This window comes from Ochotona princeps, chromosome 11 (assembly GCF_030435755.1).
Source record: "Ochotona princeps isolate mOchPri1 chromosome 11, mOchPri1.hap1, whole genome shotgun sequence".
Lineage (NCBI taxonomy): Eukaryota > Metazoa > Chordata > Mammalia > Lagomorpha > Ochotonidae > Ochotona > Ochotona princeps.
This window is the reverse complement of record NC_080842.1, coordinates 21,935,344-21,996,291: the sequence shown is the minus strand read 5'-3', so window position 1 is coordinate 21,996,291 and position 60,948 is coordinate 21,935,344. Positions and strand designations below refer to the sequence as shown.

Sequence of the window (60,948 nt, the reverse complement as noted above, 5' to 3'; positions counted from 1 at the left end):
CTAGCTCTTGCTTTACAAGCAGAAACTTACAGATGGGAATATCAAAGAGGAAATACGATGCATATTCATTGTCTCGGAGGAAAAGCATAATGACAATTGGAAGGAGCATGGGAATGGGAAACAACAAATGGACCCAAACATCACCCATTTTAGCAGTGCCACTGCTCAGACAACACGAAGACACTACATTCTATCAAAAACAGGCCAGCAAAAATTTCTAAAATAATGAAAGTGCAAATATGTTCAGTTTTACCTTTATTTATCAGCCTATGATCTTGTAGCATAATGAACCTTTTGAAGTTCCAATAAGTCTTTCATATGTACAATGACATTTGTTTCAGGCAGTAAAATTTAACGCATGCAAGAGCCCGTTACAGATTGGAATAATTTCGTTGAGTTGTACATGTTTGTTCTTACTTATGTGAATTCTGAGCATCTTCTTATAGGAATTCTGAAAAGCCCAGCTTTTCCTTCTTAGATGAAGTTTAAACAATTATGCTCTATTTCCTTAGCTACATTTTTCACTTTTGATTTCTTTCTTCTGAGGTAAATTTTGAACATTTTGCCCTTCTTTCTTCAAAACATTTAAACTTGCTACTTTTTCTTACGTGCCTTTTGCCCTGACAGTTAGTTTGTCTTGGGTAAGTTTGATTTTTGTTCTGGTGGTTCTGGTGAATCTTCTCCTTTAAGTGGACAGCAAATGAAACAGCAGCAACACAGAATCAAAAAGCAGTTCAACAAAACCAAAAAAGGAATCCAAAATTTAGAAATTCCACGGTCAGGCTCAGATGTTTTCTCAGGCTCTTCCGCAGGGGGTGGACCACTATCAATACTACCTCCATTTCCTTTTGTCCTGCAGTTTGGTGGGGCCCACTTATTGCTACAATGACAGTGATGTTTACTGTTGCATATTCCATGCATGTTGCACATTTCAGGAATGCACTCACTATCCCAAACTGGCTCAGGGACACACCTCCTGCCAATGCACACCCGCTGTTCACCACACTCTGTTCCATCTTTCACATCACCAACATCAAGTGCAGTCATCCCAAAGTGGTAGTCGACCCCCCAGCACATGTGACCATCCAACCGAGTTATATGCATGGTAGAATGACTTCCTAGTGAAGGAATTTCTGTCACATTCTCACACTGAATTCTTCCACATAGAATATCGGCAAAACCACATGCTATGTATGTATTGGTGTCATTACCACAGTTACCAAAACGGTCACCACGGGTGTTTATTTCTCTGTAGCATATCTGATTTGCACTCCTGGCTTTCTTGCCAAAAATTTTCCGGCACTGTTCATCACGGAAATTACATCTCTTTTCATAGCAGTAGCCCATGCCCAAGCAAGGGCTTCCGTCCTGCACATACACATCATCTGGACACTCATGCCAAGTTCCATTGCACCACTCTGGAAGATCGCATTCATTACCTTGTTCTCGACATACTTGTCCTGATGGCACAAACTGGCAGTCCTTACAACAATTGCCAAAAGCACAAGAAGCCCCACGTACCAGAGTGCAGTTTGTCAAACAACAGCGATCATTTTTACAGGATCCTAGAGACCCACAGTCACATTTCTCTTCTTCTTCAACAATAGCATTTCCACAACGATGTTTTACAAAGAGAGACTCTGGATTTGGTGGGCTGCGCATACAGCGCACTCTTATAGAGTACCCCCAATACTGAGCATAACTGCAGTTGCTGAATTTTGTTGCACCTGATGCAGATGGAAACATTATGCATTTGCTATCCTTACATTTACACGTTGGAGTATCATGACCTAAACCCAAATTATGACCAAGCTCATGTGCCAGAATCTTTGCAAAGCTAGGCAATGCATCAGTCCTGAAACTATTAACTGCACAATTACTACCTGTACTACATACTGTTCCAACATAAGCCAAGCCAAGATACATACCAAATCCAGCCTTTATGAAAAGATGAACAACATCATGGGGAATACGAATATTTAGATTAGTTCTCTTCCATTTGCAAAATTCTCTTAGGAAATAACTTATGTTTGCTGGTGGTATGGGATTTCCTTCATTCCAAATTTCTATTCCAGGTAAAGCCACTTCCATGTCCATATGCTCATAAAGAGAATTAAGTATATTGATAATCTCAATTACTTCATCCTCCACAGCTGAGATATTACTGCCCTTATGAAAGAATCGTTCTTGGTCTACAACCACCGCAAGTTCTAGAAACCATCGATGGGTCCACCAGCCCTGATAATCACTTTGCATCAGAACGGGATTATTACGTTTATACTTTTTCAGTTGCTGTGCTATCTCTTCTTCTGTTAATCCACAAGTCATAGTATCCTCACTGTCCACTTTATAAACTAGATGTTCAAATTTGGAAGAAAATGTTTTTGGCTTGATCTCATAAACAGTGTCATTTATCTGTAACATTCCTTGAAAGCCCCCAAAACAGGTGCTAACAGCAACCATGGATTCTGGGTCTCCTTCCACATAACCATGATAGTAGCATCCCTCCCGCACAAAAGGCCGGTCCTCAATGAGAGCACCTTGGTCTGAGTAGGTGAACATGGAGAAATGTCTGGTTACCAAATTTGTCTTGACTTTCATGTGGATGATGTATCTGTGCCCTGCAATTTGCAGTCTATAGGAGAGCCAGCCTTTAGTCTTCATACCTTTCTCAGTGCCAGTTACCCTCAAGGGTATTACCACTTCTGGGTGGCTGTGATGTTGACAGTGCCCGGTCTGGAGCCACCCAGAAAGTAAGAAAAGCTCCCCCAACCACAGCATCAGCAGACTGAGTCTCATATGCGTCATGACCTCAGCCAGGGATATACGAAGCTGTATATGAGAGCAAAGGAGAGGAGGGCAGGAGGCACTGCTGGTCTGTCTGCCGTTTGTGGTGAGTCTCTGCAGCCTGACCTTTAATGGTGTGTTTCTGGCAGAGTCAGTACATCAGAGTAGCAAGACTGTAAAAAGTAAACAAAAACGTAGAGACAGAATTGATATTAGGATTAGTCAAGCATTTACGGGAAAGAGCAGAGTGTAGGTTAAATTTTGCTCAACATATGAATCAGTACATTGCACTGGATTTGTTCTCAAACATTGCTGAGGAACAGTCAGAAAGCACATTAAGAAATGACAATTTGCCTCTGGTTGATAATTAATAAAACTAATGAAAGACACATAGATTTATTATACTGTTATTCAAATAAACATATATGTATGACACTTTGCTACAACTTTTGAAATAGAAAGATCTCAAGGGAAAGGTAAGCTTGTTTTGCTCCTTCTTGATGAGGGAATCTTACATGTACTGACTTGTAATAAATATTAACAGTTTTTCCGTTGAATTTCAAATACTGTATCACTCACATTACTCAGGAGTGGTTAAAAAAACTTTTAGCATAGTCCTTAATACATATCTTTATGCTACAAACCATTATCCATTCTATCTTCATCTAAACTTGCAAACGTCAGTGTCCAATCAATACTAGCATTCAGATCTGGTGTTGTAACACAGTGGATTAAGCTGTTACATTCAGTGCTAAAATCCTGTATCTGTACTAGTTTGAGTCCCTGGTACTCTGTTTCTGATTCAGTTTCCCACTAAAGAGTCTAGGGAAGACAGAACATAGACAAAATTTAGGCAACTGTGGATCACTCAGTATGAGTTTCTGGCTCTTAGCTTTGACCTAGTTTAGGTGTGGTGATGCCATTTGGGGAGTGAAAAAAAATGATGAAAGAGCTCGCTCCACCTTTCAAATAAATAAATCTTAAAATTGTTAGTGTCTACCTAAGCAGCATATATTTGATCAGTTACACCAATGGAGTAACTTGGACTTAAGATGTTAAAAGTGTTTGTATTTGATTATATCTGTAGGGGGAAAATGGTATGTTTCAAAGACTTTGGCCACATGAAATGGAATTGCAATGAAACTAACTGGGTCAGTAACATCCGGAAACGGGAGACTACTGAAGGCAAAATAAAATACCCTTTTAAATGAAAAGGTAATTGGTGAACCTCAAAGAAAAGAACAGTTTGGGAAAGATAATACTGAATTGCAGCAAAGGCATCCAAACATCTGGCTATTACAGGATCATAATGTACCAAACGACTGGCCTTGACCTTCAAGTGTATTTCTCTTACAAATAAAAATACATAAGCAGAGCTCATATAAAGCATGGATTTTTGTTTTATCTTGATTGCAAGATATATTATCTTTTTCACCGCAATTTTTTTCAATTATGGAATTTTCCTTTTGCAAAAAAAACAATAACCGTCTTCTCTAGACACATTAAAAAAGAAACCAGATTGCTACCTATTCCTAACAAAAAACCTCTATCTCAACAATTGTGAAGCTCAATGGAGTGGAAGTTTTCCATTTTCAAATCCCTTATTCCATACAAAGCAGACATTTTGTTATCAGAGCATTAATTACCAAAATCACTGAAGTGATAGCCACAATCTTATCCTGTCTGTAATTATGTTTCTCCTTACTTATACCATTCACCAAAATCAATACCACAGAAATTGAAAACTATAGACTTTACAACTTAATGTTTTCCAATAACCTTACCCATACTCTCACTGAGTGTGGTAAATATGTACAAACCTGTGTAACACCAAAATTCTCATTTTCAGGTTTACAATTTGTCTTTAACCATCTTCGGCTATTAATATAAGGCCATGAGTACTACAGAACAACCCCCATCATCTTTACTTTCATGTGTTAGTATGGTGAAGAAAATTTTAGTGCTAATTGCAATTTACTACTGAATTCATGATGGATTCGCTACACATTAGCCTACTCTTCAATTTACCAGCACTTTGCCTTTTGATCCCTGGAATCTACCTATAAAGTTCACGAATTCAATTGCTGTTGATCAAAATCCTCAACTCAATCTATAATAATCCTTTTGCCTGATTCTTCTCTTCTACAATATAGTGCCAATGAACATGGGAAAATAACATAATCTAATCATGGGAATACCCAGGATGTGAACACACAGAGAGAAAATCTTATTCTGAGACTTCAGAATAAACAATGAAATATAGTTATTTTATTAATTTATACCTTTTTGGTAATTTAAGCTTTGCTATCCACATTGATTCTTTTCTTACCATATATTTTCTTTTCTTTTATTATTTTGAAGAATTTTACCACAGCATGCATAAAACCTAAACAAATAGGATCACATAGAACAAAATGTGCATTGCTTGGGGGTACATTTAATGTGGCATGTGGGATCAAGTAAAGATTAGAGTGTCCATAGATATGAATTAATCATGATCTTATTTTTTATTTAATTATTTCATTTTTGACACAGTTTCATAAGCTCTGGGATTCCCCCAAACCCTCTCCAAACCCTCCCCCCATATTGAATTCCTCTATATTGTTACAGTAGTACAGTTCATAACCAATCATGATTCCTTCATTGCGGGCATGGACCATGCAGAAAGTCCAGCGTCTTATTGTCCAGAGAAATTCAACAGCTTCATTGGGAGATCATCCTTGGTCTGAAAGTAGAGCTGGCAGAATATCATCCTCTCCAATGAAAAGCCACTGCACAACTTCAACAATAATTTACAACATCATGGAGTTAATTGACATGGTATTGAGTGACAGATAAGTTAGAAAATGCAAGTTCGTAACCACATCCTGTAACTACTTCATTGACATCTCAATTTTAGTTTTTACACAACCGGCTGCTGTATACCTTAAAATGGCTATAGGGTACTATTCAGCTGTCTTGTGTCTTTTTTCATTTTAGTATTTAGCAGCTTATAGTTTTCAAGCATGATTTTTACTGAACTGCCTGAATTTTAGGATAGTCCAAACAGGCTTATAACTCTAACAAGCCATATGTTAATGATTGAGGAGCAGAACAATTTTAGGAGGGGTGTGCAGAGAAATCTTCAACACCTTAGTGAGGAGTAACTGATCATTGTGTCCTACCTAGTAAGGTATATGGGAGTCCAAGCTGACTTTTTCCTATCTGTTGTAAGCTTTCCTTATTGGTCTCTGTCTGTCTATCTGACCTAATTTTGGGGGGCTCCGGATTGACCCTGATGTATCCACATTGATTCTTAACTCTCTTGTTTTATAATATTCCTCCTCAACAGGATGAGGATTCTCCGTTCAAAATTAACACTGCCTTTTGTTTTCAAGTTCCCATTGCTATCAAATTAAGTAATGATTGTTTACATTGTAAAGTCCATGATGATTAATTTAATGCTTGCTTAAATAGAAGCAAGCATTTTCTTAGTCTTTGCTTTCTCATTGTAGTTGAGTGGTAGGGAACTTACCTGGCTGTGAACATTTTCCTCGTCATTACCATGTCATTAGTTGTAATCAAATCAAATAAAGAGAAAAATACAAAATGTGAAGAGCCTACAAGAAGAACGTTTGCTCACTAGAATACAGCTGTGAGGAAAGGCTCAAATGTACAATTCTTGAAACTTTTTACATTTACTTATTTATGAGGCAGAAAGACATACACACACAACATAATGATTGGCAGCACAGAGTCAGACAGTTCTCCCATTATTTCATCACACTCCAAATGCCTGGCCAAAGCCGCAACTTAGGAACAAGCTGACTAGGTCTTCCATTTATGTAAGGACCAAACTACCTGAGGCATCTATCTTTTGCTACACCAATATGTACTAGCAATTACTATATTAATCTAACTCATTAAGGGACCATATTTAACCATGATAGTTTTAATATCTATGTATGATTTCAAGGATTGTCCTAAAACTCAGCACAAAAGAAATGGATTAAACAGCAATAACTTACAGACTTAAAATTCTCAGGGCTGGAGTAATCTCGCATTGATGTAGACAACAGGTGGTATTGGTGGTTTTCTGTACGTGGGCTATTCTTATATTTCATCACTTACAAGTTTCTAAGCAAGGACCCATTCCTGTCTCCTCTATTGGTTACTGGTGGTTTTTGTGACCCATACCAGGGAAACATCAATTTTTATCTGCTGTTCCCTTTGTGTTCATAAATTCCCCTTTAACAGGGATAAAAACTTACATCAAACTACACACAGTCTTGGAAGAAAAACAGCTACACGAGCCGAAGAAGATAAAAGAAATGATAAGTGATCAGTCCATCAAGAGATATGGCAAAACGTCAAACAATTCATAAAAATGGAATTTACAAATAAGTTCGTTTCCATACAAATTTGTGAACATCCATATTTTAAACACGCAGCTCACATGAACTTTGTGAAAGCTTCTCATATGCATGGATTATTGCTCATTCTTTTGAAAGGTACAGACAGTCGTGGCTACAGTGAGATCTTTCATCTGTTTGATTATTCTAAAAGCCCACAATAGCCAGAACTGGGCTAGGCTGAAGCCAGACAACATCGTTTGCTGAAGAGACAGTCCTTTCTACCCAGATTTCAGTGTACTTATCAAGAATAAGTTAGCTGTACATGTGTGGTTTCATTTCTGAATTTCTATTCTGTTCCATTGATCTGAATGTCTATTTTTTGTCATTATCAGATTTTGGCTACAACTGCCCTTAAGTATATCTTCAAGTATAGAATTGCGATACCTTAGGCTCTGTCATTTAAGATTGATTTAGTTATTCAGGGTCTCTTGGAGTTGTTTGTGTATACTCTGGCTGTTGATTTTTGTTCATTTATTTTGTACCCTGTCACTTTACCAACCTCTTGTGAAAGTTCTAGCAGTCTCTTTATTGAGTCTCTTGGTTCTTTTAGTGTAGAATCATATCACCTGCAAAGAGAGATTGCTTGACCTCCTTGTTTCCAATCTGAATGCCTTTGATTTCTTTTTCTTGTCTTACACCATTTGTGAGTACTTCCAGTACTATGTTAAATAACAGTGGCGATGGCGGACATCCTTGTCTGGTTGCAGATCTTAGTGGAAAGGCTTCCGATCTTTGCCTATTTAGTATGATGCGGGCATGGGGTTGTTCCTTCTATGCTTACCTTATTTAGGGTTTTTAGCATGAAGTGGTGTTGGATTTTATCAAAGACCTTTTCTGCATCTATTGAAACTATCATATGATTCTTGTTCTTCAATTTTTCAGTGTGGTGTATCACATTTATTGATTCCCAAATGTTAAACCATCCCTGTGTGCCCGGAATGAACCCCACATAGTCCAGGTGAATAATCTTTCCAATGTATTTTTGTATTCTGTTGGCTAGTATTTTGTTGAGGATCTCAGCATTGATATTTGTCAGGGATATTAGTCTGTAGTTTTCTTTCTCTGTTAATTCTCTATCTAGTTTTAGTATTTGGTGATGTTGGCCTCAAAGAACAAGTTTGGAAGGGTTACCTCCCCTTCTATTGGTTTTAAGAGTTTATGGAGGATTGGGGTCAGTTCTGCTTGGGATGTTTTGTAGAATTCAGTGGTGAAACCGTCTGGGCATAGGCTTTGCTTTGTTGGGAGTGCTTTAATTATTGCTTTGATCTCTGCCTCCGTTATAGGTTTATTTAGGTTTTGCATTGCCTCGTGACTAAGGTTTGTGTTAGATGGTGGGAGTCCAGGAACCTATCCATTTCATGGAGGTCTTCTGAACTGTTGGCATATGGTTGCTTGTAGTAATTTGCATTTGTGTTAGAGATTCTAACACAAAAACAAACAGCAGTTTCTTGGGTTAACCAGATGATGATTCAGTGGACTCACTCACAGGTCCTCACACTCCCTTCTTCACTGATACTGGCAGCTAGCTATCAAATTAATTGCGTATTTTCCTTCTGCCTTTAGAAGAAGCCTTCTTGGACCCAGTTTAATGGCTCAGCAGCTAAATCCTCACTTTACACATACTGGGATCCCCTATGGGCACAGTTTAGTGCCGTGGCTGCTTCACTTCCCAACCATCTCCCTGCTGTGGCACAGGAGAGCAGTCGAGGATGGCGCAAAGCCTTGAAATCCTGCACCCATGTGGGAGACCCCGAAGAAGTTCCTGGCCCCTGGCTTTGGATCAGCTCAGCTCTGGCCCTTGAGGCCACCTGGGGAATGAACCAGCAGGTGGAAGATCTTCCCCTCTGTCTCTCTGTGAATCTGCCTTTCCAATTAAAACAAATAAGTTGGGGGCCTGGACTCCAGTCAGTGTCTCCAGTGCACGAGTCAGGGACACATGTTTCTGAACCATGATTGCACTGGGAATGCATTAGCTTTTATAAGTAGAGCCAGAGCTCAACCTTAGGAAACGGACTTGAAATAGTGGCTTAAACCACAGCCACCAAAGTAATTAGTTATATATCATTGTGTGCACCACATTGATTTCTGCTCATCTATACTGTGCACTAGGATCACTATTTCATTCATGTTTATTTTTGCCATTTCAGATTTTGGTTAGCTAACAAGAAGCGCTAGTGTCTTAATTAAGAATGTAGGAGGAAAGGTATACCCTGTTGGTGGGAATGCAAACTAATGCAACCATTATGGAGACCAGTATGGAGATGCATCAGAGATCTAGAAACAGATCTACCATCTGACCAAGCCAACCCACCCTTTGAAATCCATGCGAACAAAAGGAAATCAGCAAAAGAGAGACAGATTTGTACACCCATGTTCATGACAGCTTGATCCACAATAGCTAAGACATGGAATTAACCCAGGTATCCATCAGCAGATGACTGGATCAAGAACAAGTGACTACATACAATGTGGAATACTACTCAGCCATTAAAAAGCATGGAATCCTAGCTTTCACAACAAATGGATGCAGCTGGAAACTATTACACTCTGAAATATGCCAGTCCCGAAAAGAAAAATATCACGTTTTTGCCTGATCTTTAGTAACTAATACACAGAACACACACACACACACACACACAAATGCAATCTTTATGAACAAGACTGACATTTTAAAATTTGATTATTGTTTGACTCTTTTGTATATACTCTTGAGGGACAATGAGGTTTTTTTTCCTACTTGACATTTGCTGAATAATGGAGTGACTGTTAAGTGAACTGAAAATATGCCATTGTTTAAAATTTTCTTAATTTCTTTTTAAAAATTAGGGAAGAGGCTAAGTGGAGAATATAGAAAGTAAAGGGATTGGAGTGGAAAACATATGTTCCTAAATCTGGATTGTGTAATACATAAATTTGCTCCCTTTATATAACTAACGCAATTTAAAATATTGAAAAAGCTTCTTTTTTTTCCCAGACATAGTTATAAGGTTCTGTCTGCACATCCACAATGAATTACCTGTATTTTAAGTTTGAAATTTCTTTAAATAAGACATATGATACTTACACTTTGAGAACGAAATTACTAATGAAAATGAAAATTAAAGAAACAGATTTTAATACATACAGTTTGAACTATGCTATAATGCTTTTCCCAAATCAACTCTACTCAGTGAGAATATTCTCAGTTACATATTTTTGCAGTCACCACAAAACATAGTTTTTGGGCCTGGCAGCGTGGCCTAGCGGCTAAAGTCCTCGCCTTAAAAACCCCGGGATCCCATATGGGTGCCGGTTCTAATCCCGGCAGCTCCACTTCCTATCCAGCTCCCTGCTTGTGGCCTGGGAAAGCAGTCGAGGACGGCCCAATGCATTGGGACCCTGCACCTGCGTGGGAGACCCGGAAGAGGTTCCAGGTTCCTGGCTTCGGATAGGCGCGCACCGGCCCGTTGCGGCTCACTTGGGGAGTGAATCATCGGACAGAAGATCTTCCTCTCTGTCTCTCCTCCTCTCTGTATATCCGGCTTTCCAATAATAATAAACCTTTAAAAAAAAAAAAACATAGTTTTTAAAATTTATTTTTTTATCAAAGATTTATAGAGATAAGAAGAGACAAAGATCTTCTATCCACTGGTTCACTCCTCAAATGATGGCAACAGCTGGAGCTGAGCTGATACAAAGCCAGGAGACAGGAGATTCTTCCAGTTCTCTCACATGGGTGCAAGATCCCAAGGCTTTAGACCATCGTCCACTGTTTCTCCAGGTCATAAGCAGGTAGCTGGATCAGAGGCACAGAAACTAACCAAAATATATATGGGATGCTGGCACTTGTAGGTGGAGAATTAGTTAATCAAACCATTGCATCAGCCCCACCATATCTTAAGTCCTTAACTTTTATTGTATAAGGAGTGATCACTTCATTTATTAGTAAGCATTTGCTACACAACATAAGTTTAAAAAAAATGAAAATCTGAAACTTGGTCAAGTCAATGGATCTGCCTGAGTTTGCTCATCTGATAAGTGATGAAATGGGGCTCAAACTCAAGCTGAAAGACCCTCAAACCATTCAGTTAGCCAGTGTTTCACACTGTCTAGTCTTAAGCTTGGAAACATAGAACATGAAACCTGTGAACTAGAACTATATATTATAAAGAATCTCTTAGACTGACTGAAGGACTCCTAATTTACAGAGAACTTTCCGACTGGCAGAAAAATGTTTTGGTTTTGCTATTTGAATTTGATTGAAGCATTAAAATATTTTCTCAGATGTCTCTTCAATGTAAAACTTATCTTTCTGGGTTATGGAGGCAGTATACTGAATAAGGCATTTTATTGCGAAAAAGAAAAGCGTTTTTTAAATTGTAAAATGATACTAACTAAATTATAATTTCATTAGAGCAATTATATACTTTATGCACCAATAATGAACTCGCTAAAAAGAAATAAGATATCCTGTTCAAATAGCCACCAAAAAAAAAAAAAAAAAAAAAACCAACCTTCATGAATAAATCTAACCAAACAAGTAAAAGAACTCCACAATGAAAATTACAAAACACTGATGAAAAAAATCAAGGACACACACACAGACAAAAATGAGATGATATTCCTTGCTGGTGAACTAGAAGAATCAATGTCATTAAAACATCTGTACTGCAATATACAGATTCAATGCAATCAACAAAATACGAATGATCTTCTTTGCATCATTAGAAAAAATAATAAAAATCAAATGTAATCACAAAAGACCCAAAATAGCCAAACTGGCCCTGAGGGTAAAATAAATTCAAGCAGAGGCATCACAATATCTGATTTTAAAGCTGTAGAACCACAGTCATTGAAACATCATGGTACTGGCTTAAAAACTGACATATAGATCAATAAAACAAAATAGCCCATAAATTAATCCATACAAATATCTGATCATTATAGTGCCTAGAATACACATTAGAGAAAGGATAATATCTCTAATAAATTGGACTGCAAAAAAACATACATATGTAGGAGAAAGAAATTGGTTCTATACCTCTCAACATATACAAATATCAAAGACAGATCAAAGACCTAAATGTAAAACGTGAGGCTATAAAATTACTGAAAGAGAGAAACTTGAAAAGCAAAGGGAAGAGAAAAAAAGAAACAGAGGGGAAATATCTCCAGATGCTGGTGTATCAAATGACTTCTTGTATAATACCTCCCAAAGCTTGAACAACAAAAGCAAAACTAGATAAATTGAGCTCTAACTCAGAAGCTTCAGCACAGAATAGGAAATAACCCATAAAATGAAAAGACATGCAAAAGAATGAGAGAAAATATTTGTAAGCTACTATCCTATAAAAAGGACTGATATTCAGAATATATCAGCAGATGAAGAGATTTAAAAACATACAATAATTCTCAATAAGAGAAAAACAAATGACCAACAAATACATGAAAAAATGTTCAATGTCAGTAGCCATCAGAGAAATGCATGTCAAACTACAATGAGCTATCAACTCACCCTTGTCAGATTGCATGACTATTATCAAACAGACAAAATTCAAACACTGGCAAGGATATGGAGCAGGGGGAGCTACCATACATTGGTGGTGGTGGGAAACAAACTAGTGCATAGCCACTGCAGAACACATGGAGATTTCTTTAAAAACTAGAAACACAACTGCCACAAGCAGCAATAACCCACTACTGGATACATATCCAAAAGGCATAAAATCATTATATTAAAGAGATACATGTTTCGCCAAGTTTTTATAGCATTGTTCCCAACGGCCAAAAGACAGAACAAAGCAATGTGTTTATCACCAGGTAAACGGAGAAACCAAATGTGGTACATACCTAAAATATAATAATTGGAGATATAAAAAGAATACATTTTTCATTGTTAAATTTATTTATGTAAAGAAAACAGATTCGATGTTTTTTTTTTTTAAGATTTATTCATTTTACTACAGCCAGATATACAGAGAGGAGGAGAGACAGAGAGGAAGATCTTCCGTCCGATGATTCACTCCTCAAGTGAGCCGCAACGGGCCGGTGCGCGCCTATCCGAAGCCGGGAACCTGGAACCTCTTCCGGGTCTCCCACGTGGGTGAAGGTCCCAAAGCTTTGGGCCGTCCTCAACTGCTTTCCCAGGCCACAAGCAGGGATCTGGATGGGAAGTGGAGCTGCCGGGATTAGAACCGGCACCCATATGGGATCCCGGGGCTTTCAGGGCGAGGACTTTAGATGCTAGGCCACGCTGCCGGGCCCCATACACACAGTTTTTAAAATTTATATAAAGTGGACAAATTTCACATATTTCACAGTTCAGATTTAGGAGCACAGCATTTGGTTACATAGTGGAGTTTTCATCCCTATATTTTCACTATTAATGCCCGGCTCTGCCAGGCCTTGCCTAAGGGCAGTCACTGATGCTCCCCTCTGCTATGAATTTACTACTAGACATCAGAAAGCTACTGGTTCTTTTAATGTGTTAAACAGCTGAAAGGCAATTATAATTGTCTTGCACATGTTGCATGCTGTGATGCTTTTCCTACCTTGCATTGTTCTCACTGTAAGCTCCCAGGCAGGGGTCAGACGTTGGTTCTGTCATTTGAAACAAAACAGTTGCAATCAAGGACACTACGTTGCATGAAATAAGCCAGACACAGAAGGACAAAAACTATACTTTATCCACTATGTCAGATTTACAACTTAAGGGTTCTGGGTTCCAGACTCTTCCAGGAAAGTTGCCTGAGTTTGGATATTACTCTTCACTCAATTCTGCACCCAACCCAAACCAGTAACCAAAACACAGAGAGGTACCCAAAAGTTTTTCTTGCTGTACACAGCAAAAGTAAATCTCAAATATTCAGTCATTCACTCAGACATCATCTGGGAGCCCTTTGACCTCCACCCAGCATTAGTGCAACTCTTGTTTCCTTGAATCTGGGCAGCTGCTTATGATCATCAAATTGACTTAGCTTCTCGAGCCAGCACTGACTCTGTAACCTCAGTGCCTGACTTGAATACCACCTGCAAAGCTGCAAGCCAGGCATGCCTATACCAGCAAGGACTGCTCCAAACATCCCAACTGCTCATCACTGTAGTCCCTACCCCAACAAATGGCTGAAGATCTGCATAACAGGAATCTCAGTGATGACACAGAGTCATAGAAACGGCCCAGATCCCTATCACAGCTACCATCAGCCACAACAAACAAAGGCAAAAGAAGACTATACCACTCTATCAAACCAATACCCAGATGTACTTCTAGAAAAAAAAAAGTATTCAATCAACAAAACCATGCGACAGAAGCGATAGAAACAAGACAGCAACCAAATGCACAAGAAAGCAAAAAAAAAAACAAAAAACAAAAAAAAAAACAAAAAAAAACAGGGCCTGGCGGTGTGGCCTAGCGGCTAAAGTCCTAGCGTTGAACGCGCTGGGATCCCATATGGGCTCCGCTTCTAATCCCGGCAGCTTCACTTCCCATCCAGCTCCCTGCTTGTGGTCTGGGAAAGCAGTCGAGGACGGCCCAAAGCTTTGGGACCCTATACACACGTGGGAGACCCGGAAGAGGTTCCTGATTCCCGGCTTCGGATCTGCTCAGCTCCAGCAGTTGCGCTCACTTGGGGAGTGAATCATCGGACGGAAGATCTTCCTCTCTGTCTCTCCTCCTCTCTACATATCTCACTTTGTAATAAAAATAAATAAATCTTTAAAAAAAAACACAATAGCAAAATAATAATAACAATGATATGAATTCCTAAAAGGAACACAATAATGCTTTAATATTAGATTGTGAAGAAAGCAACACTGACACAATATCTGGAAAAGAATTAGAATGAATGACATAAAGTTACTTAAGAGTATGATACAATTAGAGTTTGACCTCAGGGCTTGGGTGCTGGGAGCTTCTAGCAGCCTGGCAGCTGCTGAGGACACCTGAACCAGGTCGGACTTGGGGCCATAGCCACAGCCACCACTGCCACATAGTGGGCTTGCCTGGGCCTGAGAGGTTGCTCCCTTCTCACTAGGTATGTTTTGAAGGGATCTCTTGGGAGTTAGAGGCAGTCCCAGGCTCTGCCCACTACAACCATCTTACGTGGGAGGGGCCTAGGAAGTTTGACCTCAGGGCTTGGGTGGTGGGAGCTTCCAGCATCCTGGCAGCTGTTAGGGCTACCTGAGCCAGGTCGGACTCGATGCTTACAGTCCTAGCCACAGCTACCACTGCCACGTGGTGAGCAAGTCCTGGGCTTTTAGCCGACCTCTGGAGTCTTGGGGGCTGGGGGTTGGAATTGCTGCCTACAGATATCAATGGATAAAGCCACTGTATATGCAGGTAAGGAATAAATCCTGAGAGACTCCCAATGACAGGGCCACTGTACTTGCAGGTAAGCAAAGGGACTGAGACATGGTGGTTTGGAGGGGAGAACTTGGAACATCTGTATGGGTCAAATTGACACCCATGTGAGTCCTGACTAGGGCTTGTTATAATGAAACATTGCTGACCACCATATGCTACTCCATGCAAACGCGAGGGCAGTGGACAAGTCTAGCAAAGCTAGATCCTAGTACCTGACTGACTGTCACAACAGATATGACAAACATTAGGCAGGGCCATGACACTCACAAGCACACAAAAGAACCAGGTCCGGGGATAGACTTTGTTGGGGACATGTGGGCCAAATAATGTAGAAATATAAGTCCCACTGGTTAACTCAAATTTGGGGTGGGGATGGGCTGAGCTTAGTGTAACCACTGAACTTTCCAACACTCACAGGTACAGGGACTGAGAACAGTCTGGGCAGTTCCAGACTTCAGCACCTGCATATGCACCCTAAAACAGGGTGTGGGGTGGGCCAGGCCGCAACATTCACCAGCTCATTCAAGGTCAAGGTGGAAAGGCAGGCTATGCAGGGCAAGGGTCTAGCACCATGTGGGAGATCTGAGACTGGGAGTGGGCCAACCAGAAGAGCTTGGGAAAGTCCCCTAATGGGTCATAACTCTCACTGCTGAGCACATGATCCAGGCCTGGGAGTTGGACAGGAACTCCAACTGTTGGAAAATGTGTGGGTTGTTCTTCAAAGGGGGCAGGCCAGATAGGGCCAAGCAAACACGAGCTCACAAGCAAGTGCAGAAACCAGGCTGGAGCACAGGGCATGCCCGACTAGGCTGTTACACCTACCAGTTTGCATGAGCCAGGGATGGGAGCAGACGGAGCAGGGTCAGGTTCCAGCACATGCCAGTGAGAGCTGGAACTGGGGGCAGGCCAGGTCAGGCCAGGCTACAGCATCCAAGGCAAAGCTCATGACAGGTGAGAGACTATTCCCAGCTGGGTCAAACCAAGAGCAACCACTTGCACATGCAAGATCTATAGCTGGGAACAGGCCTGGTTGGGAGCACAGGGGACGCCCTGGGTGTGTTCTGGTTCCCACTGTTGAATGCGAGGACCAGAGTGCAGTCAGCTATCACATCTGGTTATGGTTTCAGTGTCTTGGTACAACTGTGGTCTGGATCCTGGGTGTGCCAGACTGGGACAGACTCCAGCACCAACCAGCGCTCATGAGAACCAGGTTAGGTGTAAGACAGGCTGGGCTATGTCTCTGCCCCTTCTGAGTCATATGTGAGCTGAGTGTGGGTGTGGAGCAGGCTTGGCTGTGCTGTAACACCCAACAGTAAAAACTGGAATGGGTCAAAGTCGGTCAGGAATGGTCACTGTTCCTGCTAAGTAGTGCTGGCCCATGGACCCACCAATGGGTACAAGATCTGGCTTTGGGAGCAGTTTTGACAGAAGAGCCTGAGCAACTCCTCGTTTGTAACACAGTTCCTGCAGGTGAGCTCAAGAACCAGGATAAGAAGCACCCCAGACCAGGCCAGAGAATGGTATCAACAGGCATACATTTGGCATATGTCAGTGGTGCACCTGGCTGGGCCAGTTCGTATCACCCGCTGGCAAACTCAAACACCAGAATACAATGTGTGTTTTGGGCCAGGTTCAGTCGCAACACATGTCAGTACAGACGAAGACCGGGACTGGGTGCTGGATGAACTGGACTAGGCTGTAGACCCTTCCAGCGTGAGCTGGATTTGGTGGTGGACCAGGCCCAGAAAGGCTGAAGCACCCACTGGCAAATGTTGAGGAGAGGCAGGCCATGCTGGACAGGGCTATAGCACCCAAACAGCACACATGAGAACCATGAAGGGAGGGGGCAAACCCGGATGTGGGGCAGCATACGGCTCCCCTGCTAGACCATCACTCCCATTGGCAAGCATGAGAGTTGGGATGGGAGCAGACCAGACCCGGCAGGGCTATAACACCTATTGGCCTCCTGTAAATTGGATTAGAGAAAAGCCAGGCTCGGTTGACTCTTCCTATTGGTGCAAGCCTAAGTCAGAGTGAAGGTGAGGGTTGGTTGGGCTTTGCCACAGCATCAGCTGGCAGATGCTGGCACTGCGAGCTCATTCTTTCAAGTTCAACTGCAGGACCACCTGGAGAGTGCATAATCCGGGAGTGGACCCAGTATGGAAATAGTGGACACCTCCCTCTTATGTTGCCATGGCTAGACATAGTGGCACCCACCAACATGTGTGTGGGCTGGATAGCAGGGCTGGTTGGGTTGAACTAGGCTTCAATGCCCATTGACATGTATGAGAGCTGAATGGGATGTGGAGCAGACCGGACAAGCACAGGAACCAGGGCAGCGATGGGCCTGGTGGGGGTTATTGTGGGTGACTCCAACTAGGCTGCAGCTCCCACTGATTTGGATGATGGCCGAGTGTGTAGTGGGCAGGGTCAGGCTGGGCTGCAACAACCATTGGCTTGTGTAGAAGACAGGGCTAGACAGAACTGATCCAGCAATTGCAACCACCGGTGTGCAAGTAGGGTGACTGGGACAAGGTACTGTGCCAGACCCTACACTGGCAAGCACATGCAAGAATCAGGTCAGGAATCACCTCAGATCAAGTTTTTTTGGGAATCACCCCAACTGAATCCTTGGACTCAGAACCCCAATCATGGAGAGAATTGCAGAGTTCCATGATCTGACTGTACAGTGCATGTGTCAGAGCTGAGCCTCCTCATTGGCTTAGATGGATCAGTGGACACCATACCCAGGTGCACACAGGGATATGTCAGGCCACTGGTCCCTGCAGAGGACACATGGTGCCATAACTGAGCATGGAAGACAGAACAAATTGAACAACTGCCCCAGCCACATGTTAGCAGTGAATATCCGGACAAAAGGAGACTTTAAGGTGGATAATGTCAACCAGTGGATTCTGGAGAGATTTCATCATGTCTGGAATGGTGAGATCAGCAGCAATTCAGAACTGCTAAACTATCAGAACCTCTTGAGCACACCCTCACAGCATGCCCCACATCAGGGACCCTGTGGTGTGTCGGGTGGCTGTCCTCCATCCCAGGTTGCAGAGGTATTTTGAAGGCTGTGTGTAGCTTCTCCTGTTCTCTCCTCCCTTCCCGCAGATACAGGAGGAAAAAAAGAGAATGTGGAAATAATGTTCTCACCCACCTTCCTGTAGCCCTTGACCGTTATCACCCTGATGAACTATGTAAAAATCATCAAAGATAAAAATAATTAAATAAACAAGAAACTAGGGGTGCAACTTACTGTTTAGGATGAAGCAAAGAACTAATGACCACACCCGGAAGATGAACTGTTTCTTTCCTGGGAGTTTTTTTTTAAATATCATATTAATTATCACTATGTAACAGGAGAGTCCATGTAAAAGTTCACATCTCAGGGCCGGCAATGTGGCACAGCACATTAAGGCACTGCTTCCAGCGTTAGCATCCCATAAAGAAGTGCACTTCAAGTCCAGTTGTTCCCCTTCTGATCCAGCTCCCTGCTAAAGCAACCCAGACGTCTGGGGATAATGGCCCAGAATTTGCTCCCAGCTTTAGCCTGGCTAAGCCACTAGGTGTGCAGCTGTTTACAGAATGAACTAACAGATCAAAGTTTCACTCTTTCTGCCTCTCTCTCTCTTTCTCTCTTTAACTACACCTTTTAAATAAGCAAAATAATAATAATAATAATAAAAACTACAAAAATAAACGAAGTACTTTACAACAGAACTGGGGCTGCAGATGGAAAGAAGATAGTCACAGTGAAGCACAGCCTGATGGTTCTTAGAAAGAGCTTCATATTTTTTTGGGCACTGCTTTCCTGATTCATACACTCTCTTTTACAATCTGGAATCAGACTGCTTATTTTCTAATAATATGGCAGGTCCAAACGATTTAAAAACAATGCTGGCTACAGGTGAACATGCAATTATTTTCTGTCACCTTATTTTTTGTTTGTCTTGCAAACTTCCAACTGTTAATTAACACAAAGAAGTAAAGCACATGCCCGAGCAAACAGGCTAGTACCTTTTACCAGTGTGAGATGTGACAGACACTACTTGAAGTATGCTTTGTTCCATGTTCCTTATACAGAATAATAGACCAATCAACTACAAGCTGAGAAGACTTAAAGGAAAGTTTTTTCACTCTACTGGGAAGTGCAGAAATAATTTTGGAGTGCCTCCTTTAACTATTTTACCCTTTAAAATAGTAGACAGAAGGCAAACCAGTGAGTTTTAGTATTCTCAATGCCATCTGTCCGTTGAAAAAATAGTGTAATTCATTAAGCAGAGACATGTATTACTTTTTGCTTAGTTTGCTGGTTATCTTTTATTGTCCTCTGTTGACCTGAAACTAAGACATTAAGCAGCAGGAAAAGTAATGAGAACTAATTTTCTGTGCAACTCCAGGAAATGTGCTGCTTCACAGCACTTTTAGAAAGTGTCTGTTATCAGAAAGTACTATGTAATGTTTGAAAGAGAAACTATTTTCATTAAAGTGAAAAAAAGATGGGATCCAAAAATTATACAAAAGACAAAGGTAGCCAAATGATAACTATGACATTTTAAATTTTAGCAGAAATAGGAGCGAGAGAGAGAGATGGAGGTAGGAAGGGATAAAGAGAGAGAATCTTTCACCCACCGCTTCATCGTCTTAAGAACCACAACAGCCAGGGCCCTGTCAGGCCAAAGCCAGGAGCCTGAAACGCTATCAGATCGCCCACCTAGATGATAGTCTAAATCATCTCAGCTAGCATCTGATGCCTCACAGGATGCTTTAATAGTAAACTGAATCAGAAGTGAAGCTGCTGGCTGTTCACAACCATCAGAACTATGCATCAACCAAAATGGACACTATCTAATGAATGGATAAAGAAGTTGTGGCATATATACACAATGGAATATCATTTAGCTATTAAAAAGAAACTCCACAATTTACAGCAAAATCAACTCAACTGGAGGATAACAATTTGAGTTAAACAAATTGGACCAAGAAAGAGAAATACCACATATTCTCCCTCATCTATAAGAGCTAATATAAATAAATAGATGAATAGATAAATAAATAAGAAATGTCTGTATCAGTATCATTTCAAATATGGTTTTGTGAAACTCTAAAATTTTACAATTTTATCAAAGCAATGGTTAAGAATGTTATACCCCTATAGTTTTTTTATGTCCAAGTTCTCTTTTATATATATATATTTTATATTGATTACATTGCACTATGTGACACAGTTTTATAGGTACTGGTATTCCCCCCACCCCTCCCCAACTCCCCCCCCCATGGTGGATTCCTCCACCCCGTTACATTACCACAGTTCAAATTCAGTTGAGATTCTTTCATTGGAAGCATCTACCAGGCATAAAGTCCAGCATCTTATTGTCCAGATAAGTTCATCAGTTTCTTGGGGAGACCATCTCTGGTCTGAAGGTAGAGCTGGTTAAGTGGTTTTGATATTTCAACAGATCTGAATTGCTGCCACTCTCCCCACTCCAAGCACAATGCGGTCGTTGGAGAATCCACTGATTGACACAGTCCATCATAAGAATACCCCTATAGTTTTAATGACCTACAATTATTTTAACCTGTACCGTATATGGATGAAATTACTATTTTTCTATTTAATTATTGCTCATAAGTGTTATATGTATTATCACTAAACTAAGATCTTTTTGCTTTTGACTTCTTAGATTATCTGCTAAAGTGCTAAGTCTTTTACTGTAATGTAAATTTGAAATATGTTTTCTCAAAAATTTAAAAAGAAAGCTGGAAAGAGAGTAAGAAGGAGTTTAGGACGAAAGGAATATCATCATGTTCTCAGAATTTTATTCACAAATCATACCGAATTTGTTTAAACAAATAATTAAAAGTAAAATTAGATTTGAAAAAAGTTGGAGGTGATGGAACTTCCCAAGCTCAAGTTTAACCTGCTGGGTTTCAATGTCAGCCTCAAACAACTATAACTTCTACAGAACATAGCATTGTTTTTATGATAGATGAGAAAATGATCCCAAGTAAAACCATAAAACGAAATTAATTACAGAGAGTTTATGGCAGAATACAATACTCTGTAAGAATATTGTGATAGCATCTACTCTATGCTAGCTTTCCAAGTTCTGACGGATCTTTCCGAGATTAGTTGTTTACCTTTTAGTTATTCTGAGAACCGGTTTGCTTATCTGATAGAGAGGTGAAAAAGAATCTCAAAGATATCCCTTGAGATGTTTTACACTTGAGATTCACATTCAGATATTTACAATACTCATTTCATTCTTACACTTTGTAAAGTTATACAATATATTCTATTTACTGATACCTTTTAAGTTTGTCTTTCCAGTAGCAAAATGAGGCAATCCAGGTTAGGAGGGGGAGGCAAATGTGCAGCAGCATTCCCTTGGACTAAAGACTGAAGTTTCACAGCAACTTACTGCCTCCACTCTAAGAGCTGTACTGCCATGTGACAGAAACAGTGAGGGAAGGAAGCCTCTGACAAGGAGGCGCCCTGCTGACAGATGCACAACCAAGAGGAGGCGCTGGGGACCATCACACAGCATGCCAGCACATTATATTGAGCCTGCTGCCAATGCCTAAGGATTAGAAACCTGTTATTTGATTTGTGTATTTCCTTTTTCCAGACAAAACTCTTAAAGAAGAAAGACTAAAAAGTTTCAGTTTTGCTCTAAGTTAAAAATCTGTCAGCATATAGGGAGGGAGCTTTCTCCGGTCCTTAGTTCCAACTTTGGATCCCTACCCTCTCTTGCAATGACCATTAGGGTCGCTCCGGAGCTCCCCCCTCAAAAACAAAGCAAACAAAAAAAAAATTAGAATAGATAGAGAACAACAAGGAAAGCTTAGAACCAGACAGGAAACGGTCAGCGTGGTTTCACATATACCTTACTAGGTGGGACACAAAGATTAGTTACTCCTCACTAAGGTATTGAAGATTTCTCTGCACACCACTCCTAAAACTGTTTTGCACCTCAACTGTTGACATATGCCTTGTTAGAGTTATCAGCCAGTTTAGACTATCCTAAAATCTGCCAAGTCCAGCAAAATTATGCTTGAACGCTATAAACTGCTAAATACTAAAATGAAAATAGACATGAGACAGCTGAACAGTACCCTATAGCCATTTTAAGGTGTATAGCAGCCAGTTCTGTATATAAACTAAAATTGAAATGTCAATGAAGTAGTCACAGCATGTGGTTAAGAACTTGTATTTTGTTAACATATTGGTTACTCAATACCATATCAATTAATTCCATAATGTTGTAAATTGTTGTTGATGTTATGTTGGAACTTTTAATTGATCGGGATGATATTCTGCCAGCTCTACCTTCAAACCATAGATAGTTTCCCCAAGAAACCGTTGAATTTATCTGGACAATAAAATGCTGGACTCTATGCTTCATATATGTGTGCAAAAAAAAAAAAGAATCCTGACTGAATTTGAACTGTAATACAGCAACAAGGTAGAGGAATCCACCATGGGGGGAGGGCACGGAGAAGGACTGGGGGAATCCCAGAGCATATGAAACTGTGTCACATAATGCAACATAATTAATAAAAAAAATCTGTCAGCATAAACACTTTATTTCATTTTTTCTAGAACCCATCTTATTTACCTGAAAAGCACAGTGAGAGAGAAACAGAGAGGGAATCTTCCACCTGCTCGTTTACTTCCCAAATGATCACAAAGACCCTTGGCCAGTCCAAAGCCAGCAGACTGGAACTCCACCCAGAACTTAGCTTGGGTGGAAGTGCTTAGCCACGTTCTACTGCTTTCCTAGGCTCACTAGCAGGGAGCTGGATCAGAAGAGGAGCAGCCAGGACATGCAACAACTGTGTGATACAGGATGCTGGTCGGTGGTGGCCAGTACCAGCATTAATGTTTTTATCATTTGAATGTAAGCATTTTTATTATGTAAACTGAATGTAAGCATCTGGAAAAACTGGTTCAGAAACTCTAGCATTTAATTATCTAAAACATACAGTGCCAGTTTAATTTTCCAGTCTTTTCCTCTATAGTTAAATTATGCAGGATGGGTAATCTTCAAAATATATTCCAGCAGTCTGAGTATAACTGGAAAGCTTGGGATATATACGCATATATTTAACATATTTTTTCATTTTCTACTTTCCTCTAAAGTACTTGTTTTTAAATTACACCAAAGCAGCCTCTCTTTACTCAGGCTAGGTAGACGCTTGCAAAAAAAAAAAAAAAAATTACCACAACCAGCAAGTAGACATGTGTGGCCACAATCACCGAGCATGACCCAAGGTAACAGAAAGGTAGGATGACAGGATGCGTGAGAATGGTTGCCTGCAGTGTGTGTTTCTGTCAACCACAATTTTCACTGCAAGAGAGAAAAGAGGAAAGGTACAGATTTCAGTTGCTCTGGCATGGAGCAGGATTTCACAGTGGGTTAGTCATGAAAATAACAGATGGTACATTGAGAGTAAATATATGAAAATACCCTTGGAACTGGAACAGAAGGCTAGCACTGCCAGGGGATCCAAGCGAAACAGAAGACTCCCCACTATCTCTGAAGCTCTTTTATTTTTTGTCTCAATTCTCAAGAAACAGGCTATGTCTTTAACTCTAATATGTTAAATAATCTCATTTCACTGTTTCCAAATTGTGATCTTTTTGGAGGTGTTCCCTTCTGATCTCCTTATTTCTGTTTAGATTTGCTTCCTTGTGCTTCTTCTCTTTCATTGTAGCTATTTTTTAAACTATTTTGAGAGGCAGATAAAGAGACACAGGGAACTCAGCTCACTGGTTCATTCACCAAATGCCGCAAATGGCTCAAGGTTGACAGGGCCAGCATTAGGAGCCAGAAATGCAAGCCAGGTTTCCTAAGAGTTCGCAGGAGCATAATTATTTGAGACATTGCTGCTCTTTCCTGGGCTCTGTGTTCCACAAAGCTGGCTACAGACAAGAACAGAGCCAGAATGGGAACTCAGGCACCCTAGTGTGGACATCTTAGATGCAAAACACTCACTTCTGGCTAACTGTTGGGGCTCTTTAAAGGCACATCCCTTTCTCATATTCTTCACTGCATATGCCAGTTAGTATTCTCTCAACACAAGTGCTAAGGGTTTGCTGCATTTCCTCACTTCCATTTCATTTCTCTTTTTCTTGTTTGTTCAAAATTGAGCAGTTTTTCCCCAACCATCACATTCTTCACTTTGAAAAGCGTTCTGCTATTTTTTTTTAATTTCCAGAATCTTTCCATTAGTTTTACTAGAAATTCCACTTCCCCTATTCAAATCTGCTTGCAGGACCTGGCACAGTAGCTTAGTGGCTAAAGTCCTCACCTTGAAAGCGCTGGGATCCCATATGGGTGCCGGTTCTTATTCTGGCTGCTCCACTTCCCTTCCATATCCCTACTTGTGGCCTGGGAAAGCAGTAGCAGACAGCCAAAAGTCTTGAGACCCTAAGGCTGTGTGACAGACCCAGAAGAAACTCCAGGTCAGCTCAGCTCTCACCATTGCAGCCACCTGGGGAGTGAACCAGCGGATGGAGTATCTTTCCGTCTCTCCTTTCCTCTGTAAACCTGACTTTCCAATAAAAATATCTTTTTTAAAAAAATCTGCTTGCAATGCTGTCAACATTTAATACACGTTTGACATAATGTTTTGGGTATAACAATTAGCCAAAGTAACTGTCATGAGAAATATGTCAAACATGATACCTTAAGTTCTTAAGCATTGCTTTTCTTTCACATAGTTCTATACTTCCTTAGACATTAAAAGTTTATAGCTTTGATTGAGTTTAAGCTGTGTGCAATCAAAATTGTGGAATACAAGGTTGTATTAGTCATAGTTTTCAAGACAAATAGAATGAATGGCATACGTATGAGTGTTTATATTTAGAGTCAAGTGCCAACAGTTCATTCAAGAACCAACTGCATCTATGAGAGTGGTCAGGAATATTATATTGCTAGCCATATCCTACCCATCTTAGTTTGTAAGCACACTCTCTGTGGTGTCCATACAGTGACAAAATCATCTAGTGATTCATTTCTCAGAATAGATTCCTGTTGTTAAGTGATGTATGACTGTGTATACAAAAAGTATGTGTTGGGAGAGGGAGGTGATTATAAGAAATTTCCTTACACAATTGTGGGAACGGGCAACTCCAAAACCTGTGAGGTGGATCCAGAGGCTGGCAACTCATGTTAGGAATTGATGTTATGGAGCCAGAGTTGTGGCGCATTGAGTTGGGCAACCTATGATGTCAAAATCCCCTATCAGAGCATCTGATGAAATCAAGGCTATTCTATCACTGAGTTAATTCTCCAAAATGTACCTAAGAAGGCAATGGAGGATGTACTTGGGCCCCTGCCACCCAATTGGGAAACTTGTATGGAGTTCCTGGTTCCCAATTTTGGTCTGGCCCCATCCTGGGCATTGAGACCATTTGGAGGGACAAAGCAGAGATGGAAAATCTTCCTCTCTGATTCTCCCTCTGTCACTCTGTCTTTCAAATACATAGAATAAATCTGAAGGAGGAAAAAGGAAAATTAATGTTATAGTTGTGTATCCAAATTCTTCAGGAAACTAGGCAAGACATTCATCAGCTCTGGTTTGTTACACACTTGAGAAAAATTCTTCTGGCTTTGGAAACACTCAGTCTGTGCTACCTTAAGTCAACATAATGCAAATACTAATCATATCCAAAACATATCTTGAAGTAATAACTGGAATAATATTCGGTCAAACAACTGTCTCAAGGCTTAGCCAAGTTCACACATAACATTATTCTTACAGTAGTGTTTCTCAATCTATCAGGTGAGAAAGAATCAATTTAATGAAAAGAATGTTTTCAAATGTAAATAAATCAGCCTTCCACAATAGGTTCCATATCCACTGACTCAATGAGTTTATGGATAGTATTTGGAAAACATAACAGAATCTATACTAAACATGCAGATGATTTTCTAATCATTATTCTGTAAATGACATAATATTCTAAATACATGCATGGCACTGACACTATATCAGGTATAAGTAACCTAGAAATGATCTGAAGCCTGCAGGGGAATAATATAGTTCATTTTAAAATAGTACATGAATTTATATATGGTACTTGAGCATTAGAAAATTAAATATCAACCCCTCATTGATAGCAGGGGATAAAAAATTACCTAGAATGGCAAAATCTATGTTTTTATATATTTAGTTTATATGCTATATATTTTATTTATATATGTATTTATTGCAATACTTTTAATTAAGTTACAGAGCAATATATATATATATATATATATATATATAATTTTCCCTATCAGTAGTTTCAGAAATATTCAATATGAACAATGCTCACTTCCAATTATTTTTTAAAAATTAGCACAAAATATAAGGATTACATATCTCAAGTTTATAAAGAGTCCTTAAATATGAACAATTTACTAAGCAAGAATATCTGATCTAAATTTTGATAAACAATTGTTAGAAAACTATAGCCAAATTTTTATTTTGAAAATCAAATGTACTTGGCCCAGCACAGTGGCCTAGAGGCTAAAGTCCTCTCCTTGAAGGCCCTGGGATCCCATATGGGCGCCGGTTCTAATCCCGGCAGCTCCACTTCCCATCCAGCTCCCTGCTTGTGGCCTGGGAAAGCAGTTGAGGACGGCCCAAAGCTTTGGGACCCTGCACCCGCGTGGGAGACCCGGAAGAGGTTCCAGGTTCCCGGCATCGGATAGGCGCGCACCAGCCGTTGCGGCTCACTTGGGGAGTGAATCATTGGACGGAAGATCTTCCTCTCTGTCTCTCCTCCTCTCTGTATATCTGGCTGTAATAAAATGAATAAATATTTTTAGAAAATCAAATGTACTTTAAAATAATCAACCACATTAACAACTTTAGAAGTTACTTTTAATTAATAAAATACCATGCATCTAACAAAATGGTATCAAATCAAAATGCTGATTTCACTTTTTTTTAATCTTTGATCTGTATACACATGCTTATTTCTTCATAAGGAAAAAAATTAAAGTTAGAGGAAACATAAGCTGGAATAATCTTTCTAGACTGTGATATATCTATAGAAATTTAAATATATCTCCTTTTATCTGAAGAATTTAAAAAACTTATCTTGGTGGCCAAGCACAATGGCTCAGTGGCTAATTTCCAGCTTTACAACCACCAGGATTTCATATGGGTGCCAGTTTGTGTACCAGCTGCTCCAAAACCCTTCCAGCTCCCTGCCTGTGGCCTGGGAAAGTGGAGGAGGATGGCCCAGAGCCTTGGAACCCTGCACCCGCATCAGAGACCTGGAAGAGGCTCCTACTCCTGGCTTTGGATGAGCTCAGTTCTGACTGCTGGGGCCACTTGGGGAGTGAACCAGAGGAAGCAGAAGAATTCATGTGTCCCAGCTTCCGATCAGTCTGGCTCTAGTTCTTGCAGCCATTTGAAGACTAAACCAACAGATGGAAGACCTTCTCAGTAAAATCTGTCTCTCAAATAAAAATAAATAGTTTTCAAATGCAATAAAAATGTGATTTATATAAGGAAGAAGAATTACATAAAGAGTTATATCAAGAATGGAAGTCTTTTTGGCTCCCCACCCTCTCTTGCAATGACCATCAGGGTCAATCCGGAGCCCCCCAAAATTAGGTCATATAGACAGAGTCCAATAAGGAAAGCTTAGAAAAGACAGGAAAAAGTCAGCTTGGACTCCCATATACCTTACTAGGCAGGACACAATGATCAGTTACTCCTCACTAAGGTATTGAAGATTTCTCTGCACACCCCTCCTAAAATTGTTCTGCTCCTCAATCGTTAACATATGGCTTGTTAGAGTTATAAGCCTGTTTGGACTATCCTAAAATTCAGGCAGTTCAGTAAAAATCATGCTTGAAAACTATAAGCTGCTAAATACTAAAATGAAAATAGACACGAGACAGCTGAATAGTACCCTACAGCCATTTTAAGGTGTATAGCAGCTGGTTGTGTATAAACTAAAATTGAGATGTCAATGAAGTAGTTACAGGATGTGGTTACGAACTTGCATTTTCTAACTTATCTGTCACTCAATACCATGTCAATTAACTTCATAATGTTGTAAATTTCCATGTTTCTTCCTGTTGCTGAAGTTGTGCAGTGGCTTTTCATTGGAGAGGATGATATTCTGCCAGCTCTACTTTCAGACCAAGGATGATCTCCCAATGAAGCTGTTGAATTTCTCTGGACAATAAGACGCTGGACTCTCTGCACGGTCCATGCCCGCAATGAAGGAATCATGATTGGTTATGAACTGTACTACTGTAACAATATAGAGGAATTCAATATGGGGGAAGGGTTTGGAGAGGGTTTGGGGGACTCCCAGAGCCTATGAACACAGTTTCATGGAATGAAATAAATAAATAAATGTATATATATATATATATTTATATATATAATATATACATATTTATATATATTTATATATATATATTTAAAAGAATGGAAGTCTTTGATACATTATTAATAGGAGAAATTATAAAAGTTACATATAAAATCATTTTTTATAAGACAGAAAACAGTACATGTGTTACCCAATGCTTCAAGTATAATGTGGAGCCACAGGCAGAAGTGATCATTTCTAAGTGCTGAAGACACAGAGTTCTATTGTTTTTTGTGTTTTCTTCATTTTGTGGTAGATAATATTCCTATATTAGGAGAAATCATTTTAAAATAAGCAATGTAGACATGTACTTTGTGTTCTGATAGAACACTAGACTGTATGTATGCTGTTTCTTTTACTTATTATTTCATTGGCATTCTTGCCTAGGATATTATAAGTACAAGAATGTTACAGGAAGGAAACATGAGTAGTTTCCATCATAATTACTCAAAATCATCCCTCTGCTTTGTCCAAATAATTCAAGTCCTTCCTGGAGTCTTTATGTAGATGTTTGCATAGGCTGAATTCCATCCCCTCAGCACACACTTCACACCACATTAAGTTTCTTGGTTCCTAATCCAGCAAATCTCCTTGAGTGAACATTGTTGTAAATGTAAATTTTCACACTATACACACACCTACACTGTGACTACTTCTGGATCATAGTTTGTACTGAAGTTATTTATTTATATGTATTATCTTCCTGGTGATTGTAAACACCCAAAGAATAAAACTAAAGAATCCTTTATTGGTGTCTCCAAGAAACAATGAGCAAAAAAGGTGTTTTTTTTCCATTGACTATGTGTTGTCAGGATTGCACCAATCTAACTCAGATTTATTGTTTTTCACTTGAAAACAAATTCATTTTGAAGAACAGTAATACTATCTTAAATATGGGTAATATGCATTTATATGTCCACAAATGATGTCACTGCTTTCAATTACATCTTCACTTGAGATAATTAAATCTATGGATAATAGATCTACAGTGATTTACAATGATAAATATAAGAGACACCGTCATTGATAATTTCATCTGTGTCATGGAAACCAAAAGTATTCTTCCACAAAACATGTTTTGAGGTCTCTAATAGAAACAGACTAATTAGGAGAATGACGAAATAAGATCTAATCCAAAACATCAATTCCTTAATCCTAACGTAGAAGCATGTTTAATGGATAAGAATGAATTTTGCAAAAGTATTTAATTAAAATTTAGAACTTTTACTGAGCAAGTGCTACGCTAAATGCTTTGTGTTTACTTTTCCAATTCAAGTAAAAGTTACATTATATAATAAATAGAAGAGATAGTCTATGTTCTTTTTAGTTGGAAGCCAAAACTTGCAACTAATAACTCCATTTCTTTACAGCAATATTAAAAGCAGCTTAACGTTGATTTCAGCAATAGAATCAGTGTTACTGATCATATGTCTTGAGATTTTCACAGATCATAACACATGTACAGTAGAACTGTATTCAGATGATCATATCGAAGATAAAACGATATATAAACATTTCTCAGAAAAACTTTTCTTTTAAAATACAGTTACACTGTTGTCTTGGGGATAAAACTCTCTGGCTAACATTCTGCTTGCGATTAGCACAGCATCTCCTTTTATGTCCGAAAAAGGACTTACAATAATCACTGTAAGAGTGTGCATTGATCTGACTTCTCGATTTTGTACGGAAGAAAACTGAATAGCAAAAAGAGTGCGTTCTTCTTAAAATTATTTTTTTATGAAAGCTTTGATTAGCAATTACTTTTTACCCAGAGGTGCAGATCCTGGGGAAAACTATTAAAAACTGCCAAATTTAATTGCTTCGAGTCTCTTATTAGGTACCCAAGTGTGATCTTCAAATCTCCCATATACAATTACATATTTTATAATACAGTTCCAAACTCTCACATTTTGAAACTTAAAAAAAGAGGTTTCTTTTGTCTAATATTTTCTTACACTCCAGAGTAGTGCTTCAGAAATGTTTCACAAGAAATATCTCATAAGTGTTGCAAGAAAGATGCAGACTTACTGTATAGTTACAGATTTTAATATAGGGTTCTGGTTTTATTTACAACAAAAACAAAAAGAAAACTCATAAGAAATGAAGAGATTTAGCAAAATGTATCATGTAAACATCTATTTATTGAAAGAAATATGTATTAGAAAAAGTGAAGATGTCCCCAACTGTGAGAATGGTTTCTGGTTGGCAACCTCCTGATTAATCAGTTGTCGAACCCCAGATTTTATCAGCCCCATGCTACCACCATGCTCCTGCTATTAATATCACAGGTGCACTGTTAAAATATCTGAGTATCAGATACTAAAATTCATCTTTGCTGCACATCAAATCAGACGGAAGAAGTCACCCTGGCTGCTCAGCCATGACCTCCTAAAATTCCCAGTCACATCGGAGAGAATCTATTTACAATACATAACCAACATGGGGCGCTCCTACGAAAGAAGAGAAAGACCAACAAAGCAATAGAGATATAATAAGGGATTATTAAAACATAATAAACATCTTTTTAAATATTTAATCTCGTAAATTCAGTAAATTAAAACCATAGGATGGGCCCGGCGGCGTGGCCTAGCGGCTAAAGTCCTCACCTTGAAAGCCCCGGGATCCAATATGGGCGCCGGTTCTAATCCCGGCAGCCCCACTTCCCATCCAGCTCCCTGCTTGTGGCCTGGGAAAGCAGTCGAGGACGGCCCAAAGCTTTGAGACCCTGCACCCACAGGGGAGACCCGGAAGAGGTTCCTGGTCCTGGCATCGGATCGGCCCGTTGCGGCTCACTTGGGGAGTGAAACATCGGATGGAAGATCTTCTCCGTCTCTCCTCCTCTGTATATCCGGCTTTCCAATAAAAATAATAAAATCTTAAAAAAAAAAAAAAACATAGGAGAGGGGCTAGCATTGTGGAGCAGTAGATTAAGCTGCTGCCTGTGACACCAGCATCCCATATCAGATGTTAGGCTTCAAATCTAGCTCCCTGTCATTGTGCCTGGGAAGGCAGCAGAAGACGGTCCAAGTGCTTGGGCTTCTGTCACCCACATGGGAGACTCAGATGGAATTCCAGAATCCTGGCTTCAGCCTGGTCCACCCCTGCAATTACAGCTATTTGAGGAGTGAACCACAGGATGAGATATCTCTTTCTCACCTCTTCTATCTCTATTTCTCTTTCTCACTTATCATTTCATATAAATATTTCCTTTAAAAATTATAACTTATGAAACTGTTGGACATATCTAGACAATGGGATGCTGGACTATCTGACATTGTCTGTACCAGCAACATCAGGGCACACTTAAATAACAGACTGATGGACTTACAACTGCCTATGAAGGACTACACTATTGCAACAATATGGGAAAATCAGTCCAGGAGTAGGAATTTGGGGAGTGGGTAGGGAAATCCCAGACCCGATAAAACTGTACCATAACATTCAAAATTTTTAAAAAGGGGGAAAAAAACTTAAATTCTGAATTTAAGACAGACAATACCAGGCACTGGTAAGGACAGAGAACAATATTCACTGAGGTTTGATGTCACAAAACTAAATTTTGGTCTGCAAAGACAAATAATTTGGAAAGGACTCTGGCATTATCCACAACAGCTAAAAAAAAAAAAAAAGACACAAACTCACAGACTCTAATATGCTAAAGTTTTATTTATGGGAAAATACTGAACAAATGCAGGTGTATGTTCAGGAGTTATGGCTAGAGTGCTTATGGTAGCATTACCAATAATAATTAAACTCAATTCTCCCACATTACTAAGAAACACATGTAATGACACATTTACACTACTAAATAATGTAAAGATGAAAAAATGAACGCTTCCAAGAATAGGGATAAATATCACCAAAATCATTTTATTTTTCTTTTTTTCTTTTCCTCTTGATAGAGTTCCTGAGGATCAGGGATTTCCAATTCCATCCTCTCCCTCCCTCTCCCATCTCCACTGTTTTCTCCTCTATTGTAACATTTGTTTAGTCCCTCAACAACAGTCACAAGTCCATCAATCTGCTATTTAAATATAACCTGACGCTGTAGGTACACAGAATAGTACAAAGACCAGCATTCTAATGTCAAGATATTTTTTAAAGTCTTACTGGGAGTCCATCTTTTATTCCGAAGTATAGATGCATACTGCAGTGCATCCTCCACTTCATGGTATACTTGCTTCCATTATAAACATCATTTTCAACAAAGAATTCATATTGAGAATGTATTAAACGTACATTATTTTTTAAAGTTCTAAAGGAAAAGACTAAACTATGGTGTGCAGGAATTAATATATTGTAAAACACTGCATGTATTTAGGTCTGGGGCAAGATAGCTCTGATCACTCCAAGCAACAAAATGGTAGGCATTTAGGGGTACTTCTGAGAAAGGTTACTAGACACACTTCAGTGGAATATGGCAAGTCTTATGTAATGAAAAGGATTCCTTAAGTACAAATTATATCTTTCACATGCCTTATCTCTTTCTGGATCAAACGATCTCTTCTATATGATAGGGAACATGTCCACTCTTTATAAGCACCAATTCCTATCCTGAGACATCTTACTTACATTAACACTGATACATATTTTGAAAAACCTCTCCAGTATCACAACTGAATATACAAAAGCAAAATCTCAACATCAAAAAGAAATACTCTTATTGAAAAGTGGAATGTGAAACAAATTACAAACACAGGACAATATTCAAGTAGAATATTAATGAATTACTCACGCTTTATTTGCAATTCGTATACTCTAACTTCACAACTAGACCTAGTAATAATCACCAGTGTTGTTTAAGGTACAGGGAAAACTGTTTCTCCATGCTTTACGACTCAGGATGTCCAATCTTTTTAAATAAAGAAAAATATATTTTGTATAAAAATTAACTGGAGAATAATAATCAAAGAGGTTATGATAAACAGTACGGCTATCCCCCTGTAAGCAAAAATTAAAGCATCTTCTGAACAAAACTAAGTGGTCACAGCCAGCTTATACCGGGGAACAATCACTCCATTTGAGAATTATAAACCTACTTGCTTCATAGACATTTACTTTGCAACTCACATATCTTTAAATTCTTATAATCATTATTGTGCTTAGCCCAATTTTACAAGTTTTTGAGCACTTTATATATCAAAATAATTTGAGTAATAAAATCAACTGGAAAATGAAAGGGGAAAACAGGAAGATTGCAGTACACTTACACATCAAAAATAAATGAAGACTTCTTTAGGCATTTGCCCAGCACTGATAAATAAGTAAAAAGGTAATCTAGAATACTTCTATTACAAAAACAGAACAGCTCTACAATAGAAAGTAGTACCAATCCAAATATTGCACGGAACATCAGAAAACATGCTCTGGAAAGCAGGCAGGATTTTGTAATTAGGGGTAACTCATGATTTTAGCCTTCAAATGCCAATAACTCCAAGCAAGGAATTTGGTATTAATGCCTGTTCTGATTAGCTCATTCCTGAACCATATTAGTTGGTCAACAATTTTGACTATCTCCCTAGTTTAACTGCAGTACAATCTCATCATTCAAAATTCCACCTTTGTAAGTTTGCCTACTTGCTAGAATTTAATGTGTCTCCTAGACCAATACTCAGTGCTTTCCTCGTCATTTGTGCACATGTCCAGAGAGAGGGAAAATGTGGGGCTCCTAAGGCATGTCCCACTTAGGGTGGGACAAACAAAGCTTGTGCTTTTTTGTTCCACCTCTCAAAGATGGATAGACAACAGAAAGCAGTATAGTGCAGGGCAAGAAAGTCCAGCTACTGGGTCAGTTGGACTAAGTTTAAACTCAATTCCAGCTTCAACGCGAGTGGGGCCAACTTTGGCATGTTACCACACTTCTGGACATCATTTTCTCTCAAATAGCAAGCATATGAAAAATATTAAACTCTATCAGATGGATTTTAAGATATAACATGATTTTATCTATGTAAAATACACAATGTATATGTGAGCAGTAGAAGTAATGTTCAGCATTTATTAATTTCGTGGTGGCATCAACTTCCTAGAACCTAACTATAGGGAGTGAGAATAATCAATTCTATGCAAGTATATATATCTATATAAAGTGTATATATATATATATATATATATATGCGAGTGTATATATACATACATATACACACAATTGTTACAATTAATTTTGTTGTATAATTATGCATATTTCATTTTACACATTTTCATAACTATCCATATTGACTGAATATAATATATATAGCTTGAACCTATATAAAATTATGGTCCACCCATGGTACTCATAGAGGACATGGTAGCCCACTGGGGCCTGCAGAGGACATCTGGGACCATAGCAGAGAATGAAGAACAAAACATATGGACAACTACTCCAGCCAAGCAATGACAGTAAATATGTGGGTGAATGGAGACTATAAGGTTGACTGTGTCAGCCAATGGACATTGGAAGGGATTACTCACCCACAGATCAGCAAGATCGACTGTATTTCACAACTATCGCATACACTTGGGCTGAATTTTCAGAGCAAGAACCACATTGTGACCCTGGGTTCATATCGGGTGGCCTTTCCCCATCCTCAGGGTACTGGGATGGTTGTGAAGCGGGGAATGGCATATCTCCTTATCTCCCTGCTCAAACTCAGAAATGGGAAGAAGAAATAGAAAATTTGGAAACAATGATCACACCCACTTCTCCCTAACTCTGGATCCTTCCCAACCTGATGAACTATGTAAACATTATCTAAACTAATAATAATTAAAAAGATAACAGTATAACACTGCTAATTATATGTGAATAGTTGGAAAAATAAATTATCTCTTTCAAGCTTCGAAAAAAAAACTATGGTCTACATTAACACCATATCTTTCTTTCTTTTATCTATGTGTTTCATTTACCTGAAAGCCATGAAGAGAGGGAGAGAGAAAGCTCTCCTACTTGGTCGTAGTTGACAGTACCAAATGTGCCTGACAGTAGGAGCTGGAGAAGCAAAAGCCTGGAGCCTGGAACGTAATCTGGGTCTCCTGTATCAGTGCCAGGGATCCACCCACTGAGCCATCACTTGCTATTTCCAAGGGTGTCTATTCACAGGAAGCCAGAGCAAGGGTCTGAGCAGGACTAACTCAGACACACAGATATGGTGTGCAAGCAATCCAAGCTGCAGCTTAAACAATAAGTCAATGCCTATCCCTAAATCTTCCCACGTTTCTCACACTGAAAAGCAAGGAGTTTTTTTGATTGTTTGAGTTTTTGCTAATATTTTTCTTAATTTAAACATCTCTTTGCCCTCTTTTCCACCCCTAAAAAATTGTGTAGGTGGACAGATTGCCTTCACTTCTAAGGAAAAGCGTTTCAAAATCTGCTCCTCTAATTGTCAGTAAGCACTTCTCTCAAAAAGCTGATTATAGCCTCCATCATAGCCTAAGTCAGTGGACTATTTGATTCAAAAGTGGTTTATAACCAACTTCCAAAGCACGGAATGCCAATTGTACTACACATTGAGAAGAAGCTATTTGTCACTATAGATTTCTTATCAAATTTAGTTTGTGCCACAGGAAAGGCCTTTTATTATATGTGGAAAATGACTTCAGATTTGATTGAGCAGCAAGTTTTAATTTAATTTTCCATTTTCATTTCCTGTTTCTCTCTTATATCATGAAACATATCCCAATACTATAAAATATGCCTCAACAACCAACATAAAAACCTAGTTTCTAATTAAAAGTTATAAACATACTAAAGGATATACTAGAATACTTGTTTAAAAATTAGAAAAACATTTATCAAAAATAGGTAATTTTGGAAAAAATCTAAAGACTAGACATTGCTAAGTATTCACAATGCATGGTGACCATGATGTAGAGATGCACACAACTCTATCTAGTTCTCTCCCCTCACCAAGCTTTGCTTTTAGTGCCATCCAAACCAATATTCACTTAGTCTCACCATCAACTCAACGCCTTTAAGGTTTCAATCAGTGTCAACTAGAGCTGGGATCTTACTTGATTTTCTACTGGGGAAGGATCCACTTCCAACTTCACAAGGATTTTAGTAGAATTCATCTTCTTGCAAGGTGTCAGACTAAGGGCCTTAGGTCCTAGCTGGCTGCTTGCTGACCAGTACTGGCTTTGGTTCCTTGCTACATCGGCTTCTTCAGCTTCTTCATCGCACAGCTTCTTTTTATCAGAATGAGAGAGCAGGGATCAAAGAAAAGACCATAATAACAGGAGAGAATTTAGCACTTAATCATAATCTTGGAAGCGGTGACATGCCACAACCTTTGCTCTACTGATTAGAATCTATGATTAGTTACAAACAAGAGCTCACACTTTCAGGAAACGCTTTCACACTGGGTGTGAATCCTGGAAGGCCCAGATCATTAGGTTCCAGTAGAGCCTACCTGCACTCAGCAGGTTAAGCTATTGCTTTGTGACATCTGCAACATTCCAAATCTCTATCAAGAGCTGGTTATCCAGGTCCAGCACAGTACTCTAGTGGCTAAAGTCCTTGCCTTTCATGTGCCAGGATCCCATATGGACACTGGTTCTAATCCTGGCAGCACCCCTTCCTATCTGTCTCCCTGCTTCTGGCCTGAAAAAGCAGTGGAGGACAGCCCAAAGCCTAGGGATGCTGTACCCATGTGGGAAACCTAGAAGCGGCTCCTGGCTTTGGATTGGCCCAGCTCTGGCCATCATGACCCCTTGGGAAGTGAATCAGTGCATGGAGGATCTTTCTCTCTGTCTCTTCTTCTTTCTTTAAAATCGGACTTCTCCAGTCCATAAAAAGAAGCAACAATAAAAACAAATGTGAAAACCGGTTGCTGAAAAAAAAAAAATCTGACTTCTCAATAAAATAAATAAATATATAAATAATTCTTTAAAAAAAAAAAAAAACACCTGGCTACCCTTTCTCAAACTCATTCTTTGCTAATGCCTGTGGAAAAGCAGTGGATAAGAGCCAAAGTACTTGGCATTCGTCATCCACCTGGGAAATCCAGAAGGAGCTCCAGACTCCTGCCTAAGTCCTAGGCTGGCTGCTTGCTGACCAGTACTGGCTTTGGTTCCTTGCTACATCGGCTTGGCCATTGCAGCCACCTGGAACATCATTCTTTTTTAAGAAACATTTTCCCCAATGTACACTTTCCTTACTGTTCCTTGAGCACTGGACTCCTTATTCTTAAAATCTAAATTCCATCCCAGAATTCTGGATATGCATTTCTTACATATACTTCTCTTTCTTCTCCTCCAGCTATATGTTCTATTTTTAGACTTTTTATTGCTCCTTTTGAAGTTTATTTACTTCCCATTGCTCAGTCTCCATCTAGGCTTTTCAATAGCTGGTTAGATGGACGCTCTGGAACATTGGTCTCTTTGGCAAAAAGTGCCTGTACCACATCTGAATTGAGGCTATGGACTACTCTGTTCTTCTCAGACCTAACATTTGTAACATATTTCTTTGTACTGATTTCATGAGTAACCAACTCCAACTCTTATTTGTGTACTGAATCAACTATTATTTTAGGTCTCTCTAGTTGTCTCGAAACCTGTTTTGATCGCATAGTGTCTGAGCCTGTGTTCTGGTATGTATTTGGTTTCCAGTACAAAGCTTTACCTCCTATAAATCTATCCCACCCCCTCTGAGTGAAGTTTCCTATCTAGGTTCCTATCATATTCTAGTATACCTATGTGAATCTAGTACACTTATATAAATCAAAGTTTTTAAAGAATAGATGATGTTTGCTTTGGAAAACCATAAATACATCTAATAACATGTGCTTTAATGCCTACAGTTTAAAATACTAGAATCTAGCATTTTCAATTGATATTGAAAATAAATAGCGGGCCAAGCGGCGTGGCCTAGTGGCTAAAGTCCTCGCCTTGAACGCCCCGGGATCCAATATGGGTGTCAGTTCTAATCCTGGCAGCTCCACTTCCCATCCAGCTCCCTGCTTGTGGCCTGGGAAAGCAGTCGAGGACGGCCCAAAGCTTTGGGACCCTGCACCCGTGTGGGAGACCCAGAAGTGGTTCCAGGTTCCCGGCTTCGGATCGGCGCGCACCGGCCCGTTGTGGCTCACTTGGGGAGTGAATCATCGGACGGAAGATCTTCCTCTCTGTCTCTCCTCCTCTCTGTATATCTGACTTTGTAATAAAATAAATAATTCTTTAAAAAAACAAAAAGAAAAGAAAAGAAATAGCAATCCCAATTTCTGAACTATCTTCCACAGTTTAACATTCAATAAGCAGCTAATTTTGCTTTTCTTAGTCTTCTGTCTCTCTACCTAATTTTATGTTAATATTTAACTTTGACATATCTGTATCCCTCAAAAGTGTATTCCATTTTGTATACATTAAAGATATAATGATCTTCGAAATACTTTACATGTCTTAGAACATCACAAAGCCAAACTTGAGAATCAGTATCATAACTACATCATTAATAACTTCATAAAGCTGCATATGCTGTGAGCTTCCTTGTGGGAATCTGGAGGAAACTGGAGAGTACTTAGATTTCCCAGCTGGATCCCAATTTTAGGAAAGAACCATTTCCTCCACGATTGGGAATGTTCTTTGAAAATGCCCCTTGGCTGTCAGTACTCTTAGACAGCTGCAACTAAAGAACACCACTTCCCCTGAGCCATGCCAACATCCAAGGCAACTGATATCTAATGATCAACCTAAAACGACCGTAAAGGACAAATACACTCCTACTGGGGGCAACACTGAAAGGTCATCGCAGCTCCACAGCTTTGGATGCCTTTGGCTAAATCCTTCATGACAACCTCAGTCCAGATCAACTTCTCACCAGTCTTGTTTCCTTACCCTCCTTCCCACAAGTGTTAACCCTAAAACTATCTTTAATAAACACTTTGTTTGCATATTTCCATCTCAGAGTTTGATTCACAGGCTCCAATCTGCAGCAAACACTACAATGCTCTAGGCAGGAAACAGGATTTACAAAGCAATAAAACTGCGATCCTTTGTTTTGGTGGTGGTTGTTGTTTCAAACCTTTTGCAGTACTGTCAATATGGGTTGGATAATTCTTTGTTCAAGGCTGTCCTGCACATTGCTGGATGTTGACCAATCTCCATCCCTACCACTAGGTGTCAACACCACGATAAACGTATGTGCACACAAACATACATAATGTGATTAAAATGTCTTCACACTGCCAGAAGTCCCATGGGAGACAAACACTTCCCCCTGAGAACGAATGCACTAGAGATAACTTTGGCAACAGGAGAACCGAACACAGTTGAAGGAAGCTAGAAGAACCCAGATGCCAGGAAACAGCAACTGACAATACGGCAGGAAACGGGCAAGAGAAAATGGAGTACAGGGAGTGAGGAACACATCCTTCCCTCTCCACTAGCCAGTGACATGCCACCTTAAAAACAGTGGTCAGTACATAGTTTTTAACACATTATGTAGGATCTTTAACAACGCTTCATGTATTATCCATAGACCTCAAAAGGTGTCAAATTCTCTAGTGTACCTGACAAACAGAAGAATTCTCCAATGTCAGAGAAAGCTTTACATTTTAATTAGTTTTCTTCCTCCAAATTCTTGAAGTGCCAATGTTCTTAAAAGATTCCCTAATCTATTTTAAATGCCCTGAGTATTCCTTTAAACCACAGAAAAGTTCCTTAAATTGTAGGGGAAGCTGTGATATGGAAATGCAAAAGAACTTCCTGATCTTGTGAGAAAATATGTATACACATTAAAGTAGAGTTGGAAAACAATGAGTGTCAGAGGCATATGGGAACTAGCCAACAAAGAATATCTGCTTGTTGGGGTAGATTCATAGAACTTTCCATCACCAAGTATCCCAGTTATATCCATTGTTCGTATTACCACATCTTGCTTTACCCACATACTTTTTGCTCTTTTTCTATTGTTTTTTGAGGATAACTGAAAACCAAAAAACTGTATTTAACATACACATTTCGACAGATTTAAATCAGTACATAGTCTCAAACTATCACCATAAGTAATGCCATAATCAACGCCAAGCTATCACCATAAGTAATGCCATAATCAACGCCAAGCTATCACCATAAGTAATGCCATAATCAACGCCAAGCTATCACCATAAGTAATGCCATCTCTAAAGAGTTACGCCTTCCTTGTGTGCATGTGTGCATCTGCATGTGTGCAATTAAAGCATTTAACATGTCTGTTTCCTCTTAACATTTTTAAATATACAATACAGATTTTATTATGTGTATCATTACTGCACAGATCTCTAGATTCACTCATTTTGCTTGCGTCCAACTCTGCACTCTAACACCCTCAATTCCCCATCTCCCCAGCCCCTTGGAAGCACTAAATACTATCTACTTCTAGGAGTTTTAGATTCTTGATACAAGTAAGATTATGCAGTATTCTGTATTTGTTTATTTTATTTAATATAATATTCTCCAAGTTCATCCATTTTGTAGGATATGCCAGTGTCTCCTTTTTCAGGGTTTAATAATGGTCAAGTTTATGTATTTGCCATATTTTCCTTATTCATTCATCTGTGCACATTTAAGTGGTCTACTAGTGTGAATAATGTTGCAATGACATAGGTGGGCAGAACTTTCTAACACCCTGATTTCAACTGTTTTGGCTATAGACCCAAAAAGCAGAACTGGTGGCCCATAGGATAGCTCTTTTGTAATTTTCAGAACTTCCATATTGTTTCCCATGACGATCATACCAATTTACACTGCCACCATAAGTGTTCATTGTTCAAACAGCCATACTTACAGGCACAAGATAACATCTTCTTTTGGATTTCATTTGCATTTCTTTCCTTATTAATGATAATTATTTTTGATGGCAGTTGATTAGGGTGATAAAGGTCAAGGGCTACAGGAAGGTGGGTGAGATCCCCGTTTCCACATTCTCTTTTTTTCCTTCTTGTATCTGGGGGAAGGGGGACACATAAGGGGAGAAGCCACATCCAGCCTCCAAAATGCCTGTGCACCCTGGAATGGAGGATAGCCACCTAACACCACCCCAGGGTCCCCAATGTGGAGCATGCTCTGAGGGTCCTGCTCAAGAGGTTTTGATAGCTGAACACTTCTGAATTACTGCCCATCTCGCCACTTCAAACACAACAAAATTACTCCAGAATCCACTGGTTGACATAGTCTTTCATCTGCATTGCTATATACAAAGTTTTATGGGTTTGGTGCAGTGGCTCAACAGGCTAATCCTCTGCTTGCTAGCTCTGTCAAACCGTACGGACATCAGGTCATGTATTGGTTGTTCCACTTCCAGTCCAGCTATCTGCTTGTGGGCTGAGAAAGCAGCAGAAGATAGCGTAAGTCCTTGGGCCCTGTACCCATGTGGGAAACCCAGGGGAGGAGCCTGGCTCCTGGTTCCTGGTCTCGGACTGGCTCGGCCCTGGCCATTGAAACTATTCAGGGAATGACGAGCACATAAAAAATACCTCCCACTCTCTTGTCTTTCAAATAAAAATAAATAAATCTTTAAATACGTATGCATAATTTTACAAGGGAATTCAGAAAGCAGGTGCTTTTATGTATATGTGTGCCATAAAGGGATTATACAAACCAATACCAGAAGACACGGCTTCCTCTCAGCATTATCATTAGCATTGTCTTTTGGATCTAAGATTCAGACAACTTAATTTTTACATGCTTGTCAATATGCCTCAAATCAGGGTGTTTAACATTAGCAACATTGTGAGATAAGAGGCAGAAAGAATACCCATGAAATAGAGGCAAGTTTGAATTTTATCAGACAATTTCTTCCCATGAAGAATTTGTAACTTTCTCATGCCTAATCAAACTCCCTGCCGTAGGAGCACGTTCTAATTAGAGTCGTCTGCTCCTAGCAGGGTATTTGTCCCAGACCAATGTGCGGCCAAACATTCTAATCCATTTTAAGCATGTACTTTGTTTCTGCACTCAAATTCACATCAAGGAGCAGTTGCGTGTCACTGGAGACTTTTCTTATACAATAAGGGCAGAGAAAGTTAAAACAGAGATTCGGTGAGTGGAAACTCAAGCTCTCTAATTACAAAATATGAACTTTGGACATGCAATAATAAGATGAATGACCATGTGCTCATATCTATTAGAGTAGGTGAATCTAGGAAAAATATTGACATCTCTGTTTATAAGCTTTATGTCTCCCTTTTAATAAGGTCAGAAGGTACAATACATTAATTTATCCAATAATGTATTCATTCATATCACAACCTATTTTCTAACTAAGCATTGTATTTTGTGCTAAGGGAATATTAACAAACATGTATCACTGATCTTTAGAAAACTTTCTAGCAGTTCTAGAAGTCATTTTTCCCTTGCTATCTTGGAAGAAAACATACAATGAAGAAGAGTCTATTTTTGTTTTATTCTGGGATGGAGCTTAAGTATTGAATCATTTCTTCCACAACTTGCACATAACTCATAATTTGAAGAACTTTATATATTTAGTAAAGATGGTACAGCTATGATGTGGTTGTTTGCATTCAAAGGTCAGCAGGAACGAGCTCAAACTGAGCAACAGGACAAGATGACAAGAAAAAAGATAGTTTAAAGTGCTCATAATTTTAAGGAAAAATATAACATACTGTTTCAAATCTTTATGAATGACCCCGCTTTCTGTCTGTCTATCCCACTCTCACTCACACACAAACACACACACAAACTTAAATTTCCTTCGGTAAGGTCTTTTTGGTATCTTTTATACCTACATAAAGGGAACAGTGCAGATTTCGTTTATATAAAGGGAACAACACACACACACACACGACACCTTTTGGATTGAGATGACTGCCAATTGTTTAAAATACCAACATAAATGAATCTAAGGACTTGTGGACACCAACCTTCACACAAACACCTATAACAGTTTATTTCAACAGTAAACAGTACACAATGATCTATACACACACATATACACATATACAAGTTAGGCTCTGGTATGCATTTTTTTTTCCATTCTAAACCCAGAAGCAGAACAACTGGTTGCTACAGTTGATATTATCAAACTGGTTCAGCTTTGATGGAACCTAGGGTATAGCCTGCTAAGCAAAAACATAAATATGGATACAGAAATGCTATCTATGCCCCAAAGAGGCACAGTCTTCTCATTTCAAATCAAAGCTGGTACTGTTAACAAATTTCAGAGCTGAAATGATGATATAAGCAATGCCCATGGCCAGCAAAAAAGAAAGCAGTTCTTACTAAAAAAATTTTAAGAGTTATTCATTTTTATTTGAAAGGCAGATTTACAGAGAGACAGACAGAAATCTTGTCTCCACTGCTTCACTCCCAAAAATGGCCACAACAGCCAGAGCTGAGCCAATCCAAAGATAACAGCCAGGAGCTTCTTTTGGGTCTCCCATGTGGATGCAGGGTCCCAAGGACTAAACTGAGCCATTCCCCGCTGCTTTTACAGATGTCTTAGCAGGGAGCAGGGTTGCAAGTGGAGCAGCCCGCACAAGAACCAGAATCCAACAGGGATGCTGATGTTGCAGGTGGAGGATTAGCTTGCTAAGTCAACCCACCAACTGACAAGAAAGCAGTTCTTAAACATGTCATCACAGAAGCTTATGTGCAATCATTGCTTGGTAATGCCTTGTAGCCTTATGCCACTCTTTCTATTACAACAGCATATATTTAGAGTTGACTCTGAACTTCTTTCAAATCAGCAAGTTTTTTTTTTTACATATTCTTCTTATTATTATCATTTTATGATACAGTTCCACAAGCTCCTGGCATTTCCCTTATCCCCTGTCTTTTTCCCTCCCCCCCACCTAGTTCCTCTATATCATAACTAAAATAGAGTTCTTCATAAACAGCAATATGTCCCTCATTGTGGGCATGGACAATGGCAGACAGGCCAGCATCCTAATGTCAAGATATAGTAAATAGTTTCATTGTAAGTCCATCTTTGTCTGGAGTTAGAAATGCATACTACATTATATCCTCACATCTGGATGTTAGTCCCCATTTCACAGTTACTGTACATCCCCTTAAATGAAAAGTCATAATGCAAAATCAACAATAGAAAGAAAAATAGAAATTTACGATGCCATGAAGTTAAATGACATGTTACTAGATACGGCAGTCTCCATTACACAGCTGCTATACATCCCCTTAAATGAAAAGTCACAAAACAAAATCAACATCAGGGAGAAAAAAAGAAATTAACAACATCATACTACTAAATGACTAATGTGCATCTAAAAGGAAAATTAAGAACCTGCTTGAAGGAAATGATGCTACTGTATGATCTGCGAGTCATTGAATGTTTTAATCAAAAGAAAGTGTTTTGAAGAGAGGAAATTAACAGAAAACAACAAAACCCATGCGATATAGTTTCTGCTGACTTTTGTTGCTGAAATGTGTCCCTTCAAACAATAAACAGATGGGTTTTGTTTTTTAATCCAGTCTACTAATCTATGACGTTTGATTGAGCTTAAGCCACTTACGTTCCGAGCTTAATATGTATGGATGGTACTTTGGTCCTGTCATTTTAGGAATGGGTTGTTCATTGCTTTAGTCTTCTGTTGTCATTTTGCTGGGATGTTCTTCACATTTGCTTTTGGCTTTGGCAGGTGCTATTCCTCTTCTCTGTCAAAAGAACTTCTTGAAGTATCATTTGCAGGGCAGGGTTGGAAGAGGCAAATTCTTTTAAATTTCTTTACTGTGGAAGAATTTTATTTCATTTTCAAAGACAAAAGAAAGCTTTGCTGGGTATGTTATCCTAGGCTGACAATTTTTTTTCTTTTAGAATCTGGAATATGTCACTCCACTCTCTACTTGCCTGTACAGTTTCCTGTGAGAGGTCTCCTGTGAGTTTAATTGGCATTCCTTTAAATGTCAATTAGAGTGGATAAGGGTTGTTTGGGCTTTGCCACAGCATCAGATGGCATAGGATGGCACTGGGGACTAATGTTGTCAAGTTAAATGCAAGAATCATCTGGAGAGTGCATAACCTGGAAGCTAGAGTGGCCTACTAGGGAGCTAGTGGGCACCTTCCTCTTGGGTGACCACTCCCACTGGAGAGCACGAAAACCAGGACAGGGACAGGGGTGGCTAGACAGAAGGGCACCTGCCAGTATGTGTGTGGACTGCATAGTAGGTTGGTTGGGTTGAACTAGGCTTCAGTGCTCACTGACAAGTACCAGAGCTAAATGGAATGTGGGACAGACTGAACAAGCCTGCAGTACAAACTGGCATGCATGGGAACCAGGGTAGGGAGCAGGCCTGGAGGGAGCTACAGGGAGTCACCTCAACTAGGCTATAGCTCCCACTGGTTTGCGTAAGGACGAAGTACAAAGTGGGTAGGATCGGGCTGGACTACAACAACCATTGGTTCAAGTGGAAGACAGGGCTGGAAACAGAACTGACTCAGCAATTGCAATGACCAACATGTGCATAAGCTGATTGGGGCAACGAACTGTGCCAGACCCTGTGCTGGTAAACTCACACAAGAATCAGGTATGGGATCATCTCAGATGAAATTTCTTTGGAGATCTCTCCAACTGAACTGTTGATCACAGAACGCCAAACATAAAGAGACTATGTCAGCCAGTGGATTCTGAATGCTTTTCATGAGGATTGTTACAGCGAAACTGGCAGCAATTCAGAACTGTTCAACTATCAAAACTGCTTGAGTAAGACCCTCGGAGCTTGCCCCACATCGGGGACCTGGGATTGGAGGTGGACTGGGTGGGACTTTTTGCTTTGTTTCTCCCTTGACCCCAGCTACAGGGGGAAAAAGTGATCTTAGTGTGAAAATAATGATACTACCCACTTTCCTATAGCCCTAGACCCTTTGTAACCTAGTCAACTAAGTAAGATCATTAAAAAAAAATAAATTAATTTTATTTTTTATTGAAAGATTTATCTTATTTTTATTACAAAGTCAGATATACTGAGAGGAGGAGAGACAGAGAGGAAGTGGAGCTGCCAGGATTAGAACCAGCGGCCATATAGGATAAGGCGAGGACCTTAGCCACCAGGCCACACGGCCGAGCCCAAAAATAAATTAATTAAAAAAAAAAAAGAAAAGAATGTCCAACTTCTAGTGTTAAAACAAGATGTACCAGTTCATTCACAATGTTCAATCGGTCCCACTGACATTTAACATTCAATAACAAGTCTACAATGTATTGACTGTGATCACTCACTGGTGAATGGATTGAAGATACAAGTCTACATGAAACAAGGTTAGTGAAGTAAACATGACCTTACTAATTGGACAATAAGGTATAAGATATTGATCCTAAAGACATGCACATGAATAACTGGACAAAGAACTAAAAGAACTGTTGTAAGAAAATCTGAATTTCAAGAAAACACAGGAAACACTAGATACCAAAGAGAATTTATAAAGAAATTGAAGTACTATAAGAAGGCATCACAGCCTGAATAATACAGGGAATGAAGTGAAAAGTGCAATAGAGGAAATCAATAGTTAAAATTATGAACAATGAATGGACTCAAAGACAGGATAATCAAAACTGCAGAACCGGAGAAAAAAGGGATTAAAAGAATAGCAAACAAAATGTCCCAAAAGTAGCAAGACATGTTTGGGAAATAACACATACTTGTATAACATAAGAGAACTCCAAATGGGCTATCAGTTACTTTCTTTCAGCAGAGATGAAAACAATGTATATTCCAAATTTTGAAGGAAAAATGTACCAACAAAGAAGACATCACTCAGAAAAGCAATCTTTTGGAAATTCAGGAGAGATGAAAACAGTTCCAGATGAATAAAACTAATGAATTCATTTCTCCTAGATTTCCTAGGCTTGCCTTATGAGAAACTCTAATTCATTTCATCTTACTGAAAGGAAGAAATGCTAATGTTTGAGAGACTTCTTCAAAAAAGTCCATAGAAAATACATAACATGAAAAAATGTGCGTGCACTTCAAACGTGTCACCAAAATAAAATTACTTCATATCCATTTTCCACAAACATTTTAAAGTATTCATGTATAATATAAATTCACAGGTAAGAATAAATACCATAAAAGTTCACAAGAGTCTGTTATGGTAATCTTAAGACATAATAGTTTTGCATACAACTAAGACTTGAGATAAAAGGGAAGACATTGGCATTACTTGAAGCTACCAGGTTGGAATACAGCGCAACCAGTTTGGTGCTGGAACTTCTTGATTTCCTGCGGGCCTCAGAGATATGCTCTTCAGAATTTTGATGGCACATTACTCGGTAGCTCTGGGCTCTTTGGCACCGACAATATTGTGGGTTCTGGAAGCTGTCAAACACATCTGCATGTAGTGTTCATCTATGATACGAAAGCCACTGCCAAAGCAAAATACGTACTGAGAGAACACTGATATAAGAAGCTATAAAGCTCAGGTCTGGGCCTTCCCACTGCTCACCATGCAGCTGGAGCTGGGGGAGGAGCCAGGAGCGGCAGGACCTGGGCCTGAGGAGTTCAACCTCTGGCAGCCAGGCGGCTGCCGGGGGCCTCGGGAGGGCCGCGCCTCAAGCCTGGAACACACACTAGCTACCACATACATGTGGTGAACTGCTCCTGGGCGGCCAGTGCACCATTTGGTGCCAGGCTCCGCCTGCTGGCCACCTGGCCGGGAAGTTCTGGAATTTTCATTCTTTGATATGCTGCCTGGGTAGCTCCATGCTGAACCCACAGTGCTTTGGGGACGTGAATGAGTCCTAAAGATTCTCAATGGCAGTAAATCTTCCTCTGAAGAACCTGTAATCACTTTATAATACAGATTACCGAACACCAGTTCATTCAAGAGCCAAAATTCCGGGCTTGTCCAGCAGGATGTCCCCTTTGCCTAACAGGATGAGGGATCAGCAGAGGGGTCACAGTAGGCAGGACCATGACATTGACTGGCATTCGAGAACCATACCTGGGGGTAGAATGTGTCGGGGATGTGTGGGCCAAACCCCGTGGGAATTCTGACCCCACTGGATGGCTTAGGAGGGCTGGTGGAGACAAGGCAGGAGTCACGACAGGCTGTGGGATGTGCTGAGCTGACCAAGAGCAACCACTGGCATGCTTAACACTGGCTGGGAACAGGCCTGGTTGGGGAGCTAAGGGGAGGTCCTGGCTGGGTGGAGTTTCCCACTAAGGGGCGTAGGAGCTGTAAGGGGGCTGCGTTCTGGTCGGGTCACAGTTGTAGTCTCCCTTGGCACAAGTGTGGACTGGGACTTGATGCACCATGCCAGATTAGACCGCAGCACAGTTTGGTGTTCTGGAGGACCAGGGTAGATGTGGGACGGACTAGGCTAGGTTTCAACCCCAACTGAGCCATATATGAGCTATATGTGGGTATGCACGAGTCGTGGCTGGGCTGAAACTTCCAACAGCAGGAACCAGAATGGGTTGAAGACCAGTTAAGAAAGGCCGCTGCTCCTGCTGGGGCAAGAGATGAAATGAGCAGTGCTGGCCCATGGACCTGCTGGTATGCATGAAACCTGACACCAGGAGGGGGTCTGATGGAGGAACCTGAACAGCTCCTCTGACAGGACACTGACCCTAAAAATAAACGCAGGAACCATAGAGGTAAACAACCCAGAAGAGGCTATGGAAAGTGGCATACATTTGGCTCGGGTTGGGGGCGGACCCGGCTGAGTCAGTTCGCGTCATCCACTGGCAAGTTCGAGCGCTGGAGCTGGGTGGGGGTCGGGCCAGGTCCGGTTGTGATAAAAACAGTACACAGCACAAAATGCCAAGGCGAGGCTGCCTGTGCCAGTTAGGAACGCAGCACCCAACCAGCACACCTCCCACTGGTTTAGGTGAGGACCAAGAGTGTGATGGGCAGAGCCAGCATGGACTGCAATACTCATTGGTTCCGGTGGAGGTCGGGGCTGAGAATAGAACCAACCCAACAGTTGCAACCACCAGCTGATCAGGGTGATGGACTGTGGCGGGCACTGTGCTTGCTAGTACATATAGGAACCTGGTCTGCGAACACCTCAAAGTTTCTTTGGGGATCCCCTCAATCGAAATGGAGGAATCAGAACATTAACCAAGAAAAGATGGAAGATGGAGTAGATCAATCAACCACCTCAGCTATATGTTGGCAGCGAAATACTGGACAAGGGGAGACTTTATGATGGACTATGTCAATCAGTGGACTCTGCACCAGCCTCATCGTACCTGGATTGTTGCTGATAGTATGTTGGAGCATTTAATTGATCGGGATGACACTCTGCTGGCTCTGCCATCAGACCAGAGAGGGTCTCCCTAAGAGGCTGTTGAACTTGACCGGCCAATAAGATGTTGGACTCTATGTTTTGTATATGCTTGCAATGAGGGAATCCCAACTGAACTTGAACTGGGGTTATGCAACAAGGTGGAGTAATCCACCATGGGGGGAGGGTTTGGGGAGGGGTGGGGAGAATCCCAGTACCTATGAAACTGTGTCACATAATACAAAGTAATTAATGAATAAATTTTTTAAAAGAAGCTATAAAACTGTTCTGTGGGCCTCGCATGCCAGCCTATTGCTAAATCCTTTCCTTGCATGTGCCAGGATTCCATATGGGCACTCGTTCTACTCCCCACTGCTCTACTTCCCATCTAGCTCCCTGCTTGAGGCCTGGAAAAGCAAGAAAGGATGTCCCAAAACCTTGGGACACTGAACCCGTGTGGGAGACTTGCAAGAAACTCCTGGCTCATGGTTTCAGATCAGTTCAACTCCAGCCATTGCAGCCACTTGCAGAGTAAACCAGCAGAAAGAAAATCTTTCTCTCTCTCTCTCTCTCTCTAACACCTTCTCTCTGTATATTCTGCCTTTCTAATGAAAATAAATAAACCTTAGAAAAGAAAAAACCAGTCATATCAGCCTTGCAGTCATTTCTCTAGCTCTTGCTTTACAAGCAGAAACTTACAGATGGGAATATCAAAGAGGAAATATGATGCATATTCACTGTCTCGGAGGAAAAGCATAATGACAATTGGAAGGAGCATGGGAATGGGAAACAACAAATGGACCCAAACATCACCCATTTTAGCAGTGCCACTGCTCAGACAACACGAAGACACTACATTCTATCAAAAACAGGCCAGCAAAAATTTCTAAAATAATGAAAGTGCAAATATGTTCAGTTTTACCTTTATTTATCAGCCTATGATCTTGTAGCATAATGAACCTTTTGAAGTTCCAATAAGTCTTTCATATGTACAATGACATTTGTTTCAGGCAGTAAAATTTAACGCATGCAAGAGCCCGTTACAGATTGGAATAATTTCGTTGAGTTGTACATGTTTGTTCTTACTTATGTGAATTCTGAGCATCTTCTTATAGGAATTCTGAAAAGCCCAGCTTTTCCTTCTTAGATGAAGTTTAAACAATTATGCTCTATTTCCTTAGCTACATTTTTCACTTTTGATTTCTTTCTTCTGAGGTAAATTTTGAACATTTTGCCCTTCTTTCTTCAAAACATTTAAACTTGCTACTTTTTCTTACGTGCCTTTTGCCCTGACAGTTTGTCTTGGGTAAGTTTGATTTTTGTTCTGGTGGTTCTGGTGAATCTTCTCTTTTAAGTGGACAGCAAATGAAACAGCAGCAACACAGAATCAAAAAGCAGTTCAACAAAACCAAAAAAGGAATCCAAAATTTAGAAATTCCACGGTCAGGCTCAGATGTTTTCTCAGGCTCTTCCGCAGGGGGTGGACCACTATCAATACTACCTCCATTTCCTTTTGTCCTGCAGTTTGGTGGGGCCCACTTATTGCTACAATGACAGTGATGTTTACTGTTGCATATTCCATGCATGTTGCACATTTCAGGAATGCACTCACTATCCCAAACTGGCTCAGGGACACACCTCCTGCCAATGCACACCCGCTGTTCACCACACTCTGTTCCATCTTTCACATCACCAATATCAAGTGCAGTCATCCCAAAGTGGTAGTCGACCCCCCAGCACATGTGACCATCCAACCGAGTTATATGCATGGTAGAATGACTTCCTAGTGAAGGAATTTCTGTCACATTCTCACACTGAATTCTTCCACATAGAATATCGGCAAAACCACATGCTATGTATGTATTGGTGTCATTACCACAGTTACCAAAACGGTCACCACGGGTGTTTATTTCTCTGTAGCATATCTGATTTGCACTCCTGGCTTTCTTGCCAAAAATTTTCCGGCACTGTTCATCACGGAAATTACATCTCTTTTCATAGCAGTAGCCCATGCCCAAGCAAGGGCTTCCGTCCTGCACATACACATCATCTGGACACTCATGCCAAGTTCCATTGCACCACTCTGGAAGATCGCATTCATTACCTTGTTCTCGACATACTTGTCCTGATGGCACAAACTGGCAGTCCTTACAACAATTGCCAAAAGCACAAGAAGCCCCACGTACCAGAGTGCAGTTTGTCAAACAACAGCGATCATTTTTACAGGATCCTAGAGACCCACAGTCACATTTCTCTTCTTCTTCAACAATAGCATTTCCACAACGATGTTTTACGAAGAGAGACTCTGGATTTGGTGGGCTGTGCATACAGTGCACTCTTATAGAGTACCCCCAATACTGAGCATAACTGCAGTTGCTGAATTTTGTTGCAGTTGATGCAGTTGGATACATTATGCATCTGCTATCCTTACATTTACAGCTTGAAGTATCATGAGACATACCCAAATTATGACCAAGCTCATGTGCCAGAAGCTTTGCAAAGCTGACCAAATCATCAGTCCTGAATCTATTAACTGCACAATTATCATTTCTAATGCATACTGCTCCAACATAAGCCAAGCCAAGATATGTACCAAATGTAGCCTTTATGAAAAGATGAACAGCATCATGGGGAATACGAATATTTAGATTAGTTCTCTTCCATTTGCAAAATTCTCTTAGCCAATGACTTATGTTTCCTGGTGGTATGGGATTTCCTTCATTCCAAATTTCTATTGCAGGTAAAGCCACTTCCATGTCCATATGCTCATAAAGAGAATTAAGTATATTGATAACCTCGATTACTTCATCCTCCACAGCTGAGATATTACTGCCCTTATGAAAGAATCGTTCTTGGTCTACAACCACCGCAAGTTCTAGAAACCATCGATGGGTCCACCAGCCCTGATAATCACTTTGCATCAGAACGGGATTATTACGTTTATACTTTTTCAGTTGCTGTGCTATCTCTTCTTCTGTTAATCCACAAGTCATAGTATCCTCACTGTCCACTTTATAAACTAGATGTTCAAATTTGGAAGAAAATGTTTTTGGCTTGATCTCATAAACAGTGTCATTTATCTGTAACATTCCTTGAAAGCCCCCAAAACAGGTGCTAACAGCAACCATGGATTCTGGGTCTCCTTCCACATAACCATGATAGTAGCATCCCTCCCGCACAAAAGGCCGGTCCTCAATGAGAGCACCTTGGTCTGAGTAGGTGAACATGGAGAAATGTCTGGTTACCAAATTTGTCTTGACTTTCATGTGGATGATGTATCTGTGCCCTGCAATTTGCAGTCTATAGGAGAGCCAGCCTTTAGTCTTCATACCTTTCTCAGTGCCAGTTACCCTCAAGGGTATTACCACTTCTGGGTGGCTGTGATGTTGACAGTGCCCGGTCTGGAGCCACCCAGAAAGTAAGAAAAGCTCCCCCAACCACAGCATCAGCAGACTGAGTCTCATATGCGTCATGACCTCAGCCAGGGACATACGAAGCTGTATATGAGAGCAAAGGAGAGGAGGGCAGGAGGCACTGCTGGTCTGTCTGCCGTTTGTGGTGAGTCTCTGCAGCCTGACCTTTAATGGTGTGTTTCTGGCAGAGTCAGTACATCAGAGTAGCAAGACTGTAAAAAGTAAACAAAAACGTAGAGACAGAATTGATATTAGGATTAGTCAAGCATTTACGGGAAAGAGCAGAGTGTAGGTTAAATTTTGCTCAACATATGAATCAGTACATTGCACTGGATTTGTTCTCAAACATTGCTGAGGAACAGTCAGAAAGCACATTAAGAAATGACAATTTGCCTCTGGTTGATAATTAATAAAACTAATGAAAGACACATAGATTTATTATACTGTTATTCAAATAAACATATATGTATGACACTTTGCTACAACTTTTGAAATAGAAAGATCTCAAGGGAAAGGTAAGCTTGTTTTGCTCCTTCTTGATGAGGGAATCTTACATGTACTGACTTGTAATAAACATTAACAGTTTTTCCGTTGAATTTCAAATACTGTATCACTCACATTACTCAGGAGTGGTTAAAAAAACTTTTAGCATAGTCCTTAATACATATCTTTATGCTACAAACCATTATCCATTCTATCTTCATCTAAACTTGCAAACGTCAGTGTCCAATCAATACTAGCATTCAGATCTGGTGTTGTAACACAGTGGATTAAGCTGTTACATTCAGTGCTAAAATCCTGTATCTGTACTAGTTTGAGTCCCTGGTACTCTGTTTCTGATTCAGTTTCCCACTAAAGAGTCTAGGGAAGACAGAACATAGACAAAATTTAGGCAACTGTGGATCACTCAGTATGAGTTTCTGGCTCTTAGCTTTGACCTAGTTTAGGTGTGGTGATGCCATTTGGGGAGTGAAAAAAAATGATGAAAGAGCTCGCTCCACCTTTCAAATAAATAAATCTTAAAATTGTTAGTGTCTACCTAAGCAGCATATATTTGATCAGTTACACCAATGGAGTAACTTGGACTTAAGATGTTAAAAGTGTTTGTATTTGATTATATTTGTAGGGGGAAAATGGTATGTTTCAAAGACTTTGGCCACATGAAATGGAATTGCAATGAAACTGACTGGGTCAGTAATATCCGGAAACGGGAGACTACTGAAGGCAAAATAAAATACCCTTTTAAATGAAAAGGTAATTGGTGAACCTCAAAGAAAAGAACAGTTTGGGAAAGATAATACTGAATTGCAGCAAAGGCATCCAAACATCTGGCTATTACAGGATCATAATGTACCAAATGACTGGCCTTGACCTTCAAGTGTATTTCTCTTACAAATAAAAATACATAAGCAGAGCTCATATAAAGCATGGATTTTTGTTTTATCTTGATTGCAAGATATATTATCTTTTTCACCGCAATTTTTTTCAATTATGGAATTTTCCTTTTGCAAAAAAAAAACAATAACCATCTTCTCTAGACACATTAAAAAAGAAACCAGATTGCTACCTATTCCTAACAAAAAACCTCTATCTCAACAATTGTGAAGCTCAATGGAGTGGAAGTTTTCCATTTTCAAATCCCTTATTCCATACAAAGCAGACATTTTGTTATCAGGGCATAAATTACCAAAATCACTGAAGTGATAGCTAAAATCTTATCCTGTCTGTAATTATGTTTCTCCTTACTTATACCATTCACCCAAATCAATACCACAGCTGGTGTTTGGGACCAGCTGCAGTCAGAGGGAGTCGGGGACTCAGGGAGCCACCTTGTGTGGAGAGGCGCAAAGCGAAGTTGACAGAACAACACACAGGCCCCTTTCTGACTGTTCATAAGGATCTGATCTAGGGGTGGAGGGGAGCACTGGCTCTGCTCCCTGCGGGGTCGGTGTGGTCCCTGGAACTGAAAATTAGCAACTGCAGTTCTCCACCTGGAGCCATATCGGGTGGCAGGACAGCAGTTGTGAACCCTAAGTGGAGATCCAGAGTGGGCGTGTTGTTGGTTAATTGCGCGGAGCTGAGCCCACTGCAATAGTCTTGTAGCCTGGGGGGTCTGTGTAGTCCCTGGAGCTGACTGTGACAGCCCCCTGATCTTTCTGGCCACCTAGTCTGCCCAGGGTGACCTCAGGAGGTACTTAGACGTGTTTGCTAGCAGGGGGAGACAAGCTCAGTGCTGCCTATAAATTCAGTGCCACGGACAAAGCAATTATTCAGGACAGCTGTGTTTCCTAAACTCAGGGTACTAATTGAACATTAAAGTCAATTTATACATATGAGGTAACAGACCATAGAGATGTCGTCAAACAGATTGGCAATTACAAAAGGTAAAAGACAAGAAAAAAACACTATGAATGTTACTGAAGTCTTTCCAACAAAGGAGCAAAAGCTTCGCCCATTCTCAGAGTTAACTGAGGAAGACATTGAGAAAATGGGGGACAAAGAACTCAGAAAACTCATTGCAAAGCTGCTGGTCAACAATGAGAAGTACAAACAAGAGTTCAAAGAAGAAATAGCAGTAATACATCAAATTAAGGCTGATATATCAGAAATGAAGAACACAGTAGAGCAAATTAAAAATACAGTGGAGAGTCTCAAAAACAGAATGAATGAGGCAGAAGAAAGAATTTCAGAATTAGAAGATATTTCCTGTCACCATGAAGAAACAAACAAAAAGCTGGAAGTAGAGCTGCATCAAGCTAAAAAAAGTATCCAAAATTAAAAGATATGATTAAAAGGTCTAACATAAGAGTTATGGGTGTTCCAGAAGGTGCAGAAAGAGAAGCTGGGATTAGAGGTATATTCAATGAAATAATACAGGAAAACTTCCCTAAGCTGAGCAAAGAATTAGAAAATAATATACAGGAGGGCTACAGAATTCCCAACAGAGTTGACCAAAAACGAACTTCATCACGACACATGATCATCAAGCTCTCTTCAGTTGAACAAAAAGAAAAAAATCCTTAAATGTGCACGAGAAAAAAATCAAGTATCATATAGGGGAACCCCAATTAAACTCACAGCTGACTTTTCAGAGGAAACGTTACAGGCCAGAAGAGACTGGAGTCACATATTCCAGATTCTAAAAGAGAAAAATTTTCAGCCCAGAATAATTTACCCCGCAAAGCTCTCCTTTGTCTTTGAAAATGAAATAAAATTCTTCCACAATAAAGACAAACTTCAAGATTTTGTCTCATCTAAACCTGCCCTACAAATGATATTCAAGGAAGTTGCTATGAAAGAAAAAAGAAATAGCAACCATCAGAAACAAAGGCAAATGTGGAGAACATCCAACTAAAACACTAACAAAAGACCTAATTTAGAACAACACATCGCCAAAATGACAGGACCAAACTGTCCCTTATCTATAATAACGCTGAATGTAAATGGCTTAAACTCATCAATCAAACGCCATAAATTGGAGGATTGGATCAAAAAACAAAACCCAACTATCTGCTGCTTACAGCAGACGCATCTTAACAACAAAGATCAGAAAATATTGAAAGTGAAAGGATGGAAAAAGATATTTCCAGCAAATGGTAAGGTAAGACAAGCAGGGGCAGCCATTCTTATATCAGATAACATAGACTTCGATGTGAAGAGCATCAAAAGAGATAAAGAAGGATACGACACAATGATCAAAGGATACCTCCAGCAAGAAGAGATCAGCATAATAAATGTTTATGCTCCAAATGCCAAAGCATCTAGCTACGTGAAACAAATATTAATGGGATTAAAGGGAGAAATAGACTCCAATATGATCATAGTGGGGGACCTTAATACCCCATTAACAAAAATGGACAGATCAAAAAACCAGAAACTCAGCAAAGAAACAATAGAACTCATTCAAACTCTAGAGCAAATGGACTTAGTTGACATCTATCGAACCTTTCATCCTTTCATCCTACTGACAGAGAATACACGTTTTTTTCATCAGTACATGGAACTTTCTCCAGAATTGATCATATTATAGGCCATAAAACAAGCCTTAGCAAATTTAAAAAAGTGGAAATCATACCATGCACGTTCTCAGACCACCAAGGAGTGAAGCCTGAGACCAAGAATTCGAAACACCAAGGAAGACTTACAAACATATGGAGGCTGAACAATATATTACTAAATGAGTTGTGTTGATGCATTCAACACAACTTATCAGAACTTATGGGACACAATCAAGGTGGTGCTGAGAGGAAAGTGCATTTCAATTAATGCTTATCTCAAGAAACAAGAAAAGCACCAAGTAAATCAGCTAATCTTACAGTTGAAGGAACTAGAAACACAACAACAAAGCAATCCTAAGACTAGTAGGAAAAAAGAAATCATCAAAATAAGGGAGGAAATAAACCAAATAGAGACCAAGAGGACTGTACACAAGATTAATCAATCAAAGAGTTGGTTCTTTGGGAAAATCATCAAAATAGACTCCCCACTAGCTCGACTAATTAAAAAAAGGAGGGAGAAAATACACATCAATAGTATTAGAAATGAGAATGGAGATATAACAACAGATACCTTACAAATATAAAGAATCATCAGGAATTATTATAAGCAACTATATGCGAACAAATCAGAAAACCTAGAGGAAATGGACAGATTTTGGAACATATACAATCCACCAAAATTGAATCAAGAAGCAATTAACAATCTAAATAGCCCAATAACAAGTTACCTGTATTTCTTTGAATCTTTCTTTTTACTTGTAATATGAAGCAATTAAACTTATGTTCTCAGTAAAAAAAAAAAAAAGAAAAAGAAAACTATAGACTTTACAACTTAATGTTTTCCAATAACCTTACCCATACTCTCACTGAGTGTGGTAAATATGTACAACCTGTGTAACACCAAAATTCTCATTTTCAGGTTTACAATTTGTCTTTAACCATCTTCGGCTATTAATATAAGGCCATGACTACTACAGAACAACCCCCATCATTTTTACTTTCATGTGTTAGTATGGTGAAGAAAATTTTAGTGCTAATTGCAATTTACTACTAAATTCATGATGGATTCGTTACACATTAGCCTACTCTTCAATTTACCAACACTTTGCCTTTTGATCCCTGGAATCTACCCATAAAGTTCACGAATTCAACTGCTGTTGATCAAAATCCTCAACTCAATCTAGAATAATCCTTTTGCCTGATTCTTCTCTTATACAATATAGTGCCAATGAACATGGGAAAATAACATAATCTAATCATGGAATACCCAGGATGTGAACACACAGAGAGAGAAAATCTTATTCTGAGACTTCAGAATAAACAATGAAATATAGTTATTTTATTAATTTATACCTTTTTGGTAATTTAAGCTTTGCTATCCACATTGATTCTTCTCTTACCATATATTTTCTTTTCTTTTATTATTTTGAAGAATTTTACCACAGCATGCATAAAACCTAAACAAATAGGATCACATAGAACAAAATGCACATTGCTTGGGGGTACATTTAATGTGGCATGTGGGATCAAGTAAAGATTAGAGTGTCCATAGATATGAATTAATCATGATCTTATTTTTTATTTAACTATTTCATTTTATGACACAGTTTCATAGGCTCTGGGAGTCCCCCAAACCCTCTCCAAACCCTCCCCCCATATTGAATTCCTCTATATTGTTACAGTAGTACAGTTCATAACCAATCATGATTCCTTCATTGCGGGCATGGACCGTGCAGAAAGTCCAGCGTCTTATTGTCCAGAGAAATTCAACAGCTTCATTGGGAGATCATCCTTGGTCTGAAAGCAGAGCTGGCAGAATATCATCCCCTCCAATGAAAAGCCACTGCACAACTTCAGCAACAGGAAGAAACATGGAAATTTACAACATTATGAAGTTAATTGACATGGTATTGAGTGACAGATAAGTTAGAAAATGCAAGTTCGTAACCACATCCTGTGACTACTTCATTGACATCTCAATTTTAGTTTTTACACAACCGGCTGCTGTATACCTTAAAATGGCTATAGGGTACTATTCAGCTGTCTTGTGTCTTTTTTCATTTTAGTATTTAGCAGCTTATAGTTTTATAATAGTTTTATAATCTTCTAATCATTATTGTGCTTAGCCCAATTTTACAAGTTTTTGAGCACCTTATATATCAAAATAATTTGAGTAATAAAATCAACTGGAAAATGAAAGGGGAAAACAGGAAGATTGTAATACACTTACACATCAAAAATAAATGCAGACTCCTTTAGGTATTTGCCCAGTACTGATAAATAAGTAAAAAGGTAATCTAGAATACTTCTATTACAAAAACAGAACAGGCTCTATAATAGCAAGTAGTACCAATGCAATCTTTTTTATTATTATTATTATTAATTATTTTGCATTATGTGACAGTTTCATAGGCTCTGGGAATCCCCCCACCCCTCCCCACGCCCCTCCCCCCGGTGGATTCCTCCACCTTGAAGTAGCATTACAGTTCAAATTCAATCAAGATTCTTTCCTTGCATACGTATACCAAGCATAGAGTCCAGCTACTTGTTGTCCAGATGGGTTGAACAGTTTCTTGGGGAGACCATTTCTAGTCCGAAGTTAGAGCTGGTAGAATATCATCCCTGTCAATTAAGAGTCCCAATATAACATCAACAGCAATTTGCAACATTATGGAATTGACATGGTTTTGCGTAACCAGTATGTTAAAAAAAAGAGCAAGTTCTTAACCACAACCTATGATTAGCTCATTGACATTTCAATTTTAGTTTATATACAGGACCGGCTGCTATATACCTTAAAATGGCTATAAGGTACCATTCAGCTGTCTCCTGTCTATTTCATTTTAGTATTTAGCCATTTGTTGTGTTGAAGTATAATTTTGCTGATCTTGGCAGATTTTAGGGTAATCTAGACTGGCTTGTAACTCTAAAAAGACATTTGTCGACATTTAAGGTGCAGAACATTTTGGGGCGGGGGGGTTGTGCAGGGAAATCCCCAACACCATGGTGAGGAGTGACTAATCTTTGTGTCCCACCCAGCGAGGCATGAGCCAATCCACGCCAGCTCTTTCCTGTCAGATTCCAAGCTCTACTTTCTGTTGTTTGTCTATTTATTTTAGGGTTTTTTTTAGTTTGCATGGTTGTTTGTTTGCTATGAGGGGTTTTCGAAGCGATCCCGATGGTCATTGCGAGGGAGGGTGGGGGTCCAGAGGTGGAGCCAGGCTCGGACCAGAGAAAGCTCTCCTCCCTGGTCCCGAAGGACGTTTATTGTTCTTCTGTTTCTGCGGACCTTCAGGGCTTCTGGTTGTCTTTCCGATGACGTTGGTTTTTGCGCGGTAGTGTTTGGACTTCTTCCATCCCCTGCGGAAGCTCCGGTTGGGGGTGGGTGACCTCAGAGTACTCGGCCTCCGAGGGCATCCAATTCCCTGTGGCTTCCTTGGCAGTTGGGATATAGTCCTTGTTGC

General features: G+C 39.7%; 2 protein-coding genes across 2 annotated transcripts; both read right to left on the bottom strand.

Moving 5' to 3' along the window:
* Positions 1 to 627: 627 nt before the first annotated feature.
* Positions 628 to 30,917, bottom strand: LOC131481485 (disintegrin and metalloproteinase domain-containing protein 25-like). Its single transcript, XM_058670479.1, has 2 exons — positions 30,836 to 30,917; positions 628 to 2,960 (listed from the first exon to the last, which is right to left on the bottom strand). Exon 2 carries the CDS (start codon positions 2,806 to 2,808, stop codon positions 628 to 630), a length of 2,181 nt encoding a protein of 726 aa, XP_058526462.1. The 5' UTR covers positions 2,809 to 2,960; positions 30,836 to 30,917.
* Positions 30,918 to 51,356: 20,439 nt separating this feature from the next.
* On the bottom strand, positions 51,357 to 53,721 carry LOC131481484 (disintegrin and metalloproteinase domain-containing protein 25-like; the record flags this gene model as incomplete). The annotated part of the gene is made up of 1 exon (XM_058670478.1): positions 51,357 to 53,721. A coding segment is annotated over exon 1 (2,208 nt), but the record flags the coding sequence as incomplete, so codon positions are not given.
* Between the last annotated feature and the right edge of the window lie 7,227 nt (positions 53,722 to 60,948).

Coding starts and splice junctions, on each gene's coding strand:
- LOC131481485 (XM_058670479.1), bottom strand. CDS start 2,808: ATGACGCATATGAGACTCAGTCTGCTGATGCTGTGGTTGGGGGAGCTT.